Source organism: Cannabis sativa, chromosome 1, assembly GCF_029168945.1.
Source record: "Cannabis sativa cultivar Pink pepper isolate KNU-18-1 chromosome 1, ASM2916894v1, whole genome shotgun sequence".
NCBI lineage: Eukaryota > Viridiplantae > Streptophyta > Magnoliopsida > Rosales > Cannabaceae > Cannabis > Cannabis sativa.
Genome location: NC_083601.1, coordinates 42962644 through 43032877, shown reverse-complemented (window position 1 = coordinate 43032877; position 70234 = coordinate 42962644). Strand labels below are relative to the sequence as shown.

Sequence of the window (70234 nt, the reverse complement as noted above, 5' to 3'; positions counted from 1 at the left end):
TCTTACCTTCAAGACATTGAACTCGTGTTGCTCTATTTTATGTCTGTATCAATTAAACTGTGATTTGTGATGAATATACTAAGACCTGATAATTGTCAAATTTGTTTTTTCTTTCTTCTGTATTCGATGTGCTCCGTATTGTTTTATTATTGGAGGCCATTGTTTGTTCTTTCTCTTCCCTTTAAGAGTTACTTGATGATAAGAGAAATGTTCACTACATTTTGATTTCATGATAATGGAAATTCAGTAATATTTATGAGAAATTAACATGAAATGGACATGTATATATTAATATTTGTATTTAGGTTTTTCTTTTGGTCGTAAATAATAAGCAGAATGATGATGATACGAAGAGCTCTCTACTTTGGGGTGTCTGTGTCTAGAGTTCATCCTAGGGTTTGTATTCAATTTGGTGGGTATGTTACTGAGGTTAGAGGTTCATGTGATGTTGTTACAAGTTACAACATGAATAAAATATAAAGGGCAGATACGACGATACATAGATGAGTCAGCCATGTGAAGTGTTTTGTCATCTAGCAGCAACTTGCATTATGAACAATAAATATGTAAATAAATGTGGTCTTTGAGGCCAAACCTTTGACTTCCACGAGGCAAGGACCGAGGAGAGGGGGCCAAAGCAGAAGACAATTTTGGGGGTCAAATTTTTTAACCTCAAAGGCACCTCACCTTACCTGCCATCACCACATTACATCTCCAAAATGTGAAGGTGGGCCACGTTGTTGGGTATTAATCACTCTTTCAGTCTTTCACTATGGCTCCTTCCTTGCGTGTCTCTTTTTTCTTCCCAAAGAACTATAAAAATGGCTTTAACGTTTTTCTAATTTAAATAATAACTTTAAGTCATTTTACTAACGCTATAGACATGGCAAGCGGTTCAAAATAAGTGTGTGACTTACTGGATCATATAATAAAAATAAAAAAGAATAAATTAGGAATAGATGATGGCCTGAGTGAACCACACGCGTTTTATTAGTTTGTACCTAACAAGTAGCAAAAAGCTGGACCCTGCAAAACAGAGAGGGAGAGAAAGAGAGAGAGTAGTGAGTGGTGGAAATGAATGATGACTTAGGGGTGAGTGAGGACTGAGTATGGTCTAACGTCGGCAGCAAAAAGATTAGGAGTAGGCTACAAATTCCAATCCAGAAAGGGGCCCTCATGAATGATTGCTCCAATCCTAATATATGGCAGCCTAAGGTGATGGGCTGCTTTGCATTTTTATGTCCATGTGAATGCGATATCTAACCTTTTCTTCTTTTTCCCACAATTATAATTTATTTATGTACCTTTCTACCATGTAGGATTAGATTATGTCACTGCACCAAGACATAAAATGTATGTGTACTCCATATTAAAAGTTTCTTTTTTTTTTGTTTGGAATAATTACTAAAAAGAATTGGTCCCAATTTTGATAACAGACAAAGGGCAAGTGGAATTGTTTGCCTTATCTACTTTTATTCAAGTGTCATTTATTTATATACATTAATTTGGCCTTCGGAGTTGTTGATAAACTTAAGAAAAACCACTATCCATTTTAACATTAATGTTTTGCAAAACCGGAGCTTATATTTTATAGGCTTACTATTTTTATTTTAAATAATAATACTTTATTAGCAGTCTCAAGTCTCAACGGCTTTTTGTATAATAGTTTTCTTTCTTTCTTTTTATGTAAGGCATCGTGTTAAACTAGCACTTTGCAAAGGAAATTTTATTTTCTACAATAATTCTCTACATTTAGCTGTACCATATAGCTGTGATATGTGACTGTATAATAAAGAGTTGAAAAAAATAATAATTTAAATTTCATTTTAGTCTACTCTCAAAGCTAAAAACTGAATAATTTAGAAAAACATAAATAAACTTAAATAAGAAGATGAAAACCTATTTACATAATTAATGTGAAAGATAACCCAGGAAAACAAACAAACATAGAATCTCCAAGTGAAACTTTTCTTCAAGTAAAGTAAAATGAACGATCTCTATTCTCTGAACTATTAGTTAGACTACCACTAATACTTATATTAATTTGGTATAGAATCTACACAAATTTAGTGTAAAATATTTTCTTTTCAGTGCAACAATTATAATAATTTACACAAAATATCCCACTAAATAAATATATTTTACTTAAATAATCTCGCATTTTATATTATCTATTTTAATAATTTAAAATAGTTAATTTTATAACATAATTATATCACGACTACTAGTTTGAGTTTAAAATTTTAAAATAATTTAGTAAAATAAAATATTTATTAAATCAATTAAACATTAATTTTTTTTTAAAAAAATAAATATTAAACTTCTATAGTTAATCTTAATATACACAATTTTCAAAATGAGCAAATAACGTATTATGAAAAAAAAAAAAAAAAAACCCTCACCAATAATATCAAACATTTCAAATATATTAATATTCTCAAAATACTTCAGTCTATATAACTAATATATGTGTTTTAAGAGAAATCGATACAGATTAAAATAACAAAGCTAACAACGTTACACAAGCAGTAGATGATTTTCTTCTATTTATAAAAGTTCATTGTCTATTTTGAGGGCATGCAAAGATAACCTAAGAGAACTAGTCAATAAAACCTTAATATTAGAATAAAAAACCTCTAAACTGAGAGTTGTAACTTACAATCTAACATTAGAACACCTACAAAATAAATATCAAATATTTAATAAAATATGAAATTTCATATAAATATTGTAACTCATATTTTTTTGAGGAAAATATTAGTAATTATCTGTTCTCGTCTCCATTATTGAAGGTAGCTACAATACATCTGATGTGTTTATATTAGACCATACTGACATTACAAAATTAAAGCTAGACATATACTGGCTTTACAAAACTAACACTAGCCAAACTAGCTTTACAAAAATAAAACTAGTCATACTTGCCTTACAAAAACCAAAACTAGCCACATTGCCCGTACAAAATAAAACTAGCCACGTTGGCCATACAAAACAAAACAAAACCACAATGAACTTACAAAATTAAAACAAACCAAAACCTAGCTATATTGGCCTTACAAAACAAAATTTTTGCATATAACTAATATTTTGATATTCTCCAAAGTTAAAATCTTCAAGTAATTAATTTGACTATTAAATTATTATTGTACTTAATGTTTATTTTTATATTGTTCTTTTTAATTTTATAAGTTAGTATTACATTGTTTTTATTTTATTTAATATCAGTATTTTCGTTATTGTTATTTTATATTTTCAAATATGTTAGTATTTTAAATCAATTATTTTTTGAGGATTAAAATGTAAGATTATTTTTTAAAATAAGATAAAATAAGGGTTAGAATGATTTTTTTTTTTTACACCAAATTGGTGTAGAATTAAAAATCCCTCACCATATTAATGGTGTAAATTTGGGCGGATACCAATAGTGTGTGCTATTAAAGTAAAATGGTGTGTGAAAATTTCACACTAATTTAGTAAAGAGAAATGCTAAAGGGCACTAGTGGTGCCTAGCACCCTCCTATATGTCAATATCGCTATTGGTCCAACTAAGTATTGGGTCCCATATAATTTAGTATAATAGTTTTTAGGGAGTATCGCTAACCAATCGTAACGTGACATGTCGAGAAGGTGCTAGACACCACTGGTGCCTCATAGCAATGCTCTTTAGTAAAATGGTGCACTATTTAGTGATGTTGTTAGATCAACTCCAACGTTGCACTAAAAATTAGATTTAGTGTATATAATTCATCCAATGTAGCACCAAATTTTACAGCATATATATTGTGTGCCTACCTACGATAATTTTTTTTTAATTATTATTAATTTATATTTTTATATATTGATATTATTATTTATATTTATAAGATTAAAAATATTGTTTTTACTATGCATTCTCTTAAAATGGATCTATCGATACTTTTCTATTTGTTGCATATGAGAAAATTTTTTAGTTTAATTTTTGTATGATCGTCTATGTTATATCAATTTAATACATCTTACAAAATTTTGAGAAATTTAAAAAAATTTAACACGCTAAAAATAAGGTTCAAACAATCTATTGCATGCGAAATTCTTTTATTTTATACATGTGTGAAATAGATTATTTGAATCATATTTTTGGCGTGTTTTTTTTTAAAAATTTTTTTACAGTATGTCTTAAATAACTACAACGTAGATGACCATGAATAAAATTGGAATAAAAATTTCTCTTATATGCTGAAATAAATAAGAGGTGCATCGGTGGACCTCTAATGCATTGTAGAATTTAGTTTATTTTTTTTTCATGGTCGTGTACATTATAGTTATTTAAGACATTTTGTAAAATTTTAAAAAATTCAAAAAAATTTAACACACCGAAAATAAAGTTTAAACTGTCTTTTATTTAGAGGGGTGCATTGGAAAAATATCTTTTAATTTAATGTGGGTAAATTTAAATGTAAATATTATTATTTTTTTTTTATTTTATTGATATAATAATAAAAATTATTTTTTAGTGTAATTTTTAGTTTTGTGGTTGAAATAGAATTTTGAGAGTATAACTTCAAATTTTGTATGCTGCTTGCTTGGTGATTATTATTGCTAACCAAAAACCTTCATCTCACTTCTCACGTCTCCCTATTACCTTTTAGATTTGGCCCAAATTTATTTGGGTCCTTGCAATAAGCATCTCCTTGGGGGTTTTTTCGACATAAATGACGCATGTAGTCCTATCAAACCCGAAATGCTTCATTAATTTTAAATTTGGTCGGTTTTAAGACGCATATTTGTTTAGCTTTTGATAGTGATGAATGATAATGAAGATATTTGTATATGCATATGCACCATTGTTTTCTTCTTCTTTTCGTGATAATTATGACAAAAAGCTGTCTATTTAATTGAGAAAGGAAATTTTTAATTAAAGAAAATTCATAAACTAATGCCAAATATGCAAATATTTTGTTAATGGGCAAAAATCTTGATTTGATTTGATTTGATATACTTCTCCTATAAAAATCTGAGATTTGATTTCTCTAAGAAAAAAAATATCTGAGTTTTGATTTAAATTTTAATTAATTTCCATTATTTTATATATATATATATTTTTCGAATTCTTTTCTATAGTTTTTTTTTTGAAACAAATTGTTTTTCTAGTTAGAAGTTGATTTTTTTTTTTTTTTTTTTTTTCTGGATGGAGATTTGATGATTTGAATAAATCATGGCATCCCATCAGCGTGTGGTTTTTATTATTTTAGGGCTCGTTTGGAACGCCGTATTAGGTTGTATTGTATTGTATTGTATTATATTGAATTGTATTTTATGTAATATTTTTATGTAAAACTATATGTGGTATGAACTTTTCCATAACAAAGGGATTCTGGTGTTGGAAGAAATATAAAAATCTATAGAGAAGGGGTTTAGGGAGTTTAAGCAGTTAAGATTGCAGGGTGGAATCGACGATCCGCAGCAAGGGGGGATTTGTGTGACTCGCTGGGGGCTTCCGAGACCTGCTAGGATGAAGTGTTTTGTTGATTATGCTTCGGCTTCTGATGGGGGTGCGGTGGCAGCTGCTATTTTTGACATTTCAGGTACTATCTTTGCAATAGCAGCTGCAAAAGCTGTGGTTAATTCTCCTCTGCATGGGGAACTTGAAGCCTTGCGGTTTGGTTTTAATATGGCGGCTCAACTGGGGGTTGATGTGGGAACGTTTTACTCCGACAATCAAACTGTGGTGAAGGCTTTCTCTGAGCGAAGGTCTCCGCATTGGCTGATGCACTTTGCTTTCAATCGGATTCTCACTTTGGTCGACAATGGCAATGTAGGGGTGTGTTGGACTTCTCGGAAAAATAATATGGCAGCCCATTCTCTTGCGAGATGGGGTTTGTCGCATGATTGTAATGGTTTGCTTCGGTTTTGGGAAGTGAGTCCCCATGTGCTCACTAAACTCTTAGTTTCGGTTTAATGAAGTTTTGTTTTTCAGCAAAAAAAAAAGTTTAACATAGTATTATATAAAAATATGATACATAATCCAATTTAATATAATACAATACAATACAATACGATCTAATACGACATTCCAAACGAGCCCTTAAACATTTAGTGAAGTTAGGATAATTTGTGTAATTAAGTTTTTAATATAGATTTGAATAATTACTAATACCAAACAACGTATTAAACATACATATTTAGGAGATTTATTCTTGAATTTATGATCCATTTATAATCAGCTTTGTTTGATCGCTGTCTAAGAGCAATTCCAACGTTGCACTAAAATTTGGATTTAGCTTATATAATTCATTCAATGTAGCACTAAACTTTACAACATACATGTCGTATATAACTATAATGCACGGTATATGTGTCGTAGCACTCTAGTTATATATATATTTTAATTATTATTATTATTATTTAATTTATATTTATATATATTGATATTATTATTTGTATTATAAAATTAAAAATGTTGTTTTTATAATGTATTTTTTAAAAGGGATCTATGCACCTTTATTTATTGCATCTTAGAGAATTTTTTAGCTTAATTTTTGTATGGTTGTCTATGTTATATCTATTTAAGATATTGTACAAAAGTTTGAAAAATTCAAAAATATTTAACATGTCGAAAATAGGGTTTGCACGCAAAACTTTTTTATTTTATATGTGTGAAATAAAGTACTGTTTGAACCCTATTTTCGGCGTGTTAAGTTTTTTTAATTTGTCAAAATTTTATAGAATGTCCTAAATAACTAAAACGTAGACGACCATGAAAAAAATTAGGCTAAAAAATCCTCTCATATGCTGAAATAGATAAGGAGTGCATCGGTGGACCCCTAATGCATTGTAGAATTTTAATCTATTTTGTTTTATGGTCGTGTACATTATAGTTATTTAAGACTCCTTGCAAAATTTTGAAAATTTTTAAAAGATTTAGCACGATGAAATAAAATTCAAACTATCTATTACACATGTGACTCTTTTATTTGGATGGGTGTATGGTAAAATTATCTTTTAATTTATTATGTGTAAATTGAAATGTGAATACCATAATTTTTTTATTTTATTAAAAAATTAATATAATAATAATGAATATTTTTTTTTGTATAATTTTTGGTGTTGTGGTTAGAGTGAAAATAGATTTTGATACTAAATTTAATAATAATGTGACACTAAATTTAGTCTCCTCCTTAGTGATGCTATAAGTCATCTCGTGTGTGAGAATTGTCCAACTCTTTGAGTTTTACTTTTGAGGATTTTTTGTTCATTATGTTTTTGATTTTAAATTCTAATTTGTTTTCTTGTCAAAATTATATAATTTAATTATTAAAGTTTAGGTTCTAAATTTTTCCAGCAAAAAAAAAAACTGCATAAATATTCTTTAACTCCACCTCCACGAATAGTAATTTGTTACTAGTTAATTGTGGGTTTTTTTTTTTTTTTTTTTTTTAAATAATAATAGTAATGAATATAATTATTTTACTTTCAGTTAATAATTTTTACTCCAAATTCAAACTAAAAATAATAATAGTAAATAATCTCCACTGCGGTCACTCTTTTTGTTGTTGTTGTTGTTGTTAATCGATGATTCAGCATTTCATAACCTTTTGAAGCCATAAAGTTTCTCTAGTCTCTCCACTCTCTAGTCGATATATATATGTAAATAAGATACTTGAGTTTTAGAACTTAAGAAAGAGAAACAGAGTTTGTTCCTTTTGCTTCGATGGATTCATATATAAAATTTTTGTTTCTGCATACATTTCAGAACAAAGTGTGCATGTTTTTATAATATAGAATTAAATTCACTTTGAGCTTTCTCTTTAAAGTGATTCTTTTACACACAAATTTTCTCTTTTGCAAGTCATTTTGGAAGTTTTGGTATCAAAGAATATAACTAACACAAACGCTTTAGTCCAAAGGAAAACATCAAATTCCTCCTTCCTTTACAAACAAAGTATTATTTAAATTATCACAGTTAAATCACATTACTCTAATCCTATTCAATCTTGAACTCAAAAAAAATGAACATCTCCACTCATGGATGTTCAATCAGAAAAACCAAAATATTTCTGTCATGGAAAATTCTGTCACGAACATTCTTTCAAGAGATCCTGTCTTTTTCTTTTCCTTTTCATTTTCTTTGTACTTTTACTAATAGGAATAGCTGCATTGATCATTGCCTTTGTCATAAAGCCTAAAAGCCCTATTTTTAGCCTCCAATCAGTAAAGCTTGATTTATATGAGTTGAATCCTCATTTGGGTTCAACTCTTTTCATTTCCTCTGTCATTACTTTGACTCTAAGTGCTCAAAATCCTAACAAAGTTGGGATTAGATATAGTCCTTCTCGACTTCATGTCTATCATGAAGGATTGTCTATTGGGACAATTCGGGTCCCGGGGTTTCTACAACCTGCTCACAGCTATAACATGACTGTTCCAACAAGGATTTTGTTTCAATCTGTGAATGTCAGCCATATTTTTGATGTGGCTTCAATGCAAGAAGATTCTAAGAAAAACATGATTCAGATGAAAATAATGGGAGATGTTAAGACTCACTTGTTGGCATTTCATGTAACCCTTTTAAAGATTAAGGTTTGTTTTGTGATCTGATATGGATGTGTTTTCATGAACATTAACAATTAATCAATAGTTTGAAAAGCATTTGGAACTCGTTTTTGCAGGTTGCCTTGGAATGTGACATAGACGTTGATGTTAAACAACTTTCAATCCAAATTGAAGTTTCAAACATAAAAAGAGTAAATGATCACATGGTAGGCATTTTCTTTGAGCATGCTCTTTCTTGTGTTTTGTACCATTCAAACAAGTTATTATGTAACTTATTTAACAAGAAACTTTTCAGGCATCCTTATTTCCTACCACTGCTCAGACCATCTTCAGAAAGTGCGCATTAGCTTTTTACATCTAACGCCACACCTTCAAATGAACTGTTACGTTAAATTCACAAACTTCGAGTTCATTTTGAAGATAGATTCTTCTATGTTTGTGACATAAACGCTCTTTTTTTTTTTGACTTTTTATGTAATTAATTTCAAGTGCCTCTGCCTCTGCCACTGCCATTCATGCATGCCCTGTTGTATATATTAATTCATTGCTATATTCATTTCACAACATGACATAACGTACAATTGACAATCAACAGAGGATTAATCAAACTATATATCTATATATGTATATTTATAGCATGAAACAACACGGAAATATAGGTATAGAGCAACAGTGGCAACTGCAATATATAATTGGTGGCAGATTGGTTTTAATAAAGGCTATGGACACCTTACATGTTTTGGGGTAGCTTTATATATAGAGACTTGTATTAGTTTGTGGTTGTGGTGACAGAAAAAGTCATTGCAGAAAATTCTCATATGTAGGAAAGTAATATTTATTGGTACAAAATCCCAAAATTTGCTTTCTAAATTGTGATCCAGGTAACCATTCTCAAATGTTTGTATTGGGAATTCCCGGTTAGTGTGGAAGCAGAGACAACAACTACAACAAGTGTGTCGCTTGGTTTGATTTGTGTTGGTACAGTTTTAATCAAAAAATTTCTCAAGAGCAATCAATAAAATTCCAAGCTTGGATTTTGCTTGGCACAAGCTTTGGCCAATTAGGTTTGGCATATGTGCCCCTTAGCATTTCCCCACAAAATATCAATAAATGCATGAAGTAATGAGCACTGATTGACCTTAGTAGCTCAGTTGTCTGGGCAGATTAAACATTTTCATCTTGGTGAAAATAAAAAGAGCATTGTTATTGGGCACCAGTGGTGCCTAGCACCTTTAAGACATGTCGTCTTGCGATTGACTAGGAATACTCCCTAAAAGTTATTATATTAAACTATATGGGACCCGAAACTTAATTAGACCAATAGCAATATTGACACGTAGGAGGGTGTTTGACACTACTGATGCTTTTTAGCATTTCTCAAATAAAAATTGTACAACTTTTATTTTTATTATTAAAGTTGAAAATTTTAATGTTACAAAAATCAACGTCTACAAAACTACAAAAGACAGATTTACTTAAATGTTACAAATAAAATAAAAGATTGTTAGTCTCTCTTAAAGAGTTTTCTCCTATCTACAAGTAATAATCTCGCTTTAAATACTACTATAATCAAATTATTCACATAAGAAGTTATAAAAACTTTTTGCTAAAAAATACAATTTTGTTGATTCCACTAAGTATTTCGCTTTAAATTCTAGTTTTTTTTTTCTTCAATTTCTTATGTGCATTTCATTTGTGTTTAATGCTTATAATTGTTTGATCACTTTTTATTTGTTTATGATTTTTATGCAAAATTTGAAAAGTGAGATGATAAGGCCATACTGAATTACACAGAGATTTTGATATTGAACGAAAGTAAATATAGTCTATGTAGCAATTAAGATTTTTTTTGTTTAATTCAAATTATATGTGTAATTTACCACATAAGTGTAGGAGTTTGTCATATAATTTAGATTCTATATATCTTAATAAGAATATAAATTGAATTAGTTCATTCACTAGCTATCACATGAAATTGAAATAGGAGTTAAATTATATTAGACCATAAAAAGTTAATACAATTGACATTAATTACTTAAACTTATCATTGTTATTTGCCCATTATTTTATTGATTTGTTTTAATTTAATTTTAAATCTTAATAAATTCTTTTTTTTTGTTACAAGATAGGTCTAACAATTTAATCGTCTAGTACTTAATTACAATTTTTGTGGAATCTACTTCACTCTTGTGAGTCTATTACTTGTAAATTGTAATAATATGTATTAAATTTCACATAGTGTCCGACCACATGATAAAATAATTCTTTTTAATACCCCTTTAGGAGAACTTGGACTATCCATACAACTTTTAAAGTGGTTTAAGTCTTTAGTATTTATGAATTTGTGTTTGACCAACTTTGAGTTACCTAAACATTTTTGAGATACCTGAGCCATGAAATTGTTCAACTTGTTAATCATGCAATTTTTTATATCAAATGTCCTTATCAAGATCGAAGCATGAAACAAATGCATACATATTTTGTTATTTTATATATTTTTTTAATCAACACGCAATGACACAGCTAGCTAGGAAAAGTCTTCAACATCTTATTGTACCATATATATCAACATAATGGACAGAAGGGAGATTAGTAAATTATTAATCAAAATCATCACTTTAATCTAGACTAAGTTTTATTCAACTCTTCTGAGATTTTGGGTCATGTAGGATTCTTTTTATATATGAAATGTTTTCTCATGTCCTTATTGTATTACTATACCACAAGTCAAATAGTCATGTCTCTTATTCATTAATAAATATTTCCCTACTTTCATTTGAAAGAAATAAATATATATATATTCCTAGTTTTTGAATCTTATAATCGAAAATCATAAATAACTCGGTTCAAAAAACAAAAAAAGTGTTTGATGCAGTATTTGTGTACCAAATTTAATCAGAGACTGGGCCTTCTTAGCAATTCAAGGCTGTTTGGTATTGTAATTGAAAATCTACTTTTATTTCTACCAAAAAGAAAAAAAAATTGTTCTGAGAATAATTTGTAGTTTTCATTTTTTTTTTGAACTTTCTTACGTTACTTCTTTTATCATTGTCCTCGTATCACTTTTCTCTCTTCATTTTCTATTTCTTTATTTTTATGTCATCAATTTAGTTTTTCTAATTGTCATTTCTCAAAATCACATGATGATATTAATGTTATAAATAGAGAATGTTAAAAATAAACCTCCACTTACACTGATATTAAGACTAAATACAACTTGATACAAAGGACAGAAAAAGAAATACATACAAAATCCCTAAGTTGGCCTTCGGCCTCTATTTCCCTAACTGAAATTAGTTAGAATGGATTAGGAAAATCCACACCTAACTAATTTCAGTAACTAACCAAATTAAACACATGCAGAAATTAAAATACAAACCCTAGATCTATAAATATACCTCAAGCAAACAACCAGATGAAAAAGTGTGGTTGAGGGTGTTCTTCAAGATCCAGAACTTTGAAGCTTGAAGAACCAGAGATTGAAGCTCGTACATGCAAAGAAAACAACAGAGGGTTAGATCTAGAGAGAGAGAGGGATTAAACACAGAATAAACACATAAACACTTGTATTAAACATAAGATTACCAGTCAAAAAGTTACCTGTGACTTGGAATCTTCATTGTTGTATGTTTGAACCATCTTGATAGTGGAATCGAGCTCTCAAATTTGAGGAGCAGCTCAAACGGAGACGTAGCCAACTCGTTGGTGAACTTCGGGAAAAATTTGGTGTTTTCTAACTTAAATCTCTCTGGTTTTTGTGTGTGTATGGGTGTAAAGATCAGATCATTGTAGATCTGATCTTTTTCTGGGTTTGTGTTTGGGATTTCTGGGTTTCTAGGGTTTGGCTTCGAGTTTCTCTTTGAGAATCTCTCTGCTAGGGTTTCTAGCATTTCAGAGAGAAAGGAAGGAAATGAGAAGGTTCTCGATCCATTCCTAGGTTTTGTTCAAAGACAAAACGGGGTCGTTTTGGGGTTAACTTTGAAAAGTCAAAGTGAACAGGGAAAGGTCGAAATTGACCTTAAATTCTGATTTGTTTGTTTTGTTGGTGTAGGGTCAAGATAGTAAATTTATATCTTAAATTTCCTACAATGGTATCAGAGCTTGGTTAAAGCTAGAAAGATCAACAATCAAACTTATCAAGAAGGAGGAAAACTCAAGCAAGAAATCAAGAAACACAAACAAGAAATTCAAGAACTCAACAAAACCAATCTGAAATCTTTAACAAAGGATTTCTGGGACATTTTCTAATAATCATTATAACTGAATTGCCTATTATTATCTATTTCATTTGATTTTACTTAACTTCATTAATTATGAGCAATTTAAAGGTTGACATTGACAAATTTGATGGTTCTGGTGATTATAGGATTTGGAGAAGGAAAATTAAGTCACTCTTGGCTCAACAGAAACTGTTGAGAGTGCTTAATGATCCTATTGAATGGCCAGAAGGGACTACCAAGATTCAACAAGAAGAATACTTGGAAACTGCTACTGGTATCATGATATTTAACTTATCAGATGCCATTATTAGACTAATTGACAAGGAAGAAACCCCTGCCCAGATTTGGAAGAAACTGGAAGAACAGTTCCAACAGAAATCCCTAACCAACAAGATTTTCTTGAAGGAAAGGATTTTTGGGTTTAAAATGAGTTCATCCAAATCTCTTGATCAAAATTTGGATGAATTCTTAAGGATGCATATTGAACTTGCAAATTCTGGGGAAAATGAGGCACTAAGTGATGAAAACCAGGCTATTATCATCCTAAATTCACTACCTGAATCCTATAGAGAAGTCAAGACTGCTATTAAGTATGGTAGGACTTCTATAACCCTAGAGGAGGTGATTTCAGCACTCAAATCTAAAGACTTAGAAATGAGGACAGAGAAAGGTGGACATTCTAATGGTGAAGTCAACCTGAGTAGGGGCAGACCAGGTCCAAGAAAACCTTGGAATAATAGAGGTAGAAGTCAAGGCAGAGGTTCAAACAAACATGGAGGATTTCAAAGAGGCAGATCAAGTTCTAACCCTAGAAACTCTGATGAAACTAATGGCTGTTACAACTGTGGTAAACCTGGGCATTTCAAAAGAGATTGTTATTTCTTGAAAAGAAATAACAAACAAAAACCACATGGACAGGGAGATTCTAAATTCTCAAACTCTAAACCTAAATCTGATATGCATGATGCTAATGTTACTGCTGGATATGAAAGTGGTGAAGTTGTACCAAGTTGGACCATCCATCAAAGATGAATGGATCCTCGACTCGGTTGCACTTTCCACATGACTAATAATAAAGCTTTCATGTTTGATTTCAGGAAAACAAATGGGGGCAGAGTCATTCTTGGCATTCCCCCGAGGTGGGATATACAAGGCTGTGGATCTATAAGCTTTAAAATGCATGATGGAATGGTCAGAACTCTAAGTGAAATTAGATATGTTCCTAATCTAGCCAGGAATCTAATTTCACTAAGTGTTCTAGATGACCAAGGCATTGTTAGCAAGATTGAATCTGGCCAAATGAAAATAAGTAAAGGGGCCCTAACTATCATGAAAGGACACAAAGATGGAGGCTTATACTACTTAAAAGGACAACCAGTTGTACCTTGCAATTTTACTGCTCACAGCAACAATGATGATTCAAATGCAATGCTATGGCACAAGAGGCTAGGACACATAAGTGAGAAAGGACTGCAACTAATGAGTGAACAGAACTTACTAGGTAAAGACAAGGTATGCAAACTTGATTTTTGTGAGTGTTGTGTGCTTGGAAAACATCATAGACTGAAATTTTCCACTGGCACACACAACACTAAGAAAATACTAGAATATGTTCATTCTGATCTGTGGGGACCAGAAAAAACAAGTACTCATGGAGGCTGTGTTTATTTTCTATCTATTGTTGATGATTTTTCTAGGAAAGTTTGGATTTTTCTGTTAAAACATAAAAATGAGGCTTTTTCTAAGTTTACACAGTGGAAAACACTTGTGGAAAATTTAACAAATGAAAAATTAAAAACTCTAAGGACTGACAATGGATTAGAATTTTGTAATGATAAGTTTAACAATTACTGTAAAGAACATGGCATACAGAGACACAGGACAGTTAGAATAACACCCCAACAGAATGGAGTTGCAGAAAGAATGAACAGAACCATTCTCAACAAAGTGAGATGCTTACTGTTGCAATCTGGACTATCACAAGGTTTCTGGGGAGAAGCAGCTTTAACAGCTGTATACTTAATAAACAGGAGTCCATCCAGTGCAAATGGATTCAAAACTCCAGAGGAAAAATGGTCTGGTAAACCTCCTAACTTATCTAATCTCAGAGTGTTTGGTTGTGCAGCATATGCACACCAAAGTATTGGGAAATTAGAACCTAGGGCTATGAAATGTGTTTTTCTGGGATATCCAGAAGGAGTTAAGGGATATAGACTTTGGGTTTGGGAACAAAGAGGTTTTAAAACTATCAATAGCAGGGATATAATATTTAAGGAAGATATTTTTCCATGTTTGCCTATTTCTTCTAACCCTAGTGCAGGTACAAAAGACACTGAAAATGCAGGTAACACTGCAAATGAAGGAAATGGCTCTATTCAGGTGGAACAAACAGTGAACACACCTGAACAAAACCAAGGAGATCAGGTTCAAGTGGAACCTGGAAACCAAGTTCAGGTGGAACCTGATGAGGACAACACTGACATTGTTGATGAAGGCACTCAAGAGGACTTGGGGGATTATCAATTAGTCAGGGACAGGGGCAGAAGGGTACCAAGACCTAATCCTAAGTATAGTTTTAATATTTGGGATGAAGACATTGCATATGCCTTTATGAGTGAATTGGAAATGGCCAATAATGAACCTCAATCATATGAAGAGGCCATTAAAGGACCAAATTCCAGGAAATGGAAAGGTGCAATGGATGAAGAGATGGAATCTCTTAAGAAGAACAGAACCTGGATTGTAGTGCCTAAACCTAAAGATAAGAGCATAGTGGACTGTAAATGGCTATTCAAGGAGAAAGAAGGCAGAACTAAGAATGAACCTATAAGATATAAGGCCAGGTTAGTGGCCAAAGGGTTTACACAGAAAGAGGGTATAGATTTTAATGAAGTATTTGCACCAGTTGCAAAATACAAGACTATAAGGATAATGCTAAGTCTAGCTACTCAATTCAACCTAGAAATTGACCAAATGGATGTTACTACTGCTTTCCTACATGGTGAACTAGAGGAGGAGATCTACATGAGACAACCTAAAGGATACATTGAAAAAGGGAAGGAAAACTATGTATGCAAGCTAGTTAAGTCACTGTATGGTTTAAAACAAGCCTCTAGGCAATGGAATAAAAGGTTTGATGGATTTATGCTAAAACTAGGTTTTTCTAGGAGTTACTATGATCACTGCTTGTACTACAAAGGTACTGATATTAATAAAGTCATATATCTACTTCTGTATGTAGATGATATGCTTATAATCAGTAAGGAAAGGGCAAGAGTAAACACAATGAAGGGCCTACTCAAGACTGAGTTTGAAATGAAAGACCTAGGGGAAGCTACTAAGATTTTGGGAATCTCTATTAAGAGAAACAGAGCAGAAGGAACACTTAGCCTAAATCAGGAAGACTACATACACAAGATTATTGAGAAATTCTCAATGAAGGGATCTAAAATTGCTAGCCAATCTATAACTACACAGTTCACACTATCTAAGAAGCAATGCCCTGAGAGCAAAGCTGAGAAGGAGGAAATGAGTAAAATTCCCTATGCTAATGCAATTGGATCTGTTATGTACTTAATGGTAAGCACCAGACCTGACCTTGCTTATGCTATTAGTGTACTTAGCAGATTCATGACAAATCCTGGTAAGACACACTGGCTTGCTATGAAATGGTTACTAAGGTACTTAATTGGGACAACTAAACTAGGACTCAAGTACAAAAAGCAGCAAGGAAGCACAGCAATAGAATGCTTCAGTGATGCAGACTATGCTGGAGACAGGGACAGCAGGAAATCTACATCAGCCTACATACTATTACTAGGGGGAATTGTGTAAGTTGGAAAGTCCAATTACAACCTGTTGTGGCATTATCCACAACTGAATCAGAGTACATTGCAACTACAGAAGCTATAAAAGAAAGCATATGGGTTAAAGGAGTCCTAGAAGAGCTAAGATTACTAGACACAAAACCAGTAATTTACTCTGATAGCCAGAGTTGTGTACACCTATGCAGAAACCCAATGTTCCATGACAGAACTAAACACATAGAGATAAAGTATCACTTCATCAGAGACAAAGTGACACAAGGACTCATAAACATTGACAAGGTGCCTACAGAAGAGAATCCTGCAGACATGGGAACTAAAGTGATCACCCTATCTAAGTTTAAACATTGTTTAAACTTAATAGGGTTGGATCAAGGATAAGGTGATCCTATGGATCACAGAGCTATGACCCTCAGAAATGACTCGACCACTATAATATCAGCTCAGTGAAGGTTTAGGTGGAAATTGTTAAAAATAAACCTCCACTTACACTGATATTAAGACTAAATACAACTTGATACAAAGGACAAAAGGAAATACATACAAAATCCCTAAGTTGGCCTTCGGCCTCTATTTCCATAACTGAAATTAGTTAGAATGGATTAGGAAAATCCACACCTAACTAATTTCAGTAACTAACCAAATTAAACACATGCAGAAATTAAAATACAAACTCTAGATCTATAAATATACCTCAAGCAAACAACCAGAACAAGTGGGTTGAGGGTGTTCTTCAAGATCCAGAACTTTGAAGCTTGAAGAACCAGAGATTAAAGCTCGTACATGCAAAGGAAACAACAGAGGGTTAGATCTAGAGAGAGAGAGGGATTAAACACAGAATAAAACACATAAACACTTGTATTAAAACATAAGATTACCAGTCAAAAAGTTACCTGTGACTTGGAATCTTCATTGTTGTATGTTTGAAACATCTTGATAGTGGAATCGAGCTCTCAAATTTGAGGAGCAGCTCAAACGGAGACGTAGCCAACTCGTTGGTGAACTTCGGGAAAAATTTGGTGTTTTCTAACTTAACTCTCCTTGGTTTTTTTTTTTTTTTTGTGTGTGTGTATGGGTGTAAAGATCAGATCATTGTAGATCTGATCTTTTTCTGGGTTTGTGTTTGGGATTTCTGGGTTTCTAGGGTTTGGCTTCGAGTTTCTCTTTGAGAATCTCTCTGCTAGGGTTTCTAGCATTTCAGAGAGAAAGGAAGGAAATGAGAAGGTTCTCGATCCATTCCTAGGTTTTGTTCAAAGACAAAACGGGGTCGTTTTGGGGTTAACTTTGAAAAGTCAAAGTGAACAGGGAAAGGTCGAAATTGACCTTAAATTCTGATTTGTTTGTTTTGTTGGTGTAGGATCAAGATAGTAAATTTATATCTTAAATTTCCTACAGAGAAGAATTAAAATAAAAAAATAAATAAATGAAGAACAGTGGGTTGAATGATAAAAAGTTTGGACTATTAGCAACCCAGGTTGTTGTCAGTTGTCACTACTTAATTCTAATTTTTTCCTTTGAAAAATGCTTCATTAATTAGAAAAGTACTGCCTTATAAGGTGCAGATTCCTTAACAGAGAAAACAGACAGAATTTCTAAGAACATAAATGAACCAATGGTTTATCACATCACATGAACTCAAAATTTCGAAAGAAAAAAAAAAAACACCTATAGATTAATAAATCTTGAAGTTTTACTGAACTATTAACAAAAGTAGAATTTTCCATTAAAAATTACTTACATATATAATGTATTGTTAGTTTTATATATATATTATTTTAAATATAAAGACAAGCAATACGCAACCATTTTAAGAGGACCATATATGCATATAATCACTGTCAAAAGTTCAACGGTTTGAATTAGTTATTTTCTAAGACAAAATAATATGACAAATAGGCATGCGTATTAAGATCAGCTTCACTAATTTCTGACTTTTGCAACTTAAAATAATACAGGTTGAGAAAACGTTTTTTTTTTTGTTTTTGTTTCTTAGCCATATATTTGGTTAATTCATTTAACCGCTAATTAATTATATAATCAAATTAATCTCTTGCTCTGCTTGGTCATAGCTTGTTGAGAATATGGAACGGTTCTAACTCAAAACCAATTGGCAATGAGTGGAGTAGCTCAGACTCAATACTTAACATTGGATATGGCTCTGATATCATGTTGAGAATCATGGGGTTCCAACTCAAAACCAATTGGCAATGAGTGAAGTAGCCCATGTTTCTTATATATGGCTCAATACTTTCACATTTAATCCATGTGGGACAATATTCTCCAATATAACTAACCCAAAAACTATTGTATTGTTTTAGTCATTCAAAGTCAGACAGAACCTAAGCAGACAGCTAGAATATTTATCTATAACATATATAAAGCATAGATAGTTATTAAATAGATTGTTGATATTTTGTCATCTTTTCTTAGATAAGTCATCATAATTAATATTTTGTTTTTTTTTTTTTAATTTTTTTTATTTTATAAATCATCACACTATGTTAATTTTGAATTTCTTATATAAATATTTTTTTCATTATGTTTGTCATTTGGCGACATCATAATACTATTCTTTTTTATGTATATAATTATTTGTATTCACTCTCTCTATGTGGCTGTATAAGATCTAAACTCTTCTCAAAATAATTAATTAATCATTAAAATGTGTATACATAGTCTATATATATATACACGTTCAATATTATCTTAAATAAATGAAATTGCATTAAAAAAAATATTATCTCAAATAAAAATAATATTTATACTAATTATAATATATATTTTTAAATTCATATATTTAAAAATCTTAAGGTTCCTTTATTAAGGTTAATTATATTGTATTGTAAAATATAATATTAAATTATATTATATTTATCATACTGTTTATTTAGTATTTATTTTGATATAAATCAAAATTTATAACATAATATTATATAAAAATACAATATATTATACGGTTTAATAAAATAAAATATAATATAATATAATATAACATAGTGTACTAAATGAACTTTTAAATTTTTTTATGAACTACTAGCACGTGGTATATATCTATTTTATATAAAATGTGGTTATATAATAAAATTTTCAGTTTAAAAGTGTTAATTTTCTACGTTAATTTTAACTATATATACTATTACTTAACAAAATATTCTTTATTAATTTTATAGTATTATTTTATATATTTAAAAATAAAAATTATGTAGATATTTTATATAAAGAAATTTTAATTTAAATTTAAAATACATAGATATTTGAATCACATTTTTAATTTCATAATACTTAATAATGAAAAAAAACACAACAAATAAAACTAATTATTAATAATATTTGACAACAATAAATTATTAGAGAAAAAAAATTAGATGCAATGTTGTAAGTTTCATTTTCAATTACTTAGGTATATATACCATAGATTAAAGTATGCCAAATGAAAGTTAACAGAATGAATCTAAGATAAAACTATCTAAAATTATATAGGCTAAGCCATAATCAAATTATTAGAGATCGAATTCTACTTATGTAACTCAAAATTATGTATATATAATATGCTTGAATTAAGTTTATTATTTAATTGAAGCATATTAAAATACGTATATATATAATTACATTAAAAAGACACACTAATGTAGCCGCAATAGTTTAAAAATTTGTTAAAGATTAAAATCTCAAATCTCATTTATAAAATTAATAAAATACATTATTAATTAAAAAAAAATTAAAGTTACACTTAACATCACCTAATTAAATCTAATTAAAAAGAAAACTACTTATAAGTAATATTAACCTAATATATATTTATATATATTATATATATATAATAAAACAAAACCACATTATTGGATGAGCACAAACATTGTAAACTTTGTATTGAGAAGAAGTGAATCATGGAAAGATTAAGGTGTGTGTTCCTTGCATTATTCCTTGATATTTATGTGGTCCTATTACTTATCACATCCCCTGTTTGTGAGAGTAATAATAATGTAACTAAACCATCTTCTAAGAAACATGGAATTGCTTTCTTCATCTTTGGAGATTCCTTCTTGGATGCCGGTAACAACAACTACATCAACACCACAACTCTTGACCAAGCAAATTTCTGGCCTTATGGAGAGACTTACTTCAAGTTCCCCACCGGAAGATTCTCCGATGGCCGGTTGATATCGGATTTTATTGGTGAGATTTCCTCATATAATATATATGTACACATCATTTATATTATATACCAATCTTGTTTTCTTGTTTATACAAAAGCAACTTTATTCTAACTAACATTATGTACATATTGTCTGCCTCCTAAACTTTAATAGTTGTGTTTATAATTGTTCCTTATTTAGTATTTATGTCATATGTGTACATATGGTGTGTTCTTTTACAGCTGAATATGCTAACCTACCATTGATTCCACCTTTTCTACAACCGGGGTTTCGCCATTATTATAAAGGAGTGAACTTTGCTTCTTCAGGGGCTGGTGCTCTGGTCGAAACGTTTCAAGGATCGGTATGTTTGTTTATATTAAGCTATTTAAATTTTCATATGTTAGATTCAATTCAAACGCACATTATAATTTATAATTTATAGTTCCTTAACTTGTAGAATATTACTTAAATTTCCTGTTCTCACTTGAAATTTGAAAAAAAAGGGATAAGAAATGAATCTGGTTAGCTATTATCTGTCATTTGAATGAGCCAAATTTACTTTTGGAAGCGTGGAAATGTACATAATGTTTTATGTCCACAAATTGATAAAGTGAGCAGTACGTAGTGATCATTTTTAAACCATCAGACTCCAAAAATGAGCCTCTCCAGAAAAATACTAGTATGTTATATCCTTGTCAAGTGATGATGTGTATGATAGGCATAGGACATTTTTTGAAATAGAAAAGGGAAATAAAGTAAAACAATGTGAAAAAGAGAAGAGATATCAATGGAAATGGTAGGCTTGCAAGCAATATTGTTTTTAGGCTTTTTTTCACCTAAGAGAAAAAGAGAAGTAGAGAGCGCATGCATTTGAGTTTTGAGTATTTTTATATAATATTTGGACTTCTTTTTTTTAGGTGATCGATCTGAAAACTCAGGTAAGGTACTATAAGAAGGTAGAGGGTTGGTTGAGAAATAAGTTGGGGAATGTTGGAGGTGAATTGATGTTGTCTAATGCTGTCTACTTAATTAGCATTGGCAGTAATGATTATTTGAGCCTTTTCTTAACCAATTCCACCATCCTCAAAACCTACTCCAAATCACAGTACATTGAGATGGTCATTGGCAACTTGACAACTGTCATCAAAGTAAGCATTTCCCTTCCCTTAATTTCTCTACCTTGTAGATTAACGTCTTATAAACACTGCATTGGATTTTTGTTAAAAAAAATATGGGATTTAAATATTTAATATTTGAAGCATAAAATTAAGATAAATGTTAGAGAGCACCAGCCATGTTTAGCACCAATACAATTTGTTGTGTCATGTAATTAAGTATCACATATTATATACTTTAATTTAATCATTATTATAGAAAATAATTAGGGAAAAAAACAAAAAAATACAAAAAAGGAAAAAAAATTACAAAAATACTTTGGGCCGGCCCATTAAACATTTATACAGTCCACATACAAATATTTACAAAAATACCACATGCACTAAGCCTTCAGCTGTACAGAGCGAACCATGAAGATGAAAATACGCGCTCGTTTCAAAACCGCAAAGCAACCAAAATGAAACCAAAACGAGAAAAATACAACTATTAATTCTGGCAAAATCAACTGGAAAAGAATACCTGCAATGATCTAAACTGAAAATGACGAAAAAAAAATCAGAAAAACTGTGAAGAAACTGAAATTACACATTTGTTTTCTGTTTTATTCGATCAAAACAACTCCCCCTAATATCGAAATCCAGATTCATGAAATGTAGATCTGTAACAAACAGATCTGGACCTCCCACCAAATTCAAAACAATGTATGATGTGAAAATTTTTAAAAAAACCTCATGAATAATACATCTACGTTATATACAGTTACATTTTGATTTATTTTTTGTTTTGGTTGCCTTATAGTTGCATTATCGTTTTATGATAGTTTATATATTATGCAAGAATTTAATTTGATGGGGACTAAGAAATAGTAGTTATACATAGTAAGTTTTGTGCAAATAGTTGCATATTAATTTTATAGTGAAATAACATATGCAAGTAGCAAAACTATAATAAAATTACAAAACAACTGTATGCAAGTGCAAATAGTTGCCTTATAGTTGCATTATCGTTTTATGATAGTTTATATATTATGCAAGAATTTAATTTGATGGGGACTAAGAAATAGTAGTTATACATAGTAAGTTTTGTGCAAATAGTTGCAAATTAATTTTATAGTGAAATAACATATGCAAGTAGCAAAACTATAATAAAACTACAAAACAACTGTATACAAACTAAAATACAGGAAAAACTCTTTGAACATCAACATCCATGATAAATCTCATTGTTACCCATTGATGATATAAAAATGGACAGGAAACAACTAGATAAAAAACATATTAAAAAAATACATACAGAAGGTGTAAAATTTCAAATATGGGAGAAAACCAAAAAGAAACCGAAAATAAATCTCGGTTCGAACATCAGCACCAACATTATCTTTTTTTTCCAGAAACGTTGACAATGAAATCTCTGCACACTATTCTCTAATATTGTTGCACGTGAATGTTGTATATCATCAGTTTTTTCAATAGCAATGCTATATATGTTCATCACTCTTTCAATAGTGATTTTTATTGACTTAATTAGACACACTAACATGCGCGTTTTTAATTTGTACAAATAATATTAGACTGATTTTGAGATATTTCAAAAATAAAATCTTAGAATCGTGGTGCTGTTGGTATTGGTATACCTAATTTCCTAATATCTACTATATATGTTGACAATAATATCATTGTGTACGTCTCAAAAATCTTCACTACGTGTGCATATCATATATGTATATATATAGTTCTCCCTTGATTGATAGAAGTCAATCCTAGACCTAAGCAACAATATATAAGAAACTAGCTTTACAATTAAAAATTAAAAATAAAAAAGAAAAGAAGAATTGTTATGGAAAAAAAATTAAAAATTAAAAACTGAAAATAAAATTAAAAATAAAAAATTAAAAACTGAAATAAAATTAAAAATTAAAAATTAAAAACTGAAATAAAATTAAAAATAAAAAGAAAAGAAGAATTGTTATGGAAAAAAAATTAAAAATTAAAACTGAAAATAAAATTAAAATTAAAAAATTAAAAAATTGAAATAAAATTAAAAATAAAAAATTAAAAACTGAAATAAAATTAAAAATAAAAAGAAAAGAATAAAAAAAGAGAGTGAAATGATGGATTGATTGATAGAAAATGAAAAAAGAGATGGAAGAGAGTAGGATTTGATTGATGATGGATGGAATGATGACTAAGTGGTATTTGTGTAATAAAACCAACTTTGTAAGTAAAAATGTAGACATAGGCGTGTATGAGTAATTGTGTAATAAATTGTGTAAAATGGATTTTTCATGTAAAAATTTCAAATAATTATCACCTCATGGGCATCAATAATACTCTATTTATTGGAAGAATCGTTGTTACAACTGAAAAATAAATTATTAGATATTTAAGTAAAACCAGTTTTTTACTATTGTAGTCACAAACATAATTTACCGATTCATAACTATCACAAAAGGGAGTGTTAATTTGAATCGCTCTCTTCCAATACCAAAAGAAAAAAAAAAGTTAATTTATACAGTCAATGACTCAATATATGATATAATGATAGGCACTAGGTCAGTATTAAACGTGTTCAAACTAATCTTTTGAGCAATAGACTATTATTTTCTTAATTAGTGGTATGAAAGTGGGTCTACTAAGTTTGAATGAGAACGAGCAACACGGGCTATTATCTATTCTTCTATTGACTTTTTTACAATATTAAAATTAGGTACATGTTATCCACACACTAATTCCGCTTAATTAGTCGATCTATACAACAATTTCTTTGTATACGTGATTATAATTAGTGGTGAAATTTATGAAATGAAGACTTTTTTTTTTTTGATAGAATTAAAATGAAGAAATTTAATTTGCAGGATATATATAGCAGTGGGGGTAAAAAATTTGGATTTATAAACTTGCCAGAATTTGGTTGTTTACCGGGCTTGAGAGTAACTAACCAAGATGGTAACTATAAGTGCATAGAAGAAGCTTCATCTTTAGCAAACTTACATAACAAAGCTCTTTCAAAGCTTCTCAATAAACTATCAAAGCAGTTGAAGGGCTTCAAATATTCACTCTATGACCTCAACACCAATCTCAGAAAGAGAATGATTACTCCATCTTACTACGGTATGTACACTACTACCAGAAAATATCACTCATTTTTATAATATATATAAACTAGAAAATAAATAGTGTAGCAAGAATTTAATATGTTGGTATAAAAATGGATCCGGCCTAGCATGGTCCATTATAGACTTTATTAAGCCTAGGTTTTTTTACCTTTTCTTTTGTGAAAACTACATCACATTATTTAATAATCTAAAAGTACCAAAATAATTTCTATAATAAATTGGACGTTATATTTTGATATTAAGGTTTTATTATATGTATTTTATGGGGCATTTCTTTGTCATATAAGTTAAGTTTAATGTTGAAGCACATAAATTGGCTAAACATACTTTCACTTGGTGCGCAATGTTTGTTACATTTGTTATTTTAATTTTATTGGTTACCTCTTTACTTTTTGCATTCACCTCATCTCAGCAACCTTAATGTTGAAGCATGTTGTTACTTTTGATTAAGATTATTTTTAGAATATCCTTTTTTTTCATCACTGAATTTGCAAAATTTATAATCACTAACAATGCTTTTTTTATTGTCCGTGTTTTCTGATTCGTTACAGCTAATTATAGATGTTAAGAAAGTCTTAAACATTTTGACCCACATTAACTCATGCACGTATCCTTTTTCCCTTAGTTACCAATGATTATTTTTTGTTGGTCCAAATCCAAATAGCAGTCTGAAGACCACTTTTCATAATGATTTTTTGTGACCTTTCGATACATATGTTTAATTTTGTTGGTTAAAATGTTATTTATTTTAAATTTTTAAATGAAGGGTTCAAGGATGGAGAAAGGGCTTGCTGTGGAACAGGGGAATTTAGAGGAGTGTTTAGTTGTGGAGGAAAAAGAATCGTGAAGGATTATCAACTTTGTCAGAATCCTAATCACCACATTTTCTGGGACTCGTACCATCTCACTGAAATTGCTTACAAACAATTTGCCCATGAAATGTGGACAGGCCCACGCACTGTAGTTGGGCCTTACACTATGAAAGACCTCTTTCAGGCCCACTAAACAATGTGTCTTCTACTAATTCTCCATGTTATTATTTTCAAATTTAATTTATAATATAGAAAATATATAAAATAAATCCTAAGCTATATTATTTTCAAAAAAAAAAAAAAATAAATAAATCCTACGTTATATTTCGTCCATAAATAAAATATTGTGTTTTTTTTTTCTTATTTAAGCATTTATATATTAAACAATGCATAACTTGAAACTCGAACGCATGATCTCTAACACATATGCACCCTCCTATAACTACTTGAGCTAATCTTAAATAGTTAAATAAAATATTGTGTTTAGTAATGAATAATGAGACAACACAATCTCAGTTTGACAGTTTTGATAGTTAAAAAACCCATTAGTATCTTAATATTCTATACTGATGGAGAAATTAAGGGGTTTTATTTTTTTAATTTTTTTAAGTATGCATACTTCATTAGATGGAAAGAGCTGTAAATTCGTGCTAGCACGGCCCAGCCCGGTCCATTTTTAAAAAGTCCGAAAAATATAGGTCGTGCCGTACTGGCCCGTATTGAATTATGGGCCGTGCCGTGCTGGCCCATATTTTCATAGGTCAAGCCCAGCTCGGCCCATGGGCACGAAAAAATCGTGCCGGGCCCGGGCCCAAATCGTGCTTTAAACGGGCTTTGTTAGACTGAACAATAGATTTTTTTTAACGGGCCATGTTCACCACCTACAATGAAGGAGCCTGTTGCTATAATTTTAAACACTACGCAAGTATACGCAATCAAGTAGTAAATTTCACACAGGTGAGGTCGATCCCACAGGGAATTGGATTAAGTACCACTAAATTATACTTATGATTCTATTCGGTAAATCAAAAGCAATTATGATTAAAAACAGTAAAATTTGAAAGAAATTCAGAAAACTTAATAACACAATTTAAAGTTGAGCAAGATGAGACAATAGGGAGGAGAATCCTGTTGTTGTTTACCCAAATCGTTAATGCTTAATTACTATCCTATTCTTGGAGTGAATGACAGATTATGAAATAACCTAGCTCCTTTCAGATCTTCTAGATTCTAAATCACATGTTATCTAATTAATTCCTTAATTAAACTAACATGAAATCAGCATTAAGCAATAATCTACTCGTCACATAAGTCATGCAAATACTTTCGTTTCACATAGAACATTGATTATCTTAATTTTAGCATTCTCAATTCTCACTTTTCAGATTTTGAATTGAGATCATAGAGCATGCACAAGGTGATCAATCTTAAACATGAAATTAAGAACAAACTAAGATAATTTCACACACAAGAATTGAGGAATGGTAATTAAACATTAACTAGGCAAAACATTAAACAACAATCATCATCCTCCCTAAATGGGAAATTTAGTTCAGAAATAAATCCATAACCATTCCTATAGCAATATTCAACATAAATAAATTAAAGAGGAATAAAGAAAAGAACTGTTGGTGGATGAATTCTGGATCTTCACTTCAATCTCTGTGCTCTTCCTGCCGCTCTCACTCGTGTTTTAGGGTTCCAAATCGCTCTCCCCGACTTCCAATCGCAGTTTTCTATTTATACTTGAAATTTAGGGTTCGATGGACGAAAATACCCCGGTCCGTACGGATCTCGCCGCGGCCAAGCTTCCTCTCGCCGCGCGAGAATCGCCAATTTTAGGTGCTTTCGTTTCTCGTATCTCGCCGCGGCGAGCCTCTTCATCGCCGCGGCCAGATATGCAAAAACTCAAAAATTAAGTTTTTCTTCGGCTCAGCACGTCTTTCAATGAATTTCTGCACCCGAGACCTCTTTTACTCCAAAGAACCTGAAAACATAGAAAACAAGCGTAATTCCGTCCCAACACAGCTAAAGATGCACATAAATTGGATCCGAAACATAGGCTAAAAATAGCCTAACAAACTCCCCCAAACTGACTCTTTACTCGTCCCCGAGTAAACTAAGACTAAACTAAAAAAAAACTGACAATGATAGCTGAACTTTCCAACAATTAAATTGTTACCACCACCTGCACAACTTCAATCCATCAATAACCAGAATTTCAACTTGCCAACTCTAAGAACTAAGTTGAATGTGCAATTTACAAGTAAGTAATTCATACAAACATAAAGCATCGCAATTCCCATCAATATCACAACTGTTCTAACTTTCCAACTTCCCACTAACACATGATCAATAAGTTTGAATGACATACTCCTCTCCACTAATGTTGACAAATTTCTATTCGGAATCAATAGGTCTTTTTCGGTTAAAATCACATGGCTTAGGTACATGGGTAGGTAAGAAGTCATTTAGGCTATACTATACCATAAGCACAATTAACCAAGCAAGCCTAGACATTAATTTTGCTTTCTTTCCATATATCCCAAAAACAGAAATAAGAGATTGCAATTTTTCTTGTGTGTGTACCTCATAATTTTCTTAACTTTTTTTTTTTTTCTTCAAGAAGACACATTGTTGTTACTAGAATTTCACAACACCAAGAAGTGTAATTTAGCTGGTAAAAGATAGAATTGTTTGGGAGATGATAAATGCGAGTATTCAACCTAAAACGGCGAGTACTCCAATAGGAATGCGATAACAGACAATAAAGCTGGAAAAAATACAGAAGACAATGAAATATAGTGGTTCAGTCAGATTTTGTTCTGCTTAGTCCACTGTAGCAAGGGATTCGTAGGTGCATTTTCATGGTGGATCACCCCTTTATATACAAAGCAGGTGCCCAATCGGTTACATGAGGATCACATTTATTGTTAATCCATTATTTACACATTGAATTGCCATGATTAAACTCAGACAACGTTAACATTAATAAATATATGACAGTTACTGAACTCATCAACGTATGCGTCCTTCGCATCTGCGAGTTGACCGTTCGTGTTCCGTCTGTTGAGTTCGTAGGGTCGCACGTACGTTTGGAACGTCTGCGTCCTTAGGTGATCGCTCGATACGGACGTCGCATGCTGAAGTTGGTAGCATCTGGACATGCGAACTTACACTGGTCCGTTAGGGCTATTGGGTCATTGGGACCAAAACTGCATCATAGGGCATTGGCCTCTATACTTGCCGCGGAGGTATAGAGGGAGGTACTCGCACATGTTCTGACATATGCGAGCTGGGTCTACCCTGTATGATGAGGATTACAGTTATGCGGTATGAATTAAGTCGCATCCACGATACCTCGCTGGTTTTATCCTGGGCGAGGTCTAAACTTCGAGAAGTCTCCCCTGGACATTTCAGCCTTCACTGGAAGTCTGGATACACGTGTCCTTCAAAGAGGGGTCTGGTCTCGAGTTTCTAAGTGAGAGAAATCTCACTATAACACATGCCCCTAGTTTCGCGATGTGACTTGAGCGGTCACTGAGGGAAACTACTGCTCGAGAGACAGGTGAAAGGTTGTCACGAGGAGGTGACCTTTTGGTTGTCCCATCGAGGGTTTCGAAAAATGACGGCTGTAATGATTAATTTTCATTATCTCTAGGATGCCACGTCACGAAACTCTTCGGTTTTCGTGTAGGCGTGGCCATAGCTGGCCGTTGGATTGGGCGACCTTAGGCATTCTGGTTGCCACGTGTCACAATCCCAATAAATAAGGGATAGGGGTATTTAAACGCTTTGATACGAATCAAATATCCCGTTTTTCCCTCCTTTCTCTTAACTTCTCCCCAGTATATACAGCCCAGAAAAAAGAAATTCATTCCAACTTTTCTGTCATTTCCCACCGCATTTTCATTCTCAGAAGTGATCGAGAACAACCGCAGGAATCGAAACTAAAGGTTAGCTTCTAAACCCCTGCATTTTCGTTTTCTGCATTTTGAAGAAAATGTGTTTCTGGTTTTGGGTGCTCATGGAAAACTCTTTTTAGGAAGGTATGCTAGTGGGTATTTATGTGTTTTGGTAAATGATACTGGGTAATACTCATAGTGTAGGGCCTGTAAATTGACATAATCGCAAAAAACTGATCACTACTGATTCACGTCTTCGAATGCTCGCGGATATTCGGATGAACAATTTGAATACTCGCGAGGGCTCGGTCGAACAACTTGAATAATCGCATGTTTCCAAACTTATTTCTGTTTAACTGTTGATTAGACTTTTTAGGATCTTTTCGTGTCGCGGGCTGAGTGGTAAGAGTATTAACTGCCTTTTCAAATGGTGGGTGTGTCACAGTATTCTAATGGCCATATACGCGATTATATGTCCCTTGAGATACTGTGATACGCCCAGCCATTTGTTGACGTGCGTTAATACTCGAATGATCGTACTTTTTGGTTGGTAGGTTGTCTCGAAACGGTGGGTGTCTCCCAGTAACTTCAGGGTTATGCTCGAAAATGCATACTTCTTGAGTCACTGGGAAACTCCCAGCCGTTTCTGGAGGTACACCGCACAACCAAGGATGCGTGAATTACTCGCCCAAAGATAGTTACGTTTCTTCTCGCATATCGATAGAAGGGTCAGTTTTCGCACAGAGTCTGACTTTCTTGTTGAATGCGACTTTTATAGTTTACTGCGGGTGAGATCACTTATCTTTATCTTTTCACACATTCATCACGCTGAAAAGATCTTGTATCTTTCAGATGAGCGATCTATCGGATAGCCAGCAGCTCGGATCAGGAGGTCGCGCCTTTGACGGGGAATCGGACCAGGAGAGGGACGCTTTCTCCCTACGGACATCTCCGAAATGGAGGCCGCGGAGATAGAGTTAGGTCCTATGTCTTCTGTGGAGATCGAGAAGATGGTACGGGAGCTTACCGAACCTGGGGCAATCGATATCCGAGATAGTGAATCCACAGTGTCAGCTCGCGACTACCTCATCCGTACGAGGCAGGCTCCTGACATCGAGGTCGAGGAGGTGGAGGAGGGATGGACTACTCCAGCCCGCGAGTCAGGTGGGGAAGAAGAGGAAGCGGAAGGGAGCGGGACGGACTCGGTTGACGACTCCCAACTGAACGAGCCTTTCTCATGCGAAGACCTAGTCTCGCGAGTCGTCAAGTCTGACTTCACCACTTTCGTGAGGTTAAATCTGTTGCGGCTTGCGTTTCAAAGTCCCAAACCCTCTCAGAGAGCGCATCTTCCGTTCACCAACCCTGCGATCATCCCTACGGAGGACGTGGTCATCTCAATACCCATTCTTCGATGTGGTGTAACAGTCCCATTTCATCCTTTCGTCGCAGCCATTCTTAGACGCTATGACGTATCGCCTTTTCAGCTAACACCCAACAGTTATCGCACTGTTCTAGCCTTCTATGCGATGTACATGGAGTACGCCCATAGAGCTCCGTCAGTAGAGGAATTTAGTTATTTTTATGACATAAAGAGCGTGGGCCTTCATAACGGCTTCTTTTGCTTTAGTAAATGGGCGACTTCTGAAATCAACGGGGTTGAGGGGATGGTTTCGAACATGGGTGATTGGAAGTCAAAATGGTTCTACGTTTTTAAGGTTCCTGGGATCAGAACCGACTTTAATCGCAGACCCAGTATGTCGCATATTTGTTGACTTAGATAAGGTTTGTTACTCTGTTTTTCGAGATCTTTTGCTAACTCGTTCTTTTGTTGTCATCGCGGATGTACCGGCTCGACCAACGCTTAACGCTCATAAAAAGGGGGTAGCTGAAATTCTTGGGAGTCTTCCGGTACAAGATCGCGACTGGCGATTGCTGTGTACGACTGCCAAATTGCGAGAACACAAACTGATCCCTGAGAACGCGAGTCTTCAACGGGAGCCAGTATATAAAGAACCATCTGAGAGACAGCAGGAGCGGATAGATAAACGGCTTTCCAAGCAAACTCCTCGAGAAACTTCAGGTAACTCGTCCTTTCGCCATAACGTGATGAGTAGCGTCGTGATTTTTTTTTTTACTTATCTGTCTTTTATGCTCGCAGACATGACTTTCCTGAAGTCTGCCCCTGTCCTGAAGATCAAGCAAAAGGGTGGGACACCGGCTTCTTCACCAGTCGTCGCACAGAAGAGGAAGAGCGATGTGATGACTTCGCTCGCTGCAGATTCCTCCAAGAAGTTGGCCAAGACCACTCAGGATAAGGGGAAGAAGGTTGTCATTGATTCTCCGGTTCGCCCTCGCGACTTCCTGGCTATGCAGGAAAAATTACTGGCCGAGATTCCTTATGAGGAACTTGTTTCTCGATCAACTGAACTGGCCGCACAATCTGTGGCTTTGTTTATGAAAGCCGTGGCCACGCCTTCGAAGGAAACTGACTCGCTGAAGAGGCAGAACGCCCATTTTCAGGAAAACATAAAGAGGCTGAAGCAGGAGGTGGCCAAGATGGAGGAACTTCACAAGGAGCTCGAGGAAGCCAACAGGGCCAAAGAACAGTTGGAGCTCGAGCTCAAGAAGTCGCAGGACACGATCGCTGAGATGGCTCGCGACTTAGAGGCTGAGAGAGAGAGTGGGAAAAAACAGTATGATCAGGCTGTGTCTGATTATATTTATACTACTCTCTCTAAGGTCCCTGACTTCGACTTCTCGCTGCTTGGAGATGAAGCTGCTGAAATGGCTGAAGCCTTTCGCTCGATGTCTCCTACCCGGACTCACGGCAACCTTCCGGATGAAATCGAGGGAGCGCAGGCTGAGGAGGTCGAGAATGAAGTTGTGAGCAAGATCGTGGATGAGGCTGCTCCTGATGAGACTACTCCCGCTGCTTGATTATTTTCTATCTTAGTTTTACTTTTGTTTCGCTGTTTTTTTTTTTATATATGCGGTACGCGGGTACTCGCACTTTGTACTTAAAGAATTTCCTCTTACTTTTTGGACAAATTTCTATCCACGCGGGGATAGTATGCATTTTAATATTTACGCAGTACATGGGTACTTGCGATTTTATTTTCAACTTTGATCACAACTTGGTGTGACCGCGATTATATATATATATATATGCGACTTTAATTACAAATTGGTGTAACAAAGTAGAAAAAACTTAACAGGCACTTTTATTCAAACAATCAGTAATACATGCGGGTATACATGCCCCTATACTTAGGAATTATATTGAATAATAAATGTCTAAGTATAAGTACTCGAATCAAAGGACGCGAATATTACTGATAATAGAATTTCAAGCTCTCGCTATTCCATGCTCGTGGGATCGCGGTCCCATCGAGTGTTGCGAGTCGATAAGTGGCATCACCAATTTGATCTGCGATCATGTACGGTCCTTCCCAATTGTCTCCGAAGACTCCGTGGGATTGGACTTTGGTGTTTGGCATTACTTTTCTTAGGACCAGGTCCCCTACTCGCAGAGGTTTTATCTTAACCTTCGAGTTAAAGTACCTTGCAGTTCGTTGTTGATAAGCCGCGTTTTGTAGTTGTGCTTTATCACGCTTTTCTTCTAAAAAATCAAGGTAAAGCAACTGATTCTCGTTGTTCTGCGAGATATCCAAAGCGTCTCTGCGCAAGGATCCGGCCCCAACCTCTACTGGCAACATGGCCTCGCACCCATAAGAAAGTGAGAAGGGTGTTTCGCCAGTTGTAGATCGAGGGGTTGTGTTGTAGGACCATAAGACTTGCGGTAATTCATCCGGCCATGCCCCTTTGCGATCTTGTAGTTTTCCCTTTAGGGTGTGCTTAATTATTTTGTTGACTGCTTCAGTCTGTCCATTACTCTGCGGGTAAGCGACTGCGGAAAAGGCTTTTTTAATCCCCAAATCATCGCATAGCTGCCGCATTTCTTTACAGTCGAACTGTTTTCCATTATCTGAAATGAGCGTATGCGGGATGCCGAAACGGCAGATGATGGAAGTGTAGACGAACTCGCGCAACTTCACTGCGGTGATAGTCGCGAGTGCTTTTGCTTCAGCCCACTTTGTGAAGTAGTCAACTGCGACTACAGCGTATTTGACTCCGCCTTTTCCCTTGGGTAACTCGCCAATTAAATCAATTCCCCATATCGCAAAGGGCCGTGACTCGTGATAGAATGGAGGTTACTCGGAGGCTTGTGCGTGTAGGTGGCTATTCGCTGACATCTATCACACCTTTTTGCAAATGTGAGGGCATCTTGTCGCAGTGTTGGCCAGTAATATCCTTGCCGCATGATCTTTAAGGCAAGGGAATTACCTCCAGTATGATTGCCACAAATTCCCTCATGTACTTCTCGCAGTATATAACCGCATTCTTCACCACTGATACACTTGAGAAGCGGTTGACTAAAACTTCTGCGATACAAGCTCTGGTCATATATCACATAGCGGGCTGCTCGTTGTCGCAATTTCCTTGCTTCTATTTTATCATTAGGTAAGACCCCCTTGTCGAGGTATGCGACAATAGGACTCATCCAGGTAATTTCCTGAGCGTCATCGATCTCCATGATTGCTTCTCGATCTATGGTTGGATGTGACAATACGTCTACCGGAATTACGTCGAGTAACTCGGCTTCTCTGGTGGAGGCCAGTCGGGCCAGGGCGTCTGCATGGGCATTTTGAGTACGCGGTACTCGAGATATAACTACATGTTTGAATTTCTGCATGATTTCACGGACGATGGCTAAGTATTTAACCAATCTTCCGCCTCTCGCTAAGTATTCTCCACTTACTTGACATACCACGATTTGAGAGTCGCTAAATGCTTGTAGGTATTCGACTTTCATCTCGAGGGCCAATTTCAGACCTGCGATTAAAGCCTCATACTCGGCCTCATTGTTAGATGCAGAGAATTCGAAACGCGAGCGGCGTGTACCTTGAAATTGTTGGGACCGATTAACAATATCCCACTACCGTAACCTTCATTATTTCGAGGCTCCATCGACATACAATGTCCATACGTCTTTGCCTGTCATGACGACGTCATTTCCACCGTCTATAACCGCTATCTCTGTTCTTGGTAGCTCAAGTATAAAATCTGCGAGGGCTTGCCCCTTGATCGCAGTTCTTGGTTTATACCTGATATCGAACTGACTCAATTCCATGGCCCACTTCAATATTCTCCCCGATGCCTCTGGCTTCGCTAAAACTTGCCTTAAGGGGAAGTTTGTCAGAACTTCGATGCTGTGAGCCTGGAAATAAGGTCGCAATTTTCTTGACGATATTATTAAGGCAAAGGCTAGTTTCTCCATCTGAGGGTAACGTGTCTCGGCGTCTAGTAATCGCTTACTGACATAGTATACAGGGTGTTGATGTCCTTGGTCCTCGCGGACAAGTACCGAACTGACCGCATACTCGGAGACGGCTAAATAAATTGACAAAACCTCGCCGGCAACGGTTTTGATAGAATTGGAGGTTGCCCCCGTATGCGTCTTTAACGCCTGAAAAGCCTGCTCGCACTTCTCATCCCATTGGAACCTCTTGTTACCCTTCAAGATCTGAAAAAACTCTTTACACTTGTCAGAGGATCTGGATATGAAGCGGTTTAAAGCCGCAACTTTGCCTGTGAGGCTCTGAACCTCCTTTGGCTTAGTCGGTGATGGCATTTCTACCAACGCTTTAATCTTCGCAGGATTGGCTTCTATTCCTCGTTGATTTACCATAAAACCGAGAAACTTTCCGGAACCTACCCCAAAGACGCATTTTAAGGGGTTCAGACGCATCTTATATCTTCGCAATATGCCGAACATGGCTTGTAGGTGCGTGATATGGTCCTTCGCATGTTGCGACTTTACGAGCATATCGTCAACATATACCTCCATTGTCTTTCCAATGAGGTCTGCGAACATCATATTCACTAGCCTTTGATAAGTCGCACCTGCGTTTATTAAACCAAAGGGCATTACCTTATAACAGTATAGTCCTCGATCAGTAATGAACGAGGTATGTTCTTGGTCAGGTTCGTACATCGGGATTTGATTATATCCCGAATATGCATCCATGAAGCTTAAAAGTGCGTGACCTGCAGTGGCATCGACAAGCTGGTCAATGCTAGGAAGAGGAAAGCTGTCTTTGGGACAGGCTTTGTTCAAATCTGTAAAGTCAACGCAGGTACGCCATGAGCCATTGGGCTTTGGTACAAGTACCGGATTGGCTAACCAGTCGGGGTAAAATGACTCCCGTATAAAGCCGCAGGCAAGGAGGCGGTCAACTTCTTCTTTCAGCGCTAGGTACCTCGCGGGGTCCATTTTGCGGCGCTTTTGTCGGACACCTCGCACTTCGGGGTCAATGTTCAAGCGATGACACATGACCTGTGGAGATATCCCGACCATATCTGAATGTTTCCAGGCAAAAATATCAAGATTTTGTTTTAGAAAAGTCGTCAATTGTTCTCGCAATTGTTTATTTAATCTAGAACCAATTTTCAAAACCTTGTTATTGTCTATAGGATCTATAGGTACCTCGATTGTATCTTCCGCGGCTTGGGCTGCGGCCGTGTGATCAAGGATTCTCGGATCCAAGTCTGGTTTGTCTATATGCGGTACCTCTTCGATCCGAAGGATCTCCTGGCGAGGTGGTGGTGCGTCCAAAAGGTGGATAACGTTCACCGTCCTTTTTTCTGCGAGCTTTACAGCTGCGTTGTAACATTCTCGAGAGTCAGATTGGACTCCCCTCACTGATCCTACTCCAGAAGGAGTGGGGAACTTCATTGTTAGATGATAGATCGAAGTTACGATCTTCATCTCCTTTAGAATCGGCCGTCCAATCACGGCGTTGTATGCCGAATATTGATCAATTACTGCGAAGTCGGCCATCGACTTGGCAGTTATCGGGGCAGTTCCCAAAGTGATTGGGAGTTTGATCATCCCCCTTATGGCTATGACATCTCCCGTGAAGCCATAGATGCTCGATGTCATGGGCCGCAAATCTTTTTCTTGTAGCCCCATTTGTTTGAAAGCTTGGAAATTCAGTAAATTTACTGAGCTTCCATTGTCGACCAATATGCGATGGACGTTATCTCCACCTATATTGGCAATTATTACAAGTGCGTCAGAATGCGGGTGGTGGACCCATCTCGCATCGCTCTCCATGAAGACAATGTCCTCGCAGTCTCTCTTGAAGAGCTTCTCTGGCCGTTCACCAAGATTGTTCACATTGGTAAGCGGCTTTTCCTTGGCTTCTCTGGCATACCGTTCTTGGGATTTGCGAGAGTCGCCCGCGATGTGTGGTCCTCCAATTATAGTCAAGATATTGCGAGGTGCTCTAGAGCCACTCGCATTCTGATTTTCTCCTTTGTCATCCGCTCGGGGATGACTTTCCTCGTTTCTTCTATACTTATCGAATTTTCCCCGTCTGATTAATTCTTCAATCTCATCCTGCAAGACCCAACATTCAAGGGTAGTGTGACCGATATCCTTGTGGTACTTACAAAACTTCTTGGGGTCTCTTCGGTCGCGATTTCCCCTGATGGGGGGCGGCTTCTTGAAGACGCCGTTCCTTTCCTCAACCGCATAGATGTGGTCTCGAGGGACGGCGAGTTCAGTATAGTTGACGAAGCGAGGTCCTCCTTTTCTTTTGGGCGAGGACTCCTTTTTAGGTGGCGACTTAGCCAACTTCGGGCTCCGCGGTTTGCGTGGACTGCGTCTTCTGGGGCTTCGGCCCCTGGAATTCTTTCCTCGCGGACTGCGGGATCGCGACCGCGGTATGGGTGATCGCCTCTTGTTCTTGCCCTTTTCCAATTCCGCCAGGGAGTTCTCGATTCTCTTATGAGGTTCGGCCATGGCGAAGAATTCTACCAAGGATTCTGGCCTTCGAGCCTGCAGCTCTTTCCAGAAGTCGGTTCTTGGCAGGACACCTGTTATTAACATGCACACAAGCGAAGACTCGGGAGCCTTCTCAACTTTCGTTACCTCAGCGTTAAAACGCTTGAAATAATTCTGCAAAGACTCACCAGATTCTTGCTTGATGTTTGCCAAAGTCGTATAGGGTGGCCTATACGTCATCGTGGCCTGGAAGTGTGTGAGAAATAGATCGACGAAGTTCTCCCATGTCGATATCGATGCCTCTGGCAATTGGGTGAACCAGTCATGGGCATTCTCTTCAAGCGTAGCCGCGAGAATGCGACACTTCGCGAGTTGCGGCACCTGGTCCACTTCCATTATGGTGTTAAATTTCTCTAGGTAGTCTAATGGGTTAGATGTACCTTTATACTTGAGGGATTCAGATAAACGGAATCCCTTTGGAAGTTGGGCCTGTCGCACTTCTGCGGTAAATGGAGAGGTGCCGTGCAGCTTGTATACGGGTTTACAGGCTTACGCTGCTGTTCGAGCATTTTCAAAGCTTGCAGAAGCATACTTTGATCGATTCCTCCTGTCGCAGGAGGTGGAGTCGCTACAACAGTGGGGCTCGCAGCCACTGCGGCAAGGTTGGAAGGGATGTTAATCCCTGTGGTCGCGATCGGCGCGATAGGCGGGTTGGCAACTGCGTTGACACCCTGATCGCCCATATGGGGGTCATGGAGTGTCTCCGTGTTGCGCGGGCCGCGGGAGCGCGCCCTAAAGACAGCATTGAGATGATCACGCAGATCACCTCGGTGTACACGGTAGCGTCCTCCCTGCTTGTGTTTGCACGAGCCTGGACCTCGTATATCCGCTTGGAGTGCGGTTATGCGAGGATGAAGCGGCTGATTCCGCGTCGTTATCTCGAAGATGACGACTGCGAGGATTGAGGCGCTCGGGATCCTCGCTTCTGCTCGCGTGCTCTGGTTAGGCACCCTTGCATATTGATCTCTCGACGTCGGGTGATTCAAATCCAAGATTTCAGGATCAGTTCTTCGCTCCCTGCGTACACGGTTAGTTTGACGTCGAGAAACTGTTACCTGAGGGTTTTCATTATGAACGGCAGGGACCCGAGGAGGGTGTCGAGCGCGACTCTGTCCGTCTACCTCGGCTTGTAGTGCTCGCAGTTGATCCTGGATTGCAGCGTATTGATCAGTCGTGAGCTGGACCATTCCTTCGGACACGACCGCCGGGGTGACAGGGGGAAAGTGCATGGTTGCCGGCGGTGTGGATGTGCCTCCAGCTTGAGGACCAGTTGTTTCTGGAAACAGGTTGAGTGGTCTGATGTTGCTCCTTCCTACCCCGTCGTTGATGACGTCTACAGGCGGCACTCCGGTTCCAGGCAATGGTACGTTCATCGTTCCAATGTTGATGGATTCATTGTTAGCTCTGTTAGCGTGATTTCCAGCCATGTTGAGTAATGTTCTTTGAGGTAAATAAAATCTTACAATCGTTCCCACAGACGGCGCCAAATGTTGTTACTAGAATTTCACAACACCAAGAAGTGTAATTTAGCTGGTAAAAGATAGAATTGTTTGGGAGATGATAAATGCGAGTATTCAACCTAAAACGGCGAGTACTCCAATAGGAATGCGATAACAGACAATAAAGCTGGAAAAAATACAGAAGACAATGAAATATAGTGGTTCAGTCAGATTTTGTTCTGCTTAGTCCACTGTAGCAAGGGATTCGTAGGTGCATTTTCATGGTGGATCACCCCTTTATATACAAAGCAGGTGCCCAATCGGTTACATGAGGATCACATTTATTGTTAATCCATTATTTACACATTGAATTGCCATGATTAAACTCAGACAACGTTAACATTAATAAATATATGACAGTTACTGAACTCATCAACGTATGCGTCCTTCGCATCTGCGAGTTGACCGTTCGTGTTCCGTCTGTTGAGTTCGTAGGGTCGCACGTACGTTTGGAACGTCTGCGTCCTTAGGTGATCGCTCGATACGGACGTCGCATGCTGAAGTTGGTAGCATCTGGACATGCGAACTTACACTGGTCCGTTAGGGCTATTGGGTCATTGGGACCAAAACTGCATCATAGGGCATTGGCCTCTATACTTGCCGCGGAGGTATAGAGGGAGGTACTCGCACATGTTCTGACATATGCGAGCTGGGTCTACCCTGTATGATGAGGATTACAGTTATGCGGTATGAATTAAGTCGCATCCACGATACCTCGCTGGTTTTATCCTGGGCGAGGTCTAAACTTCGAGAAGTCTCCCCTGGACATTTCAGCCTTCACTGGAAGTCTGGATACACGTGTCCTTCAAAGAGGGGTCTGGTCTCGAGTTTCTAAGTGAGAGAAATCTCACTATAACACACATTTTTTTCTTTTTTTTTTCATAGGCACAACACACAATATTCTTATTATTTTTTTTTCAATCTCTCATTTTTACACTTTATATTTTTTTCACTTACAGCACTTATTCCCCCCCAAACTTGCTTCAAGGCTCATGGCATAATAAAATATGTTCAGGGTGAAAAGAGTTTAGAATAACAAATTCAGCTCCGTGAAGTGGTGAAAAATTTTTAAAACAGGCTAAAGCTCAACTTTGGGTATACTAAGGATAAAACTTTTTTAGGTAGGCTTGAAAGGCTCAATCGATCCAAAGAAAATTTGCCTAAATCATTTTCCAAACAAAAATCATCAAGGATTTCGCTTCAAGAGAGTATGTCAAACAAATTCTATTTCATGTTCAATCAGTCATTCCACAATCCAAATAGAACAGAGGTGATATGTGAGAATAGCAAATGTTTTAAATCTACATGAATCACTTCCTAGCACACATCCAATTTAATTCAAACAGTTGCAAGTCAAGCACACAGTTATGTTTCAATCCATTGCACAAGTGAATAACAACAATTCAATCCATTTTTCAATTTAGCTATCACGCAAGACTAAAAAAAAAACTAAAACTAAAACAAATAAACGCGAAAAAATTAAATTAAATTTCTCCCCCCCCCAAACTAAAATGCACATTGTCCCCAATGGGTGAAAATTAAGCAGGGTGAGAGAAACTTACCTGAGCCCCTTAAAAGGGGTTTGGCGGCGGTGGCTGGTCATAAGGGTTGAAACGGGGTGGCATGGGAAAATAGTTTGGATCATCCACACCGATATTCATCCTCGTGACAAGTGTGTTCAATTGAGCCACCTGCTGCTCATCGAAGATACTCCTCTGGGCCATGTAATTTTGCATATGCATGTTCTGCTGAATCAGATAATTCAGCTGATTGTGAGTGTACTGCATGGCAGGGTCAAGAGGCCCGACAAGACGTGGTGGTTCGATGTCCTCACGTTCCTCTTCTTCTCTTGCCGGAGGACCTCCTTGAACTGGCGGTTGACCATGAGGATGAGGAGGTTTGAAGCGCAGAACAGTCGCCAAGTTAATAGGGCGCTGGGGCGGTACCTTTGTATCATATGAGTACTGTGGTACTCCATGTTTCTCACAGAGGTCAGTGATTATTCCAGCCAACCCCAGTCCTCCACCGGAAGATCCCTCAACCATAATGTCAAAGGTCGTTCGAACAATATCCCCCACATTCAGATTATACCCTTTCATAATACCGTAAACCCATTTAAGTCTGTCCATTTGAGCATCAGAAAAATGCTTGTTGGGGAGCATCCTTGCACTAACAAAGTAAAGCCAAGCCTTGGCCACTGGGTTGAGTTCACATCGGTACAATTGGTATGGTACTCCACTAAGCTCATGGAACCTAAGGCCAGGATACCCTAGAGTCTCAGCCATATCCACATAATTCGTACTTCTCTCATAAAATTGTCGTTTCAAGGGTTGTTCTTCATAAGTGAAAGTTTGGAGATCATAAAGGGCATGAATAGCGTCTGTGGTAGCAGGCACTCTAACCCCCCTAACTCTAACTTTGCCCTCTTCTCTTTCAGGCCAGTTGGCTAAAAATTCCAAAGCTAGAGTTTGATTACCACGCTCAGTGACATCTACGAACTTAGTCCACTGCCTCTGTAGGATTTGATCCCTAATAGATGCAAAAGCAGGGGGAATGTTGGCAGTTTGGCTTAGGTTGACAATGTCTATCCCTCTATCTTCAATGAATGCCCTATCTTTCAATTTCAAAAACCGCTCTTGAGCCTCGATGTTGGTAAACCTAACTCTATCTAGATTAGGGCGTCCCCTAGATGGGTTGGATGATGAAGCTCCCTCTTCATTAACCCTTGACCTCTTTGGACCCATAACTCCCAAATTTTTTTCTAACTCTCAAGATTTTTCAAAATTTTGACAGCACTTCCCCTTAAAAATCGACTTCCCGGGATTTAACCCTTTCACAATCACATTCAATTGACTCACCACAATAATGTTCAACAATGTATGATCAACAATTCCAAAAAAATTTCAACACAAAGTCTAATATTCTCTAGCAATCCACAAATAATCCAATCAAACTTGTGTAGAGAAATTAAAATTTGTTACCTCAATGAAAATCACTCTTTAGTCAACCTCCATTGATGAGAACCTTGAAGCTTTAGGGAAGAAGAAGGTGAATAGTGATTTTTCTGAAATTTGGGTGAGGTTTAGGGATTTTGGAATGGATTTTTAGAGGAAAAGAGTGTTAGATGAGAGAAATAAGGGATTATGATGATTTGGGATGAAAGTTTATGGATAATTTTGAGGAAAATTGGTTTGAATGGGGTTAGATGAAGAAATTAGGGTGAAAAGGGGTGGTTTTCGGCTGGAGAAGAGAGGGTTTGAATGTGGGGTTTGATTTGAAATGTTAGGGTTTTTGGGATTTAAAAAGGGAAACTGACCATTCTCGCCGCGGCGACATGTAGCCTCGCCGCGGCGAGAATCCGTGAAAATAAGGGACTTTCTGTAAGTCCTATCTCGCCGCGGCGGTATGTCCCCTCGCCGCGGCTAGAATTCGCCAAAAACAAGGACTTTCTGTAAGTCCATTCTGGCCGCGGCTAGAATTCCCATGGCCGCGGCCACTGACCAAAAAAATTTTTTTTATTTTTTTATTTTTTTATTTTTTTTTTCAGTAACGAAACAAAATGAACAACAAGAAAAATAACAGTAACTTAAAAAGAGTTCAACTAAATCAAAAGAACACTTGGGTTGCCTCCCAATTAGCGCTAACTTTATCGTCGCTCAGCTCGACGTTGATCGAGATCTTTAAAGTGGCGCCAGAATCATGGCGGACTTGGTTTGATCAAATTGACCTCCCAAGTAGAGCTTTAATCGCTGTCCATTCACCTTGAAAGTATTAGGACTTTCACCTTTTAGTTCCACTGCTCCGTAGGGAAACACTTTGATCACCGTAAATGGCCCTGACCACCTTGATTTTAATTTACCAGGAAACAACTTTAGTCTTGAGTTAAAGAGTAGAACTTGTTGACCAGGTTGAAACTCCTTTCTGACTAGATTTCTGTCATGCCATCTCTTAGTTCTTTCCTTGTAAATCTTGGCGTTTTCATAAGCTTCATTTCGAAATTCTTCCAACTCATCCAACTGTAGTAGTCTTTTCTGCCCAGCAGCTTTTAAATCCATGTTCAAAGTTTTCATTGCCCAATACGCCTTGTGTTCTAGTTCCACCGGTAGATGACAAGCCTTTCCAAACACCAACCGATATGGTGACATCCCGATTGGCGTCTTGAACGCTGTTCTATAAGCCCACAATGCGTCATCCAACTTTCTTGACCAATCTTTCCTTGATCTCTGCACCGTTTTCTCCAGAATCATCTTTATTTCCCGGTTAGAAATCTCAGCTTGGCCATTACTTTGCGGATGATAAGGTAGAGCTGTTCTATGACGAACACCATATCTCGAAAGGAGTGCTTCGAATTGTTTGTTGCAAAAGTGACTCCCTTCATCGCTTATGATTGCTCGGGGAGTTCCAAACCGAGTGAATATGTTCTTTTGAAGGAACCGAAGGACTGTTTTACCATCATTAGCTGGTGTGGCTGCAGCTTCCACCCATTTTGACACATAATCCACAGCTAATAGGATGTATAGATTGCTAAACGATGAAGGAAAAGGACCCATAAAGTCTATCCCCCATACATCAAACAACTCTACTTCCAAGATTCCTGTCAAAGGCATTTCGTTTCTCCTTGAGATGTTTCCTGTACGCTGACAACGATCACATGCCTTTACAAAAGTACTAGCATCTTTGAAAAGCGTTGGCCAAAAGAATCCACTTTGCAACACCTTGGCAGCTGTTCTAGTTCCACTGAAGTGTCCCCCACATGGTAAAGCATGACAGTGATTAAGAATAGAGTACATCTCCTCTTCAGGCACACACCTTCTTATTATCTGATCTGCACAGTGCTTGTAGAGGATTGGCTCTTCCCAATAGTAATGTTTCACCTCAGAAAAGAACTTCTTTAGTTGTTGTCGAGATAGCTCAGGAGGAGTGATATTGGCAGCCAAGAAGTTAACATAATCAGCATACCATGGTACCATCAGACTTTCCCTCACACTAAAGAGTTGTTCATCGGGAAATTGTTCATTTATTTGTACCTCTTTTGTATTCTGACTTTCTTCTAGTTCTAGTCTTGACAAGTGATCTGCCACCAAGTTCTCAGTACCCTTCTTGTCTTTTATGTCTAGATCAAATTCTTGCAAAAGAAGAACCCATCGAATCAGTCGTGGTTTGGCATCCTTCTTAGTCATCAAGTATTTGATTGCTGAATGATCTGTATACACTATCACTTTATTACCAATTAAGTAGGGTCGAAATTTGTCACATGCAAATACTATGGCCAGCATCTCTTTTTCTGTAGTAGCGTAGTTTAGTTGGGCATCATTCAAGGTTTTGCTTGCATAATAAATGGTTCTGAATACCTTGTCAACCCGTTGTCCCAAGACTGCTCCAATAGCATAATCACTTGCATCGCACATGATTTCAAAAGGTAATTCCCAGTTTGGTGTAGTCACAATCGGTGCTGAGATTAACTTCTCCTTGAGAATTTGGAATGCTTCAAGGCAATCTTTCCCAAATTCAAAAGGAACTCCACTAGCAAGAAGATTGGATAGCGGTTTGGCCACTTTGGAGAAATCTTTGATAAATCTTCTATAAAACCCGGCATGACCCAAAAAGCTTCGAACTCCCTTCACTGAAATTGGAGGAGGCAAGTTCTCAATTGTAGATACTTTGGCTCTGTCAACCTCAATACCTTCTTTTGAGATTTTATGTCCCAGCACTATTCCTTCTGTAACCATGAAATGGCACTTTTCCCAGTTCAGCACCAAATTAGAGTCTTCACATCTTGCTAAAACCAACTCCAAGTTACTCAGACATTGGTCAAACGATGAGCCAAACACTGAAAAATCATCCATGAACACCTCGATGCACTTTTCTATTAAATCTGAAAATATAGCCATCATACACCTCTGAAATGTTGCTGGAGCATTACATAGCCCAAATGGCATTCGTCGAAAAGCAAAAGTACCATATGGACATGTGAATGTTGTTTTCTCTTGATCCTCCGGTGCTATAGCTATTTGGTGATACCCTGAGTACCCATCAAGGAAACAATAGTACTCTTGTCCTGCCAACTTGTCTAACATCTGATCAATGAATGGGAGTGGAAAGTGATCTTTTCTTGTGGCCTTGTTGAGTTTTCGGTAGTCAATGCAAATTCTCCATCCCGTGACAGTTCTGGTAGGGATGAGTTCATTCTTCTCATTCTTTACCACCGTCATCCCTCCTTTCTTTGGGACAACTTGGACTGGGCTCACCCATTTACTGTCTGAAATAGGATACGCTACCCCTGCATCTAACCACTTCAAGACTTCTTTTCTGACAACCTCCTTCATTGGTGGATTTAATCTACGTTGTGCATCAATGGTTGGTTTCACTCCTTCCTCCATTAAGATTCTATGCATTACAGTTGAAGGGCTGATCCCTTTAATATCTGCTAAAGTCCATCCAATGGCTTTTGAATGCTTCCTTAGAACCCGTAATAGCTTATCTGTCTCTACAGAAGATAGGGAAGAAGCCACAATAACAGGAAGTGTCTTATTTTCACCCAAATATTCATACCTGAGATGCTCTGGTAGGACTTTCAACTCTAGTTGAGGAGGCTTTTCAGTAGATGGGGTAGGCTTTGTTGGTATGACTCCTAACTCTTCATAATATTTTCTATTCAGCGGTCCATAAGAATCGAGCCACATAGCATATTCATAAGCTTCCTTACCATCTTGTTCTACCACCTCTTCTTGTACCAAAGTCAGATTAAGAGGATCTTCAGCATGTGTCTTTGTCTCCACCAACTGGTCCACCACATCAATTGCAAAACAGTTGTCACTAGCTGTAGGATAGGTCATTGCTTTGAGTACATTAAATACAACTTCATCTCCTTGTACCCTTAGCTTTAACTCTCCTTTCTGAACATCAATTAGTGCTTTCCCTGTTGCCAAGAAAGGTCTCCCCAGGATGATAGGAACATTACTGTCTTCTTCCATATCCAGAACAATGAAATCAGCTGGGAAGATGAACTTGTCCACCTTTACTAACACATCCTCAATGACTCCTCTAGGGTGAGCTAGCGATCGATCTGCCAATTGAAGAGTTACAGTAGTTGGCTTTGCTTCACCTAGCTGCAATCTTTTGAACACTGACAAGGGCATTAAGTTAATACTGGCTCCCAAATCACATAGTGCATTTATCCCTTCAATTTTACCAATAGTACAAGGAATAGTGAAACTCCCTGGATCTCTGAGCTTTGGAGGGAGTTTCTTCTGTAGAATAGCGCTACACTCTTCAGTTAGAGCCACTGTCTCATAGTCTTCCATCTTCCTCTTCTTTGACAAAATTTCCTTCATAAACTTCACATAACTTGGCATCTGCTCTAGAGCTTCAGCAAAAGGAATGTTAATGTGAAGTCTTTTGAAGACTTCTAGAAACTTGGTGAACTGCTTGTCTAAGCTTGACTTTCTCAGCCTCTGAGGATAGGGTATCTTTACATGATGATCAATACTAATCGGTGGAGACTGTTGTGGTGGTGCTGGGCTATCAGTAGCCTTCTCTGCTGTCGGTGTTGGTGTCGGCACTGGTTGAGCATTTATTTCTACATCTACCTCAACTGGTTGTGGTAACTCAGGCCCATCATACTTCTTACCGCTCCTCAGGGTAATTGCCTTGCAGTTTTCTTTAGGATTAACTTCAGTGGTGCTAGGCAAATTTCCTTGAGGGCGGGTTCTACCCGAGTTGCTAGCCGGCCCATACGAGTCCGCAGTCTTTAATTGAAGATCTAGTTTCAGTCATGAATTGGAGCAGTAAATCTGTCTGCAAACTAGAACTTCCACCAGAGGCTTGTTGCTGATTAAACTGTTGGTTCTGATTTCTTTGTTGATAGAACCCACTATTTCTTCGGTTGTTATTCTGGTTGAACCCATAATTGTTGTTGTTGTTGTTCTGTGAAAAATTCCCAATGGCCTTAGCTTCATCCATTGGCAAATCATCCACATCTGCTTGGCACTCCGAAAAGTGATGACTTCCTCCACATAACTCACAAACAATTTGGGCTTGCTTAGCTTGCCCTGCAATGATTTTAGTCAATGCCTCAACCTGAGCTGTTAACTTTGTGATGGCATCGACTTCTAACACACCAGCTACTTTCTTGGATTGACTCCTTTCAGTTGGCCACTGCTGGTTGTTTAGAGCCATCTCCTCCAATAGATCATATGCCTCATTAGCACTCTTTCTCATAAAAGCTCCGCCCGCTGCTGCATCTATTAGAGTTCTAGTATTACCAACCAACCCGTTGTAGAAGTTGTGAACCAGCATCCACTTCTCTATACCATGATGGGGACACCTCCTGATCAGATCTTTAAACCTCTCCCAAGCCTCATGGAGAGATTCATTATCTTGTTGGCAGAAATTATTGATTTCTCCTCTTAGCTTTGCAGACTTAGCTGGAGGAAAGAACTTTGACAAGAATTTTGTTGCCAGATCATTCCATGTAGCAATAGAATTCGGTGGCAAAGAATTCAACCAACTCTTGGCTCGTTCTCTGAGCGAGAATGGAAACAACCTCAATCTAATGGCATCGTCGCTAACTCCATTAACTTTAAAAGTTTCACAAAGTTCCATGAAGTTAGAGAGATGCAAATTAGGATCTTCAGAAGGGAGACCACCAAACTGAACTGAAGACTGCACCATTTGAAGGATGGCAGGTTTGATCTCGAAGTTGTTTGCATCCACTGTCGGTGGCCTAATACATGACTGCACTCCCGTCAGAGTAGGGAGAATGTAATCTCTCAAGCTTCGGCCATTAGCTTGATCTTCCACAGCGCCTCCATTATTACCATTATTACGCCCATTGTTCCCAACATTATTGTTCACATTGGCAGCCATGATTTCTGATGTTTCAGCAGTTGCTGAAACTCTTTCTTGCCTCTTGTTCTTTCGATTCTTCCTGCAAGTTTTCTCAATTTCAGGATCAACTGGTAATATGACTGATTGTCCTTGACGGCGCATGCACTTAGGATTCCTGAAATAAATAAAGAAAATATTGCAAGAAAAAGGTTAGAAAAATCAGCAAGAGAAAATATACCAAAGTAGAAGTTAGTATAATTTTTATGTAATATTAATCTTTAACAATTCCCCGGCAACGGCGCCAAAAACTTGTTGCTATAATTTTAAACACTACGCAAGTATACGCAATCAAGTAGTAAATCTCACACAGGTGAGGTCGATCCCACAGGGAATTGGATTAAGTACCACTAAATTATACTTATGATTCTATTCGGTAAATCAAAAGCAATTATGATTTAAAAACAGTAAAATTTGAAAGAAATTCAGAAAACTTAATAACACAATTTAAAGTTGAGCAAGATGAGACAATAGGGAGGAGAATCCTGTTGTTGTTTACCCAAATCGTTAATGCTTAATTACTATCCTATTCTTGGAGTGAATGACAGATTATGAAATAACCTAGCTCCTTTCAGATCTTCTAGATTCTAAATCACATGTTATCTAATTAATTCCTTAATTAAACTAACATGAAATCAGCATTAAGCAATAATCTACTCGTCACATAAGTCATGCAAATACTTTCGTTTCACATAGAACATTGATTATCTTAATTTTAGCATTCTCAATTCTCACTTTTCAGATTTTGAATTGAGATCATAGAGCATGCACAAGGTGATCAATCTTAAACATGAAATTAAGAACAAACTAAGATAATTTCACACACAAGAATTGAGGAATGGTAATTAAACATTAACTAGGCAAAACATTAAACAACAATCATCATCCTCCCTAAATGGGAAATTTAGTTCAGAAATAAATCCATAACCATTCCTATAGCAATATTCAACATAAATAAATTAAAGAGGAATAAAGAAAAGAACTGTTGGTGGATGAATTCTGGATCTTCACTTCAATCTCTGTGCTCTTCCTGCCGCTCTCAGCTGTGTTTTAGGGTTCCAAATCGCTCTCCCTGACTTCCAATCGCAGTTTTCTATTTATACTTGAAATTTAGGGTTCGATGGACGAAAATACCCCTGGTCCGTACGGGATCTCGCCGCGGCCAAGCTTCCTCTCGCCGCGGCGAGAATCTGCCAATTTTAGGTGCTTTCTGTTTCTCGTATCTCGCCGCGGCGAGCCTCTTCATCGCCGCGGCCAGATATGCAAAAACTCAAAAATTAAGTTTTTCTTCGGCTCAGCACGTCTTTCAATGAATTTCTGCACCCGAGACCTCTTTTACTCCAAAGAACCTGAAAACATAGAAAACAAGCGTAATTCCGTCCCAACACAGCTAAAGATGCACATAAATTGGATCCGAAACATAGGCTAAAAATAGCCTAACAGAGCCCGAAACAGTAATACCTCACCTGAGATAAAAAAAAATGAGAGAGGAGCATAGAGCAAGTTAAGAAGAGACTGAGAAGAGCAAAATAGAGGGAGCAGGTTAAGAAAAAGATATGAGCTTCGACCTTTATTTTATTTGATATATCATTAATATATTTGTATTGTAATATAATTTATAACATATATGTACAGTATATTTATAATATTAACATTTTTTTAAAGTATACATATAAATAGTGTTACATATAAATAAATTTTAGTGAAAATTATTTTAAAAATAAAAATATGTATATAAATATCAAAATATATAATTATGAAGTACAAAATTAAAAAATCATATTTATTTGTGTGTCATATTTTTTGAGCTTTTATATTCGTGCTTTCGGGCTTGTCGTGCGGTGTCGTGCTTAAGTCTATTTTTTTCATGTCGTGTCGTGCTAATTTGTAGCATCGTGCAGTGTCGTGCTCAAGCCCATATTTTTTCGTGTCAGATCATGCTCGTGTCTCTCAGACTCGTGCCGATTTCGTGTCATGTCAAAAAACCCGGCCCATATTTACAGCAATAGATGGAATCATCAATTAGAGTAGTGTTTGGTCATAAAATAAAAATGAAAAAGAAATGGTAACGGTAATTGAAAAAGTAATAGAATATTTTTTTTTATTCATTTTATTATAGAATCAATATCTACAATGAGAATTATTGTATTTGGTAATGGAATGAAAATTTTATTATTTTGAATAAATTCCGTTTTATTCTATTAGCATGATTTTTCATTTATAAAATTATTATTTTACAAATTAAATAAACAAATAATATATATTTATGTATCACCTTCTAATTATATTTTCTTAGATGAAATTATTAAATAAAAAACAAATAATAAAATTACACATAAATATTTATTAAAAATAGCTATTTGTTTATTTGATATTAATTAATTTAATATCATCCATATAATTTTGGTCATCACACACTCTATCTATATAATAATTACGTCCAATTAGTAAAGCACGGTTAGAGTATCATTTAGCTCAGTAGTAGTAGTTACTGTTAATTCCCAATAAATTTATAAATATTAGAGTACTTATTTCCATCATCCATGTTGAAATAAGGATCAATATCTTAATAAGAATCTTAGAACAAATGATAGCTAAAGGCCATCTCTATTAATGCATTTTCTCATTCTTATAATCAACTGGGATCCTCAGTCTTTTGAAACTTAATAACTTCTCGATTATTTTCTCCTCTATCAGAGTTTCCTAGAAAACCTACGTTTAACTCTCCCTTGTGTACCAGGTTGGTCAGTACACGTTAACGTTCTATTTCTTTAATTAACTGTACAATTAAACCGTTTATTTTATTTATTTTTACATGCGCGCGAATAGAATTTTGGTGAATGACATGATCTAGTTGAAGATCATCTAGATTAATTATGTGATCTTGTAATTAATAATAGGATTATATATTAATTATTAGGGACTCGTTACTGTTTTATTTAATTTGTTGTAAACCTTCAAAAGTTGAAAGTTTCATATGACGAGCTTTCAGAGAAATTTCTATGCTTTTGAATAACTAAATAAAATTAGACTATAAGTTTCAGTAGAAACATTTAATTCTTTATCCAAGAAGTTTACGGCCACGAAACATTTTTTTTTTATTAATTCAAAGATAATATAGTTTTTTAAAACTGACTTTTGGGCATGAGTAACTGCAACTCTATATAAATGTTCATACGTGTAAATATAGATACAAATCTAAATAAGTTGTAAGAAATTAAAAGAAGTCATTATGGCAAAATCAAGCTTTGTTATTTCTGTTATGGTTGTATTAATTCTACTTGTAATTCCAACAAAATGTTACTATCCTGAGCCATTAGAAGATGGAAGTGGCAGCTTGTTTATTTTCGGAGATTCTTTATATGATGCTGGAATTAATAACTATATCAATACTATAGTTCGGGCCAATTATTATCCATATGGTGAAACCTTCTTTAAGTACCCATCTGGTAGATTTTGTGATGGCCGAATTATTCCTGATTTTATTGGTAATTTACAAATTTATAAGAAAATTATTAGATAGGGTTATAATTTTCTGTTTTTCTATAGAGATCTTTTCTATTTTTTAGTTGAAATTATAATTCAATTATTTATCATATAATTATACTATAGGGAGTCATTTTCGAAAATTTTAAATTATAATTCAATACGGGTTTTTATTTATTTTATTCACAAATGCAGTTAATTTTTCATATTTTTAACTTGTTCAGAAACTTTCGAAATTGATAAGATGTCTGTTAAAATACATATGTTTAATTTGTATGCAGCTGAGTATGCTAAGCTACCTCTCATTCAACCCTATTTGTACCCTGGAAATCACGACTTTAAATATGGGGTGAATTTTGCATCAGCAGGATCTGGTGCTCTGCCTGAAACTAGACAAGGAATTGTAAGTAAATATAAACATTTTCTTTTAACAAATATGACATGGGAGACCTGCAATAATAATTCATGTCACAAAATTAAGGGTAATGTTCTAATTATTATTAATTTCATTATGTTTGATCAGGTGATCGATCTCAAAACTCAACTTGGTTATTTCAAGAACGTTAGCAATCAGCTTAAGCAGCAAATGGGGTATGCAAATTCCAAGACTCTGCTTTCAAAAGCAGTTTACATGTTCAGTGTTGGGAGCAATGATTACTTATTCCCTTTCGATACTAACACCACAGTCCTTAATTCCCACACTACCGAACAGTATGTGGGAATGGTCATAGGCAACATAACTGAAGTTATTCAGGTACTTAATTTATACCATATCTTTTTGAAAACATATGCTTTTATTTACCATATTCAGAATTATATATGTGTTTTGATCAGGAAATTTACAACATTGGAGGAAGGAAATTTGGATTTCTAAACTTGGGTCTTTTAGGGTGTACACCAAACGGTAGAGTGCTTGAAGGGGGACATAGTGGGGGCTGCTTTGAAAAACCCACACCCTTTGTAAAATTGCACAACCTACAACTCTCGACGTTACTAAAAGGATTACACACAAAGCTTAAAGGATTCGAATACTCACTTGTTGACTTTTACTCATTTTGGGAGGAAAGGATAAAACACCCCTCAAAATATGGTAATACAAATTAATCAACCAGTTTTTTGTTAATTCTTTCATTACATTCTTAAACTCTGTATTGTGTGCAATAATGTAGGGTTTAAAGAAGCGAAGGAGGCATGTTGTGGAAGTGGCCCATACAGAGGACATTTCAGCTGTGGAGGCCGGAGAGGAGAGAAAGAGTATGAGGTATGTGAAAATGTCAAAGATTATGTCTTCTTTGACTCTGATCATCCCACGGAAAAGGCAAACGAGCAATTTGCCAAAGAAGCTTGGAGTGGAAAGCCTGGTTTCTCAGGGGCTCACAATCTCAAAGCATTATTTGAATCCATGTAATAAAATGCTTTGGAGAGACCTTCAATTACTTGTAATGTGTGTCTTTATAGTCTTTTTTTTTTTTGTCTTACCTATATCTATAAATACAATCATGTTATTTATTTCTTTTATATATAAAAAAGCTTCATTAAAACCTCTTAGTAAACCGAACAGGAAAAATCTTGTGTTGTAAGTTGTTTTGCAGTTAAAGGTTAAAATATTAGTGGGCTAGACCAGCACATTTGGAGTTAAACTAATTGTCCTAGCTTATTGACAAAGTTTATAAAACGTTTAAAAAGAGATTCCAAAACCATTACCTACCAATATTATGCAACAAACCACGAAATAGTTACCAAGTGATAATCTCACGATAGAATTTTATTAATTGAATAAATACTAATTTAGTGTTACTAAATTTATCTTAAAAAAATTATGCAACAAAAATCCATAATCCTTTAAAAGATAATGTTAGAGAGCCACCAAAAATTCAAGCCAAAGAAAAAAAAGCACCCAAAAATTCAAAATTACCGATCTAAAAATTAGAGCAAAAAAAAAATCACTTATGATTAAAAATAGTGAGCCAAAAAAAAGAACCGCGTTTATGATCGAGCTGTTCAAGATGGTGAACAAATAAAATAGCTACCATCTTGAAAGGAATGTTAGAGAGTATCACATATTGCTAATGTGTGAAAAAAATAATGGAATATTTAAGATGAATGAGTTACTTCTCTTATTGTCAATTGATTTTGAAATGAAACCTCATTCATCTTATTTTAAATTCTAACCATCACCATGCCTTTTAGCTGAGCGGCATGTACTACCTAAATTAGCATATAATAGTTACATCTATATGCTTAGAGAGTAAGTATTTCAAAAAGAATGTTAATAAGGATATCTCAAGGTGGTAACAATAGGTGACATAATGTTATTAATAAATTTTAAGAATTTTTACATCACATGAAATTTTTTATTTTTTTATTTTTAATTGTGGGGTAGAATTTTTTCTTCAATAATCCGATCTAAAAGTGTTATGACAAAATTATTTACATTTTCTGTATTTGTTTGCATTAGGAATTATTTTCAAGTTGATTATATTAAAAAAAAAAGTTGTCAAAAATTAATCCCAGGGTCCTATTTTTACTATTTTGGAAAATACAAGGTCCATTTTGTCATTTAATAAAACACGAGGTCCAATTAGTATCTTTTGCAAAACACATGGTCTACAATGGTATTTATTCTTTTTTTATGAGGAGAAGTGTGAAATCACTATGCTTATAACCCTATCACTTAAATGTTTTTTATTATGCTTTGTGTGTGTAGAAATATGTGAGTTTTTTTTTTTCTTAAATAAAAAGAACAAAACAAAGAATAATAATTAATAATGGAGAGTTTTTGTTATGATTTCTTTATGTAAATGCTAGATGTATAGATAAAGAATCACAAGACCAGAGCTTAATTATAATTTATATGATCATGTTGATATAATGTTATTAATTGATGCGATATTTGGTGAAGTTTGATTATTAATTAGGCGGGCAGTCGGTGTACAGTCTATACATTATATTATAATTTGTATTAATCTAAAGTCAACCTTCAAAAGTTGAATGTTCACTTTCGAAACATTTAGTAGTTATTTGGTATTCAAGCAGTTTATATACAGAGTTCTTTTATCAAAAAAAACCTTTTTTTTTTTTTTGTTTCTCTTTTTTAGTATTTTTAAGTATGTATTTTATTGTTGTTTCTTCTGGGCACGTACGAGACACACTATATAATGCTCACAAAATCGTAGATATATAAACATCTAATTATTAGTTGAAAGAAGCTTTCATGGCAAAATCAAGCTTTGTCCTTATCGTTCTTTTATGCAGTTTAATAATTCCAACAAAATGTTATGGTCATTATTCTGAAAGATCAGCAGATGTAGCTGCCAGCTTGTTTATATTCGGCGATTCGTTTTTTGATGCAGGAAATAATAACTATATCAACACTTCAGGTCAAGCTAATTACTATCCATACGGTGAAACCTTCTTTAACTACCCATCTGGTAGATTTTGTGATGGCCGAATTCTTCCCGATTTTATTGGTACGTAATTAACTTATTATAAGGTTATATAGTTATTATTTTTTATTAAAGCATTGCTTATCTTAATATACTTAATTTATAGATTCACATCGAGGGAATTGGCGGTGAGTGCTCCCCATCCTCATCTTTAAGAATTTTAATCTCTATTCCCGTTTATTTTTTATGTGGAATGAAATGGAGAATTCCTTAATGTAAAAATAAATTTTATTATGAAATTTTACATATATAAAAATATTAAATTATATAAAATGAAAATATTACATATTATTTATTATTTAATTTAAGATTATATAAATTTCTAGTTAAATAAACTAATAATTGTTAAAATATGTACCTATATTTTTTTTTGCAGCTGAGTACGCTAATCTGCCATTCATTCCACCTTATTTATTCCCTGGAAATCATGACTTTAAATATGGGGCGAACTTTGCATCAGGAGGAGCTGGTGCTCTCAATGAAACTAGACAAGGATTTGTAAGTTAATATAGCCATTGTTTGATTTTATTTTTCTTTTTTGAACAAAAATATAGCCATTGCTGTAAAAACAGAAACAACGTTTTTTTTTTTGGACAAATATAACATAGAAAACATGATCATTTATGTTTAATTAGCTTAACACTTCAAAGTAAGATATAGGATGTAAAGTAAGATATAGGACATATGCATTCTCTACAATTATACATATAATAATTATATATGCATAATGTAAGGGAGAAGAATATGATAATACTATAGAGGGTGTGTTTCAGGTGATAAACCTCAAAACTCAACTTGGTTATTTAAAGAAGATTAGCAATCAGCTGAAACAACAAATGGGTTACACAGATGCCAAAACTCTGTTTTCAAAAGCAGTTTACATCTTCAGTGTTGGGAGCAATGATTACTCATACCCTTTCGATACTAACCCCGCCGTTCTAAATTCTCACACAACCCAACAGTATGTGGGAATGGTCATAGGCAACATAACTGAAGTTATTCAGGTATAAAATAAATACAATATCTTTCAAAATTAATTGTGTTTTTCTATATATATTTTTTTTCATTAATTATATTCGAAATTATGTGAATCGATCAGGAAATTTACAACATTGGAGGAAGAAAAGTTGGGTTTCTAAGTTTGGGTCCCATCGGGTGTGCACCATTCGCCAGAGTGCTTAATAAGAGTGGTGCCTGTTTTGAAAAATTCACACCCTTTTTAAAATTACACAACAAACAACTCTCTATAGCTCTCAAAGATTTACAGTCAAAGCTCAAAGGATTCAAATACTCACTTGTTGACGTTTACTCATTTATGGAAGAACGAATAAACCACCCCTCAAAATATGGTATACACGCATTTAGTTTTTTTTCTTTTTTCTAAAGCTAATTTCTTTAGTACATGTATAACTTTGGTGTGTTCTCTTGTGCTATTATACTAAATTATTATAAGGTTTTAAAGAAGGGAAGGTAGGATGCTGTGGAAGTGGTCCGTACAGAGGAAATTCGAGCTGTGGAAGTAAGAGAGGAGAGAAAAAATATGAACTATGTGAGAATGTCAAAGACTATGTGTTCTTTGACAATGGTCATCCCACAGAAAAACTATACAATCAACTTGCCACAGAAGCATGGAGTGGAAAGCCTAATAATCCAGGGACTTACAATCTCGAAGCATTATTTCAATCCAACTAAAATTGGGAGAAACATTCTCTAATTTTAAATGTCTCTTTCAGTCGTTTTTAGGTGTTCTATTGTATTCTCTGTCCCTCTCTCTGTTTGCATGTTACTTTTGTCATCTTCTATCCTCATAATGATGTTTATTCTTTGTAATTATCTTATGTTTCTAAGTTTTATTGACTTGAAAAAGCCAAAATATCTCATCCCTCTAAACTTATCATGTTAACTGAAGTGTATATTTTCACTGGGACTTGGTCTGTCAAATGAACTTTATTTCGTTATTCTTTCTTTCTTATTTGAAAAGTTATAAAAATGGGGACAAATTGCCAATTATAAGATAAATATGCCTATATAGTATAAACCCAATGCACCTTAATTCATAACACTATTTTTTGTGTAGTGTTAAAATGTATGTCGCATTTATATTTTTATCATTATTTAATAAACTTTATTCACATCACACTACAGATAAATATTATATTTTAATAACTGCGTAAGACAAAAAAAAAAAAAAAAAAAAAAGGACACATACAAATGAAAATTTTGTGTTACCAGTAAAAATATAATATTTTTTTCTAGATTTAGTATAATGTGTAAAAATCTGTTATCTTATTAGAATATTACTACTAATTGTTTTTTAATATTTATTTAGTAATGTGAAAATTACATATTTTATTGATTTTTATATGATTAATGCAAAAATATAGTTGTTTTCTTTTCCAGAAAATTTATAACATGAGAAGAATTCAAAATTTAAAAAATTAAAAAACATATAAAGTGTAATATAAGGTAACTAGTTATACTTCTGATTACCGTTTTAGGCCAATCAGTTACTTTTTTCCATATTTTTTTTTTCAATTTTTTTTCTTTTACAAAATAATTTTTTTTCGAAAAAATAATAAATATTGTTTTAAAATTTGCCAAAAAAAAAACCATAAAAGTAAAAACTCTCCTATATTAATCACATCATTTTGATTTTAAGCTACCAAGTCTTAACTCTCAAGTCTTAGCTCCTAGGATGTGTAATTGGAATTTATTAAAAAAAACAATAACATTTTGATTTTATATTAATTTGTATCTTAAAATGCTATTGTGCTAAATCTATCATTTGTTCAAATTTTGTGCCGAATATTACACTTCTTTAAATCATGCTTTAATTAATTTTGCGTTTGTCTGGTGTCAATCTTCCTCAAACCTTAATTGTGCCATTCATAATTTTATAAGAGCAAAGAAACTATATTTAAATTTTGTTGTTTACAATTAGGACTTGTCTATTCAAGTAAATGTTGTTTATTCTCCATCAACATTGACACCCTACCGGATAATTTAGTTTAAAATACACAATAATATATACATGATTGACCCTTTAATGATGGTACTGATTTAAATAAACAAATATATCAGAAAGTGACTTCATTATTTAGAAAAAGGAATCGAAACCGATCACTTAATTATCAGTTTATCACTATTCATTACAATAATGGGTCAAATCCCAAATAGATATTGAAGCAATAGAACCTACAAATATAATTAGTAGTAGCCAGTTGGTAATCTTTACATCATGGCAAAATTAAATAGATTCAGCCATTGTCTTGGTTTTCTTTGTATAATCACTCTAACACTACTTGCAATATCTCCAAATTGCAATGCAGCCTTGTTCATCTTTGGGGATTCAGCATTTGATGTTGGAAATAATAACTATATCAACACTAGTTTTCAGGCAACAAAATTCCCATATGGCGAGACATTCTTTGAGTACCCAACTGGGAGATTTTTCTTAGAAACACTTTGGTACATGTTAGTTAGGTTCTGTTAGAGTTGTTAATTAGTTTGTTATTTAGTCAGAGTCGGTTGTAAGTTAGTTGCTCTGCAACTAACATTTCTTGCTGGTTTAATTGTCTTACAGAGCTATATAAGCTCTTTCTTCAGCTGTAACATTCAATTGAGAATACATAATAATACAGCTCTGATTTCTTTCCTCTGTTATTCTCTCTATTCTCATATGGTATCAGACGATTTTCGGCCCTTAGCTTCCATGGCCCGACCTTCGACACGTTCTCAAGATGGTGCTCATCCATCGACGGTCGACACCCAAACAGCAGAGATCAATTCCGATCATCTCCCTGCTGCAAATCACTCAGCTTTTCCATCTCGCAATCCACAACCTAGGGTTCAATCTCAAAACCCAGATCCGGTTCCCCAAGATTCAGCCACCATTGTTGAAGACAACACAACTCAAGCACTTCATTCCCGTTCGATTCTTGATGATCATTCCGGCCCCTTCTTCCTCGGCCGTGATCACCCCGGCCTGGTGCTTGTGTCCACAGTCCTCAACGGCCCCAATTATCAACCATGGAAACGAGGAATTACAATGGCCACATTGCGCAAGAACAAGATTTCGTTCATCAATGGCTCTATCCCTCGGCCAGAACCTGGTAATTCTAATCTCAATTCTTGGTTAAGGTGCAACAATATGGTAATGTCTTGGTTAGTTAATTCTGTTTCACCCGACATTGCACAAAGTATCATGTACTTTGATTTAGCTACTGATATGTGGAACGATCTTGCTGAGCGTTTCAACGAGGGCAATGGCCCCAGAATTTTTCAATTGCAGACCCAAATCACTCGGCTTCAGCAGGGTGATTCTTCGGTTTCTGCCTATTTTACCAAACTAAAATCCCTATGGGATGAGTTGAAAGAGTTTCAACCAATAACAACTTGCACTTGTGGTGCAATGAAAATTTTCTTGGATTCTTACAATCAAAACCAAGTCATTCAGTTCTTGACTGGTTTGAATGAATCCTATGACTGGTTTGGATTCTTACAAGCGAAAACCCCGTCTATCATGAACGCACCAAACACGTGGAGATTGACTGCCACTTCATCCGAGAGAAGGTCCAAGATGGCTCCATCAAACTAATGCATGTTTCTTCTCAACACAACCTCGCTGACATTTTTACCAAAGCTTTATTGCCTACTCATTTTTCCAATATTGTATCCAAGATGGGTTTAATTAACATTTACACTCCATCTTGAGGGGGGCTCTTAGAAACACTTTGGTACATGTTAGTTAGGTTCTGTTAGAGTTGTTAATTAGTTTGTTATTTAGTCAGAGTCGGTTGTAAGTTAGTTGCTCTGCAACTAACATTTCTTGCTGGTTTAATTGTCTTACAGAGCTATATAAGCTCTTTCTTCAGCTGTGACATTCAATTGAGAATACATAATAATACAGCTCTGATTTCTTTCCTCTGTTATTCTCTCTATTCTCATAATTTTCAAATGGTCGCCTTGTTCCTGATTTCATAGGTAAACAAAATACAAACGTTATTAATTCTGTTTTCATAAGTAAATAAAAGTAATAATATTAGGACATGATATTATAACAATCTAATTAATCTGATTATGTGTATTTACAGCTGAATATGCGAAGTTGCCATTCATTGTACCATATCTTCAGCCTTGTAATCACCATGATTTTAAATATGGGGTCAACTTTGCATCTGCTGGAGCTGGTGCCCTTGTTGAAACTCGCCCTGGATTGGTATAATTGGTTCCAAATCGTTTAATTTCTTTTTTCTTTTGATGACTTATATTAATATCATATATGTTAACATGGATGTTTGTTTCATTTCTCTCACTCTATCAGGTGATTGATCTTAAAACTCAACTTGGTAATTTCAAGAATGTTAGCAAACTTTTAAGGGAGAAATTTGGAGATGCAGAGGCTGAAGATTTGTTGTCAAGAGCTGTATACTTGTTTAGCGTGGGAGGCAATGACTATTTATTCCCATTTGAGACAAACTCTAGTGTTCTTCGAACCTATTCACCCGAACAATTCGCAGGACAAGTGATTGGCAACATATCTGAAGTCATTCAGGTACACTAATTACTGAATTAAGCCACTAAATTAACTTTCCAAGATGGGTGACATGCTATTTTAAACAACCCTTTAATTTTTGATTGTTTTAGGAAATTTACAAAATTGGAGGAAGAAAGTTTGCGTTTCCAAGTATGTGGCCTCTGGCATGTTTTCCATTCGCAAGAGTAATAAAAGGTGGAGATTATGGCTGCTTGGATCAAATAACACCATATTTAAAATCACATAACAAACAACTCTATAATCTTCTCCAAAATTTCCAAAAACATCTCAACAAATTCAAATACTCACTTTTAGACTTTTATTCTTTCTTAGAAGAACGAATGAATCACCCTTCTAAACAGGGTATGTATGTTCTTAAGCTAGTTAATTTCCAAGTGTCTTAATTTAATGAGATCTCTTTTCTTAAGACTAATTGAAACTGCTTCAAAATTTTCAGGTTTTAAAGAAGGGAAAGTGGCATGTTGTGGCAGTGGCCCATACAGAGGAGAATTTAACTGTGGAGGAGGAAACTTTAGTTTATGTTATAATGCCATTGAATATGTGTTCTTTGACTCTGTACATCCTTCTGAAAAAGTATACGAGCAATTTGCAAAGCAAGCATGGAGTGGAAAGCTCAGCCTCAAAGGATCTTATAGTCTCATGGAGCTATTTGAATCAAATCATGATTTAGTGTAGTGCTAGTTACTTTTAAAATGACAATAAATTTTCATATTAGAGTAGTTATTTACAACTTGAATGATGTAAGTGAAAATGATTGGCTTAAAGTCAAATATCTCTATGTATGGTATCCTTAAAAAGAGAGATCCTTCCCTGTTTCTGTACTGCAGGTGGCAGATCATTGTCATTTTTAATCTTATTTATCAAAGACTTATTTGAAAAATAATCCATATGTATAAAATAATCTTATTGATATTCTACAACAGTTTGGAATTTTCTAAGGCAGAAACTTAGAACTTGTTTAGCTTGGGATGCACGGTTTATTTTTTACAAAAAAATGAAAAATTGCGTTGCTTCATGGAGCGGGTTAATCTTAATATGGACTTGAATTGTGAGATTTTTATTATTATTTTGTTTGGAAATATGAGATGAGTTTTGGTGAATGTGGACATTACAATGTTTGAGTTTAATTTATTGACATGCTTTATTAAGAAAGACGAAAAATTATTGACATATATGGTAGATGTAGAAAAAGAAGATGATCGAATCACATGAACAGAGCATATATAATTTTGTGATCATGTTCATATAAATTCTATTAATGTGGGATATTATATATAGGTGAACTTTGATTATTAGGCACTCCGTTTCTGTTTTTATTAATTTAATTTTGAAGTTTTTTTTATTTGTTAGTTTGTAGGGTCAACCTAAGTTGCAAGTTCATATATGATGAGGTTTCGTAGAAAGTTCACATGCTTTCGAAACTAAATAAAATAAAACACAGGTTTTAAGAACATTTATTAATATTGGCCTTATATCAAACAAATATTTTATTATTATTTTTTGTGGGCATGAGCAACTCTATATTAATGCTCACAAAACGTAGATAAAATCTAAATTAGTTGAAAGAAGTCCTCATGGAGAAATCAAGTTTTGCCATTACTGTTCTCCTTATATTTTATTGTATATTCAGTCTAGTTATTCCAGCAAAATGTTACCGTCACTATCCCCACCCATCAAAATATGAAACTCCCAACAGCTTGTTTATCTTTGGAGATTCATTATTTGATGCTGGAAATAATAACTATATCAACACTTTAAGTCAGGCCAATTACTATCCATACGGTGGAACCTTCTTTAAATTCCCATCTGGTAGATTTTGTGATGGCCGAACTATCCCTGATTTTATTGGTAAGACAAATTTATTGTTTATTTAAGTTAATTGACATTAATTTCTATTTATACCTAACTAAATAATTGTTAAAATATGTTTATTTTGTTACAGCTGAGTATGCTAAACTTCCACTGATTCCCCCTTATTTGTTCCCTGGAAATCATAACTTCAAATATGGAGTGAATTTTGCATCATCAGGATCTGGTGCTCTGATTGAAACTAGAAAAGGAACTGTATGTATATATAGGAAACATGATCAGTTTAGAGATAAGAGCTAAGACATATGCACTCTTGTTACATTTTAGTGTCTTAAATTAATTTTATTAATTATTAGCAGCACATTATTGTACATAGTAATAATTGGTGTCATGGTATTCTGATGTTTGTTTCAGGTGATTGATCTCAAAACTCAACTTAGTTATTTCAAGAACGTTAGTATTCAACTGAAGCAGCAAATGGGGTATGCTGATGCCAAGACTCTGCTTTCAAGAGCAGTTTTTCTCTTCAGTGTTGGGAGCAACGATTACTCATTCCCTTTTGAGACTAACTCCACAGTCCTTATTTCCCACACTACCGAAGAGTTTGTAGGAATGGTCATAGGCAATATAACTGAAGTTATTGAGGTATACTTCCATACATAATCAATACAACATCTTTGAAAACATTCTTTTTTTTTTAACCCATTCGCATAATATTGGAAATTATGTGAGTTGAGCAGGAAATTTACAAATTTGGAGGAAGGAAATTTGGGTTTCTAAGCTTGGGACAATTAGGGTGTTCACCATCCGGTAGAGTACTTGAAAGGGGAAACAATGGAGCCTGTTTTGAAGGATTCACACCGTTTGTAAAATCACACAACACTCAACTCTCCATGCGACTAAAGAAGTTAGAGACAAAGCGCAAAGGATTCAAGTACTCACTAGTTGACTTTTATTCATTAGCAGAAGAAAGGATAAATAACCCCTTAAAATATGGTATGTATGTATGTATGTATGTATGCATTGAGTTATTTTTTCTTCTTGATTAGCTAATTTCTTAATTTTATGGCTTTATTATATATAACTATGTTGTTTGTGTTGTGCTATACTAAAATATAAAGGCTTTAAAGAAGCGAAGGTGGCATGTTGTGGGAGTGGTCCGTACAGAGGACATCCGAGCTGTGGAGGTAGGAGAGGAGAGAAAGAGTATGAACTGTGTGAAAATGTGACAGACTATATCTTCTTTGACTTTACTCATCCCACAGAAAAGGTCAACCAGCAATTTGCTAAAGAAGCATGGAGTGGAAAGCCTGGTTTCTCAGGGACTTACAATCTCAAAGCATTATTTGAATCCATGTAAAATGCGTGTGTGGACTGGAGATGATCACCTTCAATTACTTTTTCAATGCTGCTCTATTAATCCTGTTATTTACTGGTTTGTTATATTTTACGTGTTCGAGTGAAAGACCTTGAAATATTACTCTTTAATCATCTTATTATTTTTCGTTTTAAGTTTTGTTGACGTGAAAATTAATATTCCGGTACGTGGAGTCAATCGCCACCAACTTAAATGGGAACATCTTAACGTGAAACTCATTTTAATTAAAATGTACATTGTAACTGAAATCGATCAAACCAACTAAGTCAAACGATACCCGCTCTCTCAATAGTTTCATGATTTAAATATTTTTAAAAAATTGAGAGTATGATTCTAATTCTATATTTCACATACAATGTAAGAATCAAAATCTTCTGTTAAAAGATTGTGTTTTGTATTAAACTAATCTTATTGTGACACAGAGTATTTTAAGGGAAAAAAAAACTGTATATATATAAATGGTTAAATTTTTAATAAATGAAAAATTAATTAACGTGTTAAACTTAGATTGACTTAACATTGTATGACACACAACTTTTTAACAGTAAATCTTAATTGATTTGCGTTTTTTTTTTTTTTTGACAAATTATCATATATAAATTTGAGTTTCACTTTAATACAATTGGCTTTGATGTAGGAAATTTTTTTTATTTAATTTTTATTTTTATAAATTTTGTTTTGCTTTTCATTAGTTATTTTATTTGCTACAGTAAATAGCAATAAAAATAAAACTTAGTAATTCTTAAATGTGCCCTCACATAAGATTGGTCAAACGGTTTTGACAAGGCACACAAATACGATACAAATTTTATGGGTTAGAGTCGTAAAAATTAGACACAGCTCAAAAACAAGTCGACACAATTTGATACGAAATAAAAACGATTCAAACACGACACAATCTGCTTAATACAAATTTGACACATCATGCGTTTGATATGGTTTTTTTTTTTTTTGTTTGACACAATTTTTTTTAAAATAAAATAATAATAATAGTATAATTATGTAAAAATATATATTTAATGATTTAATGTAGAGTTATAAAATATTTTAATTTTAATTAAAAAAATTGAAAATATTTTAAAATTAAATTTTTTTAATTAATATATATATATAAAACTATGTATAAATAGATGTCCATAAGTTCAGGTAAGAAATAATTAAAAATTTAAAAATTTTAAATTAATTTCTTTTAATAAAATGGGCAAAAAAAATTTTTGATCAAAGTTTAGGTGTGAAAATGCTAATTTTTAACGGTAAAAGAAACAAAACTTAATAGGATATAATTATGTATGAATATTTTTTTTATGGGTAAATACTATTTTGGACCCTCTATTTTACAAAAGTTATCAATTGGACCCTGTATTTTGTTAAATGACAAAATGGACCCTATATTTTCTAAAATAGTACAAATAGGACCCTGAATTGATTTTTTGTCAAAATAAAGTTTAATTATAATCCGATCTAAAAGTGTTATAACAAAACTGTTTACATTTTTTGTATTTGTTCGTATTAAGCATTGTCTTCAAGTTGGTTGTATTTAAAAAAAAGTTATCAAAAATTAAGCTTAGGGTCCTATTTTTACTATTTTAGAAAATACAGGGTCCATTTTGTCATTTAACAAAACACAGGGTCCAATCAGTAACTTTTGCAAAATACAGGGTCCAAAATGGTATTTACCCTTTTTTTATCTAATCCTATATTTTAAGAAACATATTATTTGGGTAATGTCGAAAAAGTTTAAGGGACAAAAAAATACTAATTAATTATTCTAAATAATATATATATATACCATTACAAAGAAATATGCATTTGGTCCAGTGTAGTATGCTTTTGTAATTTTTTTTTTAAGAAAATGTTTTTTCATCAACCAAACAATTATTTACCTTGCCAAAAAAAACCTACACAATCAAGTAGAAAAAGCCTCTCCCAAAAAAAGAATTAAATACAAATTATTTAGTAGTGATTTTTTTAATAGAAAATTCCTTACTATTAGTGATCATTATTCATTGGGAAGGTAAAAAGAGAAAAAAAAAAAAAAAAGTTTGAAAAGAGCATTGCTATTAGTCAATAGTATTGTCTAGCACATTTTCTACATGTCACGTTGTGATTAACTAGCGATATTTTTTAAAAATTATTATATTAAATTATGTGAGACTCAATACTTAATTGAACTAACACATAGGAAAGTGATAGACACCACTAGTGCCCTTTAACATTTCTGGTTTGAAAAACATAATAAAACATATTAATTAATATTAATGTAAAAAACACCACTATGCCCTTTAGTATTTCTCGTTGAAAAACATAATAAAACTTATTAATATTAATGTAAAAAAATATATATGTCAACGTTCATATATGTGGGTCCCAATAGATATTAAACTGATTTAAAATGAATAAACAATGGAGGATGTTAACGTGAGTTAGTAGCTGTTAAAAGAGTTAACTGATCGATGGTTTTAATTCATTAAATGATGTAGCTTAGTTTTGTTGGATAGAGGACAGAAAAAATAAACAGACGATCTAAGGTTTGAAAGAAGCGAAGTCGAGCTGTGGAGGTAGGAAAAGGAGAGAAAGAGTATGAACTATGTGACAATCTGACAATGTCAAAGACTACGTGTGGTCATACAACAGAAAAAGTCAACGACCAATTAACCATAGAACTACACTACAATCTCAACGACCAATTAGCCATAGAACTACACTACAATCAGACGTATTCTTCTATATATGTATTATTTGTTTTTAATTACGTATTCTATTCTATTGTATTATCTTCTTCTTAATTTTTTTTGTAACTTTACTTTTATTTATACATAATAATATGTTTTTCTTTTTAGTTTACGTTATACGTTATGTTGACTTGAAAAGGTCAAAATATATTCCAGTGGAATCGATTTCTTTTTTAACTGATGAATTCTCATGTTAATTAAAATGTATATTTGACTTGGATTTGGTCAAATCAATCATGTCAAACGAACTAAGGTTGTATTGTTTTTAACCCAAAAAAATATGAAAAAAAGAGTTGCTAAATATATGTAAACCACAAAATGTTAGGATAAAAAGGAAATTTAAATAAATGTACATATATGATAAGAGCTGGGTTTGAATGTTATTGTTGACATTATGTATTTGTGTATTTTTATTATTAATGACGTACGTAGTAGAACATGAAAGCACATGTAATTAACTAATTATCAAAATTGAGTGATCTAATATGATAATATTAATTGATGCTATCGGCCGTGAGCCGTGAGAGTAGATTATTAGACTCGGTCAAGTACGTGCTTTGTTCATTATATTAAATTCTTCATTCAAAGTTCGAAGTTCACATAGATTACAAATTAAAGTTGCTACTTAAAAATAAAATATAAAAATTAGCTAGTTTACAAGTTTTATGAAACATTAATTAATTTCAATGGTTTCGTATCCTGATTATTTTTCATAGTATATATAAGTAAATACTATTTTAGAATATAGGCGTGTAAGATTTAATAATTGGTCTCTTTATTTTTTTTATTTAAATTTATTTATTTTTTTTAATAAAAATGTAAACTATCATTAAACTGAAAATTCTACTATTATAATGCTACGTACTTCAATAGACAAATTATTTTCCTAAAGAACATGATCTCTGGAGAAACAAAAACTATGAGCGAGATAATGAACAATTTTGTTTACAGATCATTCTACAAATAAAACGTGAAGAAATATTAAAAAAAACAAGTAAAAGACGCTTATAGACTATAGTCATGAACCACCTGATCAAATTCAAAGGGCATATGTAAATAAATTGCTTGTTATTGTTTGGACACAAAGAAGACTATCTGTGTCAAGAAGAACACTATAATTCAGCTTAATAAGGTTTCTTTGATGCTAATAATTTTTGCAATTTCAGGTTGAACTCAGCCAACATGACTAACGGTGAAAGCCTCCAGCACCCTATAACCCAAATTTTCTATTCCTTAACAAATGTAACTCAATTTCTATTTTATTTCTAACTCAAAAAAAGTTTGATTAAAATAGGGGCTCAATGTATTATTGTGTTCTTCTTTAAAAAAAAAATATTATGGTCCAAATTATCATTAATAAAATAGAATACTAATCGGTAATTTTACAAAATATAATTCCAAAATAATATTTACACTCTATATATTTATTACTATTTATAAAAGAATATTCTTTAATTTAATGTCATCTATCATAGCATCGACTAGTAGTACTCTATATATAAATGTAGCTTTGTTATTAATTGACGAGGTCTCATATATATCATGGCAAAATCTAGCTTTGTTATTACTTCTCTCTTTATATTTTCTTGTATAAGCAGCCTTGTAATTCATACTAAATCTTACCGTCATTATCCTCAACCTGATGTAAGAGCAAGCTTATTTATTTTCGGTGATTCACTCTTTGATGCTGGAAATAATAACTACATCAGAACTATAGGCCAGGCCAATTATTATCCATACGGTGAAACTTTCTTTAAGTACCCAAGTGGTAGATTTTGTGATGGTCGACTTATCTCAGATTTTATTGGTAATATAATTATAGCCAATTGTTTCAAATTCAAGTGTATATTATTATATATTGTAAACTCCACATACAATTAACTAATAATTGTTTAATTGTACGCAGCTGAGTATGCTAAGCTACCTTTCATTCCACCATATTTGTACCCTGGAAATCATGATTATAGCTATGGGGTGAATTTTGCTTCAGCTGGATCTGGTGCTTTGTTCGAGACTGGAAGAGATATAGTTGTATGTCACATATTTATATGACCATTTTTGTAATCTATATTTGTATATTTATATATTATATGCTTTCCTCTCTCTGTTTTGATAAATAATATAACATCTCATCACAATGATGATGCCTTTTTCAGGTGATAGATCTTAATACTCAGCTTGAATATTTCAAGAACGTTAGCAATCAGCTGAGAAAACAATTAGGGAATGCAGAGGCAAAAGCTTTGCTTTCGAGAGCTGTTTTTATCTTTAGTGTTGGGAGCAATGATTACTCATTCCCTTTCGAAAGAAACATCACCATCCCTAACACCCAAAAGTTTGTGGGGATGGTCATAGGCAACTTAACCAAAGTGATTAAGGTATGCATTATGGTTCCCTGTTTTTCAAAATTTATTTGTTTATTTATCTGTTTTTTTTTCATTCATCATATTATATATTGTTATGTGAGTCAGGAAATTTATAACATTGGAGGAAGGAAAATGGGGTTTTTAAACTTGGATCATTTTGGGTGCTATCCATACGGTAGAGTGCTTGAAGGGGGAAATAATTGCTTTGATAAATTCTTACCCTTTATAAAATTACACAATACACAACTTTCCATGATGCTAAAAAAGTTGGAAACAAAGCTCAAAGGATTCAAATACTCATTTGTTGACCAGTACACATTCACGGAAGAAAGACTAAATCACCCTTCAAAATATGGTTTCAAAGAAGAGAAAGTTGCATGTTGTGGAAGTGGTCAGTACAGAGGACATCCTAGTTGTGGAGGTAGGAGAGGAGAGAAAGAGTATGAACTCTGTGAAAATGTCAACGATCATGTCTTCTTTGACTTTGCTCATGGAACAGAGAGGTTCAACGAACAATTTGCCATAGAGGCGTGGAATGGAAAGCCAAGTGGCTCAGGGTCTTCTAATCTCAAACGATTATTTGAATAGGAGTAAGCGTGGAGTGGAGACCTTCATTAATTTCATTGTACTAGTACTACATATTTCCCAATAAGTTTCTTTTTTTTTTCCGCTGGAGTTGACCGTGTTGAAAAGTTCATCTCAGTTAGTCGGGTTGAAATTTTATCTCCTATTTTTCATTTTTACAGCTCATTCATGTTTAGTATGAATACTACAATAATTGTTTATTAATATTTCCGATCTAATTAATTATATATTGAATGTTAATTTTTATTATTGGATTTGATCCAATTAATCTCAATAATTTAATCGATTCACTATTCAATGAATATTGGATTGAATGTATTTTGTATATATCTATTGTTTTAATTTAAATTTATCCAATATTTTACTTAATATTTATTAGATAAGAACAAATCTATTCAATATTTTACATTTTGTATTTATTAGATTTTTGGATACTCCATCCAGCATTTAATCCGATTTAATTAGACATTCAAAAATAACATTTAATCTAATTCGATCACAATTAAATATTTAATGTTTGACAATCTATTGTAATTAGATAAGTTAATTATTATTGGATTGGATGAATTTATTATTTATCCAAAAAAAAATAAATTTAAAAATAGAAACAAATTAATTTAGCATAATTTAATGAGATTGCTAAATGTAGAAAGCCACACATAAAACAGTCTCTTACAATAAATACCTTATAGCAACACAGTCTAATTAATTAATAGTCGTATTGCATGCCAATTTTTTTTTTTAAAGTTTGATACTTAATTAAATAAAATTAGTATTATTAATTGAAAAATCAACTAATTAGTTAAATATTATATATTTTTTTGACCCAATTTTAAAAATTGTAAGGTCAAAATTGTTTTTACAATTTTACAAAAGAAAAAACAAATTTATATTTATTTTTATATTTACTTTTACTTC

The 70234-nt window shown here is 34.3% G+C and overlaps 9 protein-coding genes and 1 non-coding gene across 14 annotated transcripts in view; all 10 read left to right on the top strand.

Moving 5' to 3' along the window:
• Positions 1-100, top strand: part of LOC115707171 (ethylene-responsive transcription factor RAP2-12) — a 2658-nt gene extending 2558 nt beyond the window's left edge. For all 5 annotated transcript variants that reach the window (XR_004009708.2, XM_030635041.2, XM_061116224.1 and 2 more), the window contains exon 3: positions 1-100. This exon is cut by the window's left edge. The gene's annotated coding sequence lies outside the window, so the exon portion shown is untranslated.
• Positions 101-7538: 7438 nt separating this feature from the next.
• LOC115707187 (NDR1/HIN1-like protein 10) lies at positions 7539-9219 on the top strand. Its single transcript, XM_030635065.2, has 3 exons — positions 7539-8559; positions 8649-8738; positions 8828-9219. The coding sequence occupies exons 1-3, from the start codon at positions 8005-8007 to the stop codon at positions 8891-8893; spliced, it is 711 nt and encodes a 236-aa protein (XP_030490925.2). The 5' UTR covers positions 7539-8004; the 3' UTR covers positions 8894-9219.
• Positions 9220-20411: 11192 nt separating this feature from the next.
• Positions 20412-26027, top strand: LOC115704476 (GDSL esterase/lipase 5). Its single transcript, XM_030631681.2, has 5 exons — positions 20412-20752; positions 20955-21076; positions 21633-21863; positions 24686-24941; positions 25713-26027. The coding sequence occupies exons 1-5, from the start codon at positions 20464-20466 to the stop codon at positions 25949-25951; spliced, it is 1137 nt and encodes a 378-aa protein (XP_030487541.1). The 5' UTR covers positions 20412-20463; the 3' UTR covers positions 25952-26027.
• Positions 26028-30619: 4592 nt separating this feature from the next.
• Positions 30620-32640, top strand: LOC133034697 (uncharacterized). The gene is made up of 3 exons (XM_061110016.1): positions 30620-30954; positions 31379-31743; positions 31822-32640. Exons 1-3 carry the CDS (start codon positions 30620-30622, stop codon positions 32598-32600), a joined length of 1479 nt encoding a protein of 492 aa, XP_060965999.1. The 3' UTR covers positions 32601-32640.
• A 14739-nt stretch (positions 32641-47379) lies between these two features.
• LOC115703381 (small nucleolar RNA R71) lies at positions 47380-47486 on the top strand. The gene has a single exon (XR_004009150.2). It is a non-coding gene; the product is annotated as a small nucleolar RNA R71 (small nucleolar RNA).
• Positions 47487-50791: 3305 nt separating this feature from the next.
• Positions 50792-53423, top strand: LOC115707720 (GDSL esterase/lipase 1-like). The gene is made up of 5 exons (XM_030635750.2): positions 50792-51445; positions 51725-51846; positions 51967-52197; positions 52278-52533; positions 52613-53423. Exons 1-5 carry the CDS (start codon positions 51190-51192, stop codon positions 52849-52851), a joined length of 1104 nt encoding a protein of 367 aa, XP_030491610.2. The 5' UTR covers positions 50792-51189; the 3' UTR covers positions 52852-53423.
• Positions 53424-54277: 854 nt separating this feature from the next.
• On the top strand, positions 54278-56849 carry LOC115707721 (GDSL esterase/lipase 1). The gene is made up of 5 exons (XM_030635751.2): positions 54278-54913; positions 55266-55387; positions 55663-55893; positions 55989-56238; positions 56343-56849. Exons 1-5 carry the CDS (start codon positions 54658-54660, stop codon positions 56579-56581), a joined length of 1098 nt encoding a protein of 365 aa, XP_030491611.1. The 5' UTR covers positions 54278-54657; the 3' UTR covers positions 56582-56849.
• A 1116-nt stretch (positions 56850-57965) lies between these two features.
• LOC115704547 (GDSL esterase/lipase 1) lies at positions 57966-61393 on the top strand. The gene is made up of 6 exons (XM_061116212.1): positions 57966-58341; positions 59843-59872; positions 59983-60107; positions 60213-60443; positions 60536-60788; positions 60883-61393. Exons 1-6 carry the CDS (start codon positions 58128-58130, stop codon positions 61119-61121), a joined length of 1092 nt encoding a protein of 363 aa, XP_060972195.1. The 5' UTR covers positions 57966-58127; the 3' UTR covers positions 61122-61393.
• A 465-nt stretch (positions 61394-61858) lies between these two features.
• On the top strand, positions 61859-63767 carry LOC115707718 (GDSL esterase/lipase 1). Its single transcript, XM_030635749.2, has 5 exons — positions 61859-62294; positions 62389-62510; positions 62670-62900; positions 62996-63251; positions 63377-63767. The coding sequence occupies exons 1-5, from the start codon at positions 62021-62023 to the stop codon at positions 63613-63615; spliced, it is 1122 nt and encodes a 373-aa protein (XP_030491609.2). The 5' UTR covers positions 61859-62020; the 3' UTR covers positions 63616-63767.
• Positions 63768-67877: 4110 nt separating this feature from the next.
• On the top strand, positions 67878-69664 carry LOC115707717 (GDSL esterase/lipase 1). Its single transcript, XM_030635748.2, has 4 exons — positions 67878-68172; positions 68272-68396; positions 68522-68743; positions 68837-69664. The coding sequence occupies exons 1-4, from the start codon at positions 67908-67910 to the stop codon at positions 69317-69319; spliced, it is 1095 nt and encodes a 364-aa protein (XP_030491608.2). The 5' UTR covers positions 67878-67907; the 3' UTR covers positions 69320-69664.
• Positions 69665-70234: the final 570 nt, after the last annotated feature.

Bases quoted from the DNA above. Each gene is read 5' to 3' on its own strand.
- LOC115707187 (XM_030635065.2), top strand. From the start codon at position 8,005: ATGGATGTTCAATCAGAAAAACCAAAATATTTCTGTCATGGAAAATTC. The intron at 8,560-8,648 runs GTTTGTTTTGTG...TCGTTTTTGCAG, and splicing joins TAACCCTTTTAAAGATTAAG to GTTGCCTTGGAATGTGACAT. The intron at 8,739-8,827 runs GTAGGCATTTTC...GAAACTTTTCAG, and splicing joins AAAGAGTAAATGATCACATG to GCATCCTTATTTCCTACCAC.
- LOC115704476 (XM_030631681.2), top strand. From the start codon at position 20,464: ATGGAAAGATTAAGGTGTGTGTTCCTTGCATTATTCCTTGATATTTAT. The intron at 20,753-20,954 runs GTGAGATTTCCT...GTTCTTTTACAG, and splicing joins GTTGATATCGGATTTTATTG to CTGAATATGCTAACCTACCA. The intron at 21,077-21,632 runs GTATGTTTGTTT...TCTTTTTTTTAG, and splicing joins TCGAAACGTTTCAAGGATCG to GTGATCGATCTGAAAACTCA.
- LOC133034697 (XM_061110016.1), top strand. From the start codon at position 30,620: ATGGAGGCCGCGGAGATAGAGTTAGGTCCTATGTCTTCTGTGGAGATC. The intron at 30,955-31,378 runs GTTAAATCTGTT...TACGTTTTTAAG, and splicing joins GACTTCACCACTTTCGTGAG to GTTCCTGGGATCAGAACCGA. The intron at 31,744-31,821 runs GTAACTCGTCCT...TTATGCTCGCAG, and splicing joins AACTCCTCGAGAAACTTCAG to ACATGACTTTCCTGAAGTCT.
- LOC115707720 (XM_030635750.2), top strand. From the start codon at position 51,190: ATGGCAAAATCAAGCTTTGTTATTTCTGTTATGGTTGTATTAATTCTA. The intron at 51,446-51,724 runs GTAATTTACAAA...ATTTGTATGCAG, and splicing joins AATTATTCCTGATTTTATTG to CTGAGTATGCTAAGCTACCT. The intron at 52,534-52,612 runs GTAATACAAATT...GCAATAATGTAG, and splicing joins AAAACACCCCTCAAAATATG to GGTTTAAAGAAGCGAAGGAG.
- LOC115707721 (XM_030635751.2), top strand. From the start codon at position 54,658: ATGGCAAAATCAAGCTTTGTCCTTATCGTTCTTTTATGCAGTTTAATA. The intron at 54,914-55,265 runs GTACGTAATTAA...TTTTTTTTGCAG, and splicing joins AATTCTTCCCGATTTTATTG to CTGAGTACGCTAATCTGCCA. The intron at 56,239-56,342 runs GTATACACGCAT...AATTATTATAAG, and splicing joins AAACCACCCCTCAAAATATG to GTTTTAAAGAAGGGAAGGTA.
- LOC115704547 (XM_061116212.1), top strand. From the start codon at position 58,128: ATGGCAAAATTAAATAGATTCAGCCATTGTCTTGGTTTTCTTTGTATA. The intron at 58,342-59,842 runs TCTTAGAAACAC...TCTCATAATTTT, and splicing joins GTACCCAACTGGGAGATTTT to CAAATGGTCGCCTTGTTCCT. The intron at 60,444-60,535 runs GTACACTAATTA...TGATTGTTTTAG, and splicing joins ACATATCTGAAGTCATTCAG to GAAATTTACAAAATTGGAGG.
- LOC115707718 (XM_030635749.2), top strand. From the start codon at position 62,021: ATGGAGAAATCAAGTTTTGCCATTACTGTTCTCCTTATATTTTATTGT. The intron at 62,295-62,388 runs GTAAGACAAATT...ATTTTGTTACAG, and splicing joins AACTATCCCTGATTTTATTG to CTGAGTATGCTAAACTTCCA. The intron at 63,252-63,376 runs GTATGTATGTAT...TAAAATATAAAG, and splicing joins AAATAACCCCTTAAAATATG to GCTTTAAAGAAGCGAAGGTG.
- LOC115707717 (XM_030635748.2), top strand. From the start codon at position 67,908: ATGGCAAAATCTAGCTTTGTTATTACTTCTCTCTTTATATTTTCTTGT. The intron at 68,173-68,271 runs GTAATATAATTA...AATTGTACGCAG, and splicing joins ACTTATCTCAGATTTTATTG to CTGAGTATGCTAAGCTACCT. The intron at 68,744-68,836 runs GTATGCATTATG...TATGTGAGTCAG, and splicing joins ACTTAACCAAAGTGATTAAG to GAAATTTATAACATTGGAGG.